We start from the raw sequence: 72089 nt of genomic DNA, 5'->3' as shown, positions 1-72089 counted from the left end.
GCTTGTTTATAACCTTCCTCCTAGATTCCTCACGCATAATGGTAGAACAGACATTTGACAATGAAGACAATTCTTTTGCCAAAAGAATTTGACTGCGTAACTGTTCATATTCTTCTCCTAGGCCAGCCAATAATTTAAACACTTTTTCGTGTTCAAGAAGTTTTTTTAGAGCGATCACATCATTATAGGGACTTGTGAGACCGTCAAGCTCATCCCACATGCTCCTAAATTTTTTGAGATAAACTCCGAAAGGTAAATTATTCTTTCGGTGTTCATGTATGCTATGAGTGAGTTGATACATGCGAGCAACATTATTTTGCTCGCTGTATAATTCTCGAGCAGAATCCCATACTTCTTGGGCAGTCTCTAAGTACAAAAAATCTCCAGCAATGTTCGGTTCCATGGCATTCAATAACTAGCACATCACAATGTCATTAGACGAGTGTCATTCCTCATATTTGGGGTCAGTTTCATCAGGTTTTAAACATTTTCCCGTGATGAAACCCAATTTAGATTTTTCACTCAGGTACAATCTCACGGATTTGGCCCATGAAATGTAGTTACTTCCATTCAATAATATAAAAGTAATTTTGAGATAGGGAGTTACCTGTTCCTGCACTACGACTGTCCCATGAATTAGTGCTTATACCTTTCCCTATTATTCATGCAGGATGCTATAGAACCCGCTTTGATACCATGAAGAATATTAGAGAAAAAGAAATAGGAAGCATATAATGTGGTTCAGATTTGGTGAAATCATCAATGAATACAACCCTGCTATGTGGTGTTGCTGTTTATTTCTAATAAATGTGTGTATCCTCTTTACAAGTATTTATAGGCTCTGATGGTAAAAACAAACAGAAGGGAAAAAGGAAATTTGTTATAAACAGATTTCTTTGGATTGCTCCTAATAGAGTAGAGTGGAGGCAGAGACGGTAACCCATTTCCATCAAAAATGGCTCGGTTGGTGCCATCTGGTGGGGGGTGGTACTGGTACCGCCATTTCTCTGCTGACTACTGACCAGAAATAGTCAGAATCAAAAGCTCTTTTTTTTTTACTTTTTATGGCTTTCCAGCCATTTTCTTGCCACCGACCTGCCAAAAAATTCTGTGTCATAATGTTCGACCATTTTCGGCCGATGGGTGGCTGTCCTTCTCTTTTTTTATTCTTTTTTTTTTTTTGTGATGTTCGGTCATTTTTTGGCCACCCACTGGCCTGAAAATCGCCTGGTGGGTGGCCAGAAAATGACCGCCCCATTTTTTTATTTTTCCTTTTTTTTAGGTTTTTGGTCATCCAAACAGCTTATCGAATCGGCCAAAAACTAGGTTTTGGAGCAAAATCTAGTTTCTCAAAACCAGGTTTTGTTCCTATCTCCCAAACAGTATAAACTATCTGGATCAAAGGAAGCAACTAGGGGTGTCAAAACCCAAACCGCACCAGCTAGACCCAACCCGACCTGATTTTAATAGTCCCATGGGTTGAGTCAGCCCACAACTTAGGCCATCATAAAATTGTGTCAATTCTTTGTTATGAAAGTTGAACACCCGAGTTCATTGGATAATGCATGATCTGAAATTGGAATATGGATTGTACCAATAGACCCAAATTTGAGTGTGGATCCTAATGAGATTTGATGAAGTAGGGTCGAATTCAGATCCAAAATGTATATGGTAGTAGAACCAACAAAAATAGAATGAGAACAAGTTGTTTTTATATATAAAAAGGAAAAACAAATTGGATTGACCTGAAACTGGACATAGATCTTGCACAAAATACTAACGCGAATCATATCCAAATCCGATAGTGTATTCAGATCCTATTTTAAGGATCTGCATTTGGAATTTTAAGTGTCAGACTCACATCAGAGATCCAACAAAACCTGATTTATTTGCAATATTCAATTCTACTTACCTCTAAATTTGTGAAGCCTCCTAACCAACTTAACCCTCTTAACCTGGTTTAAGATCAACTCAATTTGCAACCTACCAAGTTCATACTTGAATTATACCAAATCTGAAATGTATATAGACTTTAACCAATTTTCGTCCAAACTGATTCTAATCTGAAACATATACTCAGCCCAATTTATATATAAACCGAACCCAACCTGAGCTGTCAATGGCTTGACCTGATATTTACTTGGCCTTTTTATACCTGGCCCAATAGATACCCTAACTTTATGACCCATGTGCATCTGAAATAAGTATTCTACTCAAAATCGAATCCAAACGCAATTTACACTGGTTCAACTTTTTTTTGTTTTTTTGAAAGGCAAGCTGGGGTTAGGGCAGACCCCCACCAGCAGTTACACAACATACCATTGGGTTTTGAACTTGCAACGTCCCAACACATGGTGACGTGCACTAACAGTTCCTACCAAACATGCAGAGCCCCCATTGGTTACACTGGTTCAACTCTGCCTGATTCAAAATTGGGTCATATGAAACCAAACCGCGTTGACCCATTTACACCCATGATCTTAATTAAGGAACCTCATATCTGAATCCCACCAAGCATGCCTATTCCCAATGAAAGGTGAGACGAGAGATGGGGTTGGTGTGCTCCTCAAATCCTGCCTTTGTTGGTCATGTGAAACACCTGATGGTTGGTTCTACACCCTATTGTTACTGTACTGAAAACTCCTATTCTATCATTAAAAGATCAAACCTGGCCTACCTAATACATTCCTCAATGATGACTGGTTTGGAACTCACCATGGTACTGTAATTATTGATCACACAGATGACCCGGCACATAATTCAGAATCATATATCAGGAATTTTTTCCATGTGAATGTGTTGAAAATACTTGCCATCAGTCGTTATAAGAGCCTCTCTTTTTTTTTGACAGTCAAGCTAGAGGGTGCTTCCAGTGGGGTTCGAACTTGGGAACCCTCCATTAAGATGGTGTGATTCTTACAGGTCGAGCTGTCTTATTCAACACATTGTCACGAGGACTTGCAGATGACAAAATAATAGAAGGCCAGAAAATATGTTGGGTATTGAAACGTCTTCTTGTTGAATGTTGTCTCAGGCTGAACATATGTTTGAGAAATAATGTTGATGGTATCTTGATGGTTCATTGGAAATTATAATAAATTCACTGCTGCAATTTTTCATAATTATGAGCAGTAATGGCAACACCCTGCAAGCATCAATTCCCAACAAAGCCAACACCACCATTCCATTAGGCTCTGTTTGGGAACCCATGTTGTAGGGAGTTGCAAGGAGTCGGGAGAAGTACAAAGAAAATAGATTTGGGAGGAGTTGTGGACTCATAACCAACTCCTTCAATTGCATCATTCACATTTTTTTTGCCAAACAAGTAATATTTAAATTAAACATAAATATTAATTAGCAACCCATTACAATCTCATGACTTCTAAAATAAGTTCAGAAGTATAAAGATAAAAAATAAAAGTCCATTACAATGAAATATAATTGTTTTATTCAAAACGTCTATCATTAAAAAAAATCTAATTTAGTCTTCATTTAGTCCTCTTCAAGCATCCACTTGCACTTCATATCTGCAGGCAAAGATAAGAATACATTTGCCAAGTGCTTATTCTCAGCAAGAAACTTTATAGCATCATAAACAACGCCTTCTCAAGATTTAAGGCACATAATTCATTTATCACATTTTTTTGTAGAGTAAATTTAACATTGTTAGCCAGTCTCTGAAAAACTCGAATTGCTTCAGATAATAGAGTTAATGCATCCTTTTCCCCCTATCTTACTTTCTTTATTTCTTGTCGTTTCACTTTGAGAAATTAATTGGTTGAGAAGATCTAGCGGAACGAGAGATATTCGCAATAGGCATGGGTTGTTGTAGATGCTCTTGATAATCACGGTCTTCAAAACTTTCAAGCATTTCTGGAATGTAACAATCATTAGAATTTTTCATGGATGATTGTTTTAAATTAGTGAAACCATCACCAAAGGATACAACAGCTTGACCAGTTGCTTGGTCATTTCCTATAATGATGCAAAGTTGTGTGTAGTTTGCAATACTCTTGTCATAGAGATATTTCACTTTAGGTTTAGCCTGTGCATAAAACAAATATGAATTAAATCATACAATTAAATTGAAAAACTCAATAAAGTAATATGAATATGCCTTTATATAATCATTCCATACTTGAGATGGTGCAGTAACAGGGTTAGTTGCATGGTCAAATCCAAATTCACTAATGATCATTAGTTCCTTAATATGATTATAAGTCTTTCTCCATGTCAGCAATTGAGAATCCACATTGTCAGTTGTAACTGCAATTCCTAATTGCCTTCGAATGTAGGTGGCCATTTGATTTTTTATTGACCTTGTAAAAGCTTTATTGGGTTCTTTACCTCATTGAACAGCTTCAATACATAAATTCATCAATAGGTTATTTGCATCTTTATGGTCTTCCCAACGAATTTGAGGTTTGAGATCTTTTGCATTGTCAACAGTATTGAAACTACCTTCTACTATCATTTTCATATCTTCGGATGCATGGTTATTCATATCTCCTATACAAAATAAACATCAAATATACACAATACAATGTTTAACAATGGTACAATCATATGATAGAAAATGCATTCATCATAGAAAAATATTAAATAAATATCAGAACACATCATTATTCATGATAATTGCATCATAATATAAAAGATTATGATGAATCATATAATTTGACAACTTTAAAAATTCATCTTTCTTCAACTATTAAGATGTACATTATCCCATATCTTTTGTGCAAGTTCATCTATAAAATTATTCCAACCATCTCTTTTTTGTTGTGATCGTGATAAACTCCATATTTTTGTATTAGTATCATCTTCATGTACATCATTGTTTATGTCTTCAACACCACTAACATTTTGATCATCAAACATGTCACTTCCCATACTTTTAATGAAATTATGTAAGACATAACAAACTAACATAATTCTAGTTTGTATCTTAATAGAGTATTGAGAAACTGTTTTGAGAATACTAAAATGCCGCTTTAAGACACCAAATACATGTTCAACAATGTTACAGAGTTGAGAATGACGATGGTTGAACATTTTACCAACTTCAATTACAGGGCCACCAATTCTAAATTCTCGCAAATGATAACATGCATTTCGAAATAGGGCTAAAAATCCTAAAACATTGGCAAAACCACCATCTACCATATAGTATTTTTTTGCATTTTATATTTCATGCATTAATAAGTTTTAAATATGATGTAAATACAAATGATTATATATCTTAAAGTTATTGCAATGAATTTTATACTTACCACGATGAACTATAAGTTTATGTTCTCTACGAAGAGCATCTCCTAAAACCCTACCATCATAAGCATAGTCTTCCCAACCAGCTAACATGTATTGAAATGTTATCTCAAAAGAAATGACTCTAAGAACATTTTGTGTTATATTATGATTTCGATCACGCCATCTTGGTTAATCGCGATGTGGAATGAATGTAGAAATATGTGTTCCATCAATTGCTCCAACACAATCCTATTTGCATTATACAAATAATCAATTTAATGATTAATATATAATTTCATTTAAATTTTTTAGATAAAAACATACACAATAACAAAATTTACCCTGAAGTGAGGATAAAATTTTGGATTAGACAAAATTTCTGGTGGTATTTCTGAAGTAGATTTTCTTACAAAATCAGGATATAATTATAGTACTACATTTAAAACTCTATAAAAATGGTGACTAATTGTTTTCCCAGATCTGAAAAAAGTCTTTCTGTAACACGATTTCAAACATTATGACCGAGAGTGTATAAGAACATCACTACTTGCTCTTCCAACATTACATCCCTTGAATCATATAATAATTGCTTCTCACATAATAGATAACATAAGCGACAAGAGGCATATGTGGTCATTATGAGTTGGTTAATACAAGCCACATCACCTACACTAATTATTACATTAATGTAGTATTGTATGTATATGTATCTATTTTGTGTAGGCTCTTGGCTTATATATGTGTCAATGACCCAATCCATGATAGTATACACAACCATTTCTACGGCGATGATAATCTTAACAGCTATTTGTCATCTTTGACGAAATTTAAGATGAGACATCTATAAATTGCAAAACAAAAAAATAAAGTCAAAATATATTATTAAAAAATAAAAACCACAAGTCAAAATATAAACATTTGCATGGTTCAATACCTCCTTTTCTAACAGAGCTAACATCTCTAATATCACTATGAGTATAAACATATTTGACATCAGCAGGTTAACTATTACAAGAAAAGAGACACTCCATTGTCATCCCCATTAACCAAAGATTTTAGTAGAGTAAAAGGAGAGCGCGATGAAGCACTATGGCACCCCATGTTGACAAGGTCAAGGTGTGATAAAAACATACACTGAATCAAAGTTTCTTAGCTTTTATGTGATTCTTCATATGAGTTCAATGTATAAAACAATGAGTATATAATAGCAAATGTTTTTTGGTGGGCTTCTTTGGATCAATCATTTCACCATGTACAATTGATTCTTTTGTTATTATAGCCTTAGTTGTTGTGCATGAATGGAATCCATTCAACACAGCAATAAGAAAGCAAGAATAGACTTCTTACTGTTCTCCAAAACTAGCATGCTATTATTGAATTCATCAAGAAATTCCCTGAAGCAATGTTTCCATCCAAGTCTGGTCAATGCTCAATCTGAAAAGCTTCTGAAAGATTTTAAAAAATCACAAGAATATGACAAGTCCTAAGCAGGAAAAACACATCACACATTAATCATCACGAACATCTATGCTTCATGTATATCTATTTCAATAGCCGATCCAAGGAAACCAGCCAAGTATTAGTAATCAATATTGAATGCCAACCCTAAATCAAACCTGCAGGAAATGGGCAAAAAGCCTGTTATAGAAAATCCCTATAGCATGACTTCATGAAAAAGCACCCGTTAAAAGAGCTCTTCTAAAACTGCAGTTTGACTTGAGATTAGAGTGGAGATTGTTCTTAGCCAGCATAATAATTGGTGGAGCCAACTTGCATTCAATTATCAATTAAGGGGCTACGTCTTCCTCTTTGCTAAACTAAGATGTCAACTAAGAATGCAGGTTGGCATACATTTGAGATTTATTTGTATATATGAATAAAACACATGATTTTATATCATGGATCAACATGCCCAGGTTAAGATGTTTAACTCTTCTATACCTCCAGCACTTTCATATTTCATGTATTAACAAGCCAAACTGCATTTCACATTTCATGCATTAACAAGCCAAGATTAGTGGGGTTGTAGAGATGAAGATGATGAGGATGAGGAAAAGGGCATAGAGCTTGGGGGGAGAAGAAGAAGCCATGGCTCTTCTCACTGTTTGGAGAGGACCAAACAACAAGGGGGTGGGGGGAGGGGATCTAAGTTTGAGTGGTGGGAGAGGAATGAAGCGTGTCTTTATAGAGAGAGAATAGAGAGGGGGAACCCTAAACAGGTGCATGTGATCTCCATTCCTCCAAGGCATTGCAAGGTGTGGAGCAGCTACCGAAGCAGGTTATATGCCCCCCCCCCAGAACATGCACACCGAAGCAGGTTATATGTTCCCCTCCGGAACACGCAGGTGCGTATTCTTGGGTTTGAATGATCACCACATATGTATGCACATGTGGCTTATTTCCCCGTGTGTGTCAGCATCACTTAGCATCGGATTTTGATTTGTTTGCAAAGACTTAAGTACCATTTCCCACCATTAGCGCCATGAAACGACATTTTGAGTAAAGGATAAAAATGTCCTTCTGCCAGAAGAGAGAAAGGGTTAAAATCATCATTGTTTTTGCCCTAAGGAGTAAATGATTCTACTTTAACAGGAGCTTTTTGCAATATGTCACCCTAAACGTTCTTGCTCACCCTTTGACGATGCACCATCTGCTGTAACAGGAGCTCCCTTTGAAGACGCGGCCTTTGACATCGTCTGCTGTTGCAGGAGCACCCTTTGCTATCGTCTTCTGTCGTCGGATCACCCCTTTGTCGTTGTCTGTTGTCGTCGAAGCACCATTGCCACCATCGGCTGCATCTACCTTCTAGGTGTTTATCCTCCACTGTCGAATTAGAAAAACTTGTGTCCTTTCAGTGAGTTTTGTGTATGGTTTCGTTATGTAAACAAATCAATTTTTATTATGTAAATCTGAATGCTAAATCTTACAACTGGTTATACTATTCATGCTAAATAACACTTATTTTTATACTGAAACAAAACGATTTGTACTTATCCACCTTCTAGGCATCAAAAAACAGTTAGCATGATTTATTCTTATGAAGGCCAAACATTACAACGATATGTACTTATGATGGCTAAATTTCTACAACGATTTGTAAGTTTGAATTTAACAATGATTTATACATTTAATGCAGTAGTGATTTGTTCGATGCAGCAACGATTTATACGTTTCAAGCAGTGGCGATTCAGTTGATTTATGATTCATGATTTATACATTTAAAGCAGCCACAATTTATACATTTAATGCAGTAGCAATTTATGATTTACAACGATATGTACTTATGAAGGGTTCGATTTCTACAACGATTTGCAGTTAAATTTATATGTTGTGCAGGTTAGCAATGACTACAATTCGTAAGACAAGAAAGCCTTCGTCGTTGGAGTGGATGACTCTTGGAGAAATCATCCACCAATCCGATATATATGAGGGTTATGTAAATTACCAAAATATAATGAACATTGAGAATGAAAAAGACAGGAATGAATTGTTCGATATTTATTATGGAAAGCCTGATCCATCAGATATTGAAGATTAAAAGCAAATAAAGAGAGATGAGGAAGAATTAAAGATGATGAAGAAGAAGGATGACAAAGAGAAGGAAAAGCAAAGGAAGGAGGAGGAGAATGAAAACTACGCGCACTTATGAGGCAAAACGATTTCTTCATGCCGACCATGCAAAATTAAATCTACATGCACATCATTCTTCATGTTATCTGTCATGATCGTCAGTTGCATCGCACTATACTATGCATCGAGTTATTATTTACCATGCCAATTAAAGAAATGACTTATCGTATATGTGTGTTGATGATAGCAAGCGATTTAATGATAGCTACGATGTCGTGAAGTGATTTCAATTTTAATCACTAAATTAACAATGATTTGAATATGCAAATCACCATCACAATCGTGCAACAATGTAACTGTCACACGCACATATTTCAATATAATAATACAAATATCTTACAAATCGACACTAGCAAACACATAATATGTTACAAATCGATATACATATAGCATAATATATTGCAAATCGATACAAAAATTTAGCATAATAGCTTACAAATCAATATTAACAAACAAAACAATATCTCACAAATCGATAGTATGTTACTACAACTGCGATTTATGTTATATTATTCCAATATTTTTTATACAAAGGCAAATCATTGTGGCCGACATATACGTCATTGCGTAAATCACATAAATCGTCAACCAGAATCTAGGTCTCACAAGGCATATCGATTTTTGACAATGAGCGGGATGTGGAATGATGTTTAATGTTGAAGCCCAAATGTTACAATGATATGTACGTATGAAGGGTATGATTTTTACATCGATTTGTATGTTTGAAGCAGCGATTTGTACGTTTAAAGCAAGAACGATTTATACGTTTAATGAAATAGCGATTTATACTTGTTGACGATAGCGATTCACGTGATAGCTATTTAATTACAGGTACGAAGCTTTGAAGCAATTTCCAGAAAAATCACTAAATGAGCAACAATTTGAACACACAAATGGCCACCTCATGTGGCTACAATGTTAATTCCTCATGCACAGTTTTTAATTACATACTACAATATCTAACAAATTGATACTAGAAAGCACTTAATATTTTACAAATCGGTACATATATCCCATAATATATTATTATACCTAACCCTATACCCTAAACCCTTAATATCTTACTAAACCCTAATCCTAAACCCATAATATATTACTAAACCCTAAACCCTAAACCTAAAGCCTTTAACCCTAAACTCTAAACCCTAAACCCTAAACCCTAAACTGTAAACCCTAACCCTAAACCCTAAACCCTTAATATGTTACTAAATTGTAATGTTAAACCTTAAACCCTTAATATATTACTTAACCCTAAGCCCTAAACCCTAACCCTAAAACCTAAACCCTTGATTTATATGTTGATTTTGTATATCGATTTATAAGCTATCAACAAAAATTTTCATATTGATTTGTATGATATTTGATCGATTTGCATGATACTATGATAATATTTTTGTAACAAAGGCAAATTGACTAAACATTACAACGATTTTTAAGATATCAATAGAAATTGCCATATCAATTTAAGATATTGTTTTGATTCTTAATATCGATTTAAGATATTGTTTTGATTCTAAATATCAATTTTTAAGATATCAATATGAATTTCCAAATCGATTTAAGATATTGTTTTGAATCATAATATTGATTTCTATGTTGATTCTTAATATCGATTTAAGATATTGTTTTGATTCTTAATATCGATTTAGGATATTGTTTTGATTTTAAATATCGATTTTTAAGATATCAATATGAATTTTCAAATCGATTTAAGATTTTGTTATGAATCTTAACATCGATTTCTATGTTGATTCTTGATATCGATTTAAGATATTGTTTTGATTCTTAATATCAATTTCTATCCTGATTCTGTATATCAATTTATAAGCTATCAACAAGAATTTCCATATCGATTTGTGGCCGACAAAGATGTCATTGCGTAAACTACCTAAAATGTAAACCGCTTAAGGGTATATGTTATTTTATTATAAAATCTTTGGTGGGTCCCATAAGCATTAAACTCTTCTGCTATAAAAGAAGATCCTCATAATATTTTCCCATAAATGTTCCACAAAAAATCTAACGCTTCATCTTCTTTCGTCGGAGCACCCTTTGTCATCTCGATGAGTTTTTGTATTATGTAGGTTACCAATGGCTTACATTCGTAAGAGAAGAAACACTTCATCGTTAGAGGGAAAATCTCTTGACAAAATCATCGAACTGTATATTTTGTATGAGAAATTAGAAGCATACTACAAAATAATGATGATTGAGAATGATAAAGAAAGGGAGCAATTGCTAGTAAAGTATAGAGCGGAGCCTAATCCGTCAAATATTGAAGATGATAATCCAACGAAGAATGATAAGGAAGAAGTACAAATAAAAAAGAAGAAGAATGATGATGAAGAGAAGCAAAAGGAAAGGAAGGAGGAGGATAATGAAAAAAGGCAAAGAAAATCAAGGCAAAAAAAGGAGGAGGTGGACGATAGGGAAAAGCAAAGGAAGAATAAAGAGAATGAGAAAGAAAAGTGATGGCAAACGGAGGAGGAGGAGAGGAAAAGACAAAGGAAGAATAAGGAGAAGGAGAAAGAGAAGCGAAGGCAGAAGAAGGAGGAGGAAGAAAGAGAAAAGCAAATGAAGAATAAGGAGAATGAAGAGAAGCTAAGGCAAAAGAAGGAGGAAAAGGAGGAGAAGAAAAAGCAAAGAAAAAATAAGGAGAAAAAGGAAGAGAAGCGAAGGCAATTGAAGAAGAAGGAGGAAAAGGAAGAGAAGTAAAGACAGTTGAGAAAGGAGGAGGAGGAAGAGAAGCAAAGACAATTAAAGAAGAAGGAAGAGGAAAGGCAAAGGAAGCAGATTCAGGATAAGGAAGAGAAGAAAAGGCAAAGGAAGGAAAAAGAGGATGAGAAAGAGAAGGAAAGATAAAGGAAGGAGGATGAGGAAGAGAAGGAAATGCAAAGGAAGGAAGAAGGCCGAGGAAGAGAAGGAAAGACAAAGGAAGGAGAAGGAGGACGAGAAAGAGAAGGAAAGAGAAAGGAAAAAGAATGAGGACGAGGAAGAGAAGGAAAGACAAAGGAAGGAGAAGGAGGACAAGAAAGAGAAGGAAAGTGAAAGGAAGAAGCAGGAGGAGGAAGAGAAGAAAAGGGAAAGGAAAAAGTAAATGATGGATGCGAAAGAGCAAAGGAAGGAAGAAGTACAAAAGTAGAGGAAAGAAGGGGATAAAGAGGAGAAAAGTGTGACAAAGGTACGTTAATCGCTACTGGATATCACGATGTACTATTGTAGGTATTATTATGTATAGTGATTACTCTGTATAGCAATTACTATGAATAGTGATTACTTTGTATAGTGATTACTGTGATAGTGATTACTATGTATAGCGATTAATTGTGATTTGATATTTTATGTTATAGGTAGGTCAGAAGAGAAGTAAAACAGCAAGTGAAAAACTGAAAAGGCGGTGTCAGTGGCTTGTAGTTCTGTCATGGTACATAAAGCTGCGTGAATATTAGAAGGACCGATTATGAAAGATGCACTTCGACGACCTTCTGGACCAATATTATTTTAAAAATTGCTAAAACACCATGACCCACCTGGTCAATAAGTGGAACCATAATACAAACATGTTCCAGTTTAGGGTTTTTGAGATCACCATGACCCTAGAAGATGTGGCACGCATTACGAGTCTTAAGTGTCAGGAAAGTGTTGTCCTAACACATGATTCAAAGTATAACTCAAGGGACAATTGCACGACCCTTCTGGGAATATCGATGGAGGAATGGCATGAGTGTATTTCTGGTGGAAGCAATTCCTTATCAATGAAAGTTCATTTTTTTTATAATAAATGGGAAGGTCGGTCCGCTGCATGTGCATCTGAAGCAGCTGACCAAGAGTTGTGTGGCTTCCTTCTTTATTTTTTTGGACTTACTTTATTTTTCGATTATTCTGGTTTGAGAATAAGTTACTTGTGAATGTAGTTCCTGGAAGACTTAGATGAAGTCAACAACTGGGCATAGGGTGTTGCTATGCTCGCACACTTATACAGTCAAATTTACCGTGCGAGTAAGGGTATGAAAATTGTCGGGGAGGGCTGGCCATTTGTTTAAGTATTTATTTATTACATATTTAGTACTTGTAGACTAAGCTCGTTGAAGGTTATAGTCTTACTAATATATTATTTTTGTAGCCCTGGATGTGGGAGCATATTGTCGCCTTATGTCCTCAGTGTGGCTCTAAGGTTTGCGGTTTTCTCAAGATCGGCCAGTGGGCTTCAATAAATGTCAAGGAGGAAAATGCTCAGTTCATTTTAGATGGAGTGTAATTAAATAAGGTAAATGACTTAAAATCGTTGTAATATTTAGCATTCTTAAGTAATCATCGCTTTAGAATTTTGTCTTCCTTAGTATAAATCATTATCTCTTTAGCTTCTAACTTTTATTAGCTTAAATCATTATAATGTTTAGCATTCTTAAGTAATCATTGCTTTAGGATTTTGTCTTTCTTAGTACAAATCATTATCTTCTTAGTATCTAACTTTCATTAGCGTAAATCATTATAATGTTTAGCATTCTTAAGTAGTCATCACTTTAGGATTTTGTCTTCTTTAGTACAAATTGTTATCGCATTAGCATCTAACTTTTATTAACGCAAATCGTTATAATGTTTAGCGTTCTTAAGTAATCATCGCTTTAGGATTTTGTCTTTCTTAGTACAAATTGTTATCTCCTTAGCATATAACTTTCATTAGCGTAAATATGTATAATGTTTAGCATTCTTAAGTAATCATTGCTTTAGGATTTTTCCTTCCTTAGTACAAATCATTATCTCCTTAGCATTTAACTTTCATTAACGTAAATCGTTATAATGTTTAGCATTTTTAAGTAATCATCACTTTAGGATTTTGTCTTCCTTTGTATAAATCGTTATCACATTCATCATTTTGCATAAATAATTATGTCTATATCTAAACCATAATCTCGATTGTACAGGTTGTCTGGAGACTGTATGGAGATGAGGAGGATGAGGACAAAGAAGTTGTTGCTGTGGTTGTGAGACTGTTTGTCTACGATATTTGGCTCTTTAGCAAATGTGAAGCTGAGTTACAACATGGTAGTTGAGTACTCCTACAAGATGGCTTGGGACAGTCGGTACCAAAAGTGCCTATGTTATTGAGAAGAAAGATGAATAGTGGTGGGGGCCAGGAACGTGAATTGGCACGAACGCTTTAAGAAACAATTGGATGGCTGGAACAAAGGAGGTGTTTGTGCCATACCATATGATTATATACAACCCCAACTATTTCAAACAATATTGGCAACCCATGCGTCGAAATTGACAGATTGAGGAAAAGCAACCTGAAAGTAAGGACACTCTTGTTCCTGAGTATGTCGTCTTCCAGCATAGACGTGACGTCCATCATGTTCCTTTGGCACTTCCTGCGATTTCCCCTATTGCAGTACATAATAAGGAGTAAACACAACTCCTAAAGGAGAATGTATTGTTCAACAAAAGGTTAGCGATGCTAGAGAGGGAGAATAAGGAGTTACGAAAGGATGTACAGAATTTGGGGAGACAAATTGGGTCACTGGTTGAGATGATTACCAGTGGGTTTAATAAGATCAAGGAAATGAAGAGGTCACCGAATAAGGAGACTCCACCAAGGCAAAGAAAGAGATGATTTGTATGTCCATCTGAGTCGTCAAGTGCTAGTGAATAAACATATGTGATTTGTGTATCCCAATAATTCTATGTTGTAATTCTATCATTCTTTGTTGTAATGATATAATTCTTTCCTTAATAAGTGTAACACAGAAGTGCCACTGAAAAATCGACAACACTACATAAACTTAGGTTTGTAATAATATAATTCCTTCATGATTTGTACTTACGTTTGCTAAATCGTATATCAATCACTGGCTTAGGGTTTATTATGTATCGTGATTCTTGTGATAGTGATTACTATGTATAGCAATTATGAAGTTATCATGATTTGTACTTACGTTTGCTAAATCGTATAGCGATTACTAGTTTTGAATTTATTTTGTATAGTGATTCCTGTAATAGCGATTACTCAGTATAGTAATTATGAAGTTACCATGATTTATACTTATGTTTGTTAAATTGTATAGCGATTACTGGTTTAGGGTTTATTATTTATAGTGTTTCTTGTGATAGTAATTACTTAGTATAGCGATTACTCAGTATAGCGATTATACAGTTACCATGATTTGTACTTATGTTTGCTAAATCATATAGCGATTACTGGTTTAGGGTTTATTATTTATAGCATTTTTTGTGATAGTGATTACTTAGTATAGTGATTAATATGTATAGTGATTATGAAGTTACCACGATTTGTACTTACATTTGCTAAATCGTATAGTGATTACTAATTTTGAGTTTATTATGTATAGTGATTCTAGTAATAGCGATTACTAGGTATAGCGATTATGAAGTTACCACGATTTGTACTTAGGTTTGCTCAACCGTTAAGCGATTACTCGTTTACGGTTTATTATTTGTAGTGTTTCTTTTAAGTGCAAGGAACGTCACATAACATTAGTTTAGGGTCTAGAGTTTAGGGAAACGTCACCTGACACACTATTGATGTTATGCGACGTGCCATTCATTTACACGTACTAACGTTGTTTCGATGATACTAGCAAATGAAACAACATCTTTTAATTAATGCAAAATGTAACTTATTTATTTATTATATTTTTTAGCATGATTTTTGAAAATGGGTTGGACGTGAAACGACGTGAAATGAAACATCGCTTAACTTCAGTAGTGTGTTCTGCAAGGAACACAAGATGTTTCCTTTAAGAGCAAGGAACAAGCGACATTTCATTTTCTTGCTTCGTGAGCAACGAACAGAAAAATTGACATTTCATTTAACCACCATTGTCACAAAAACTGTATCGATGTCAAAGAAGGATGTTGCGATTCAGTTGAACATCCACAAAAAAGGGTACCTTCGACTTCTTTAACCTGCTTAATCTCTTTTATGTCGTTTATAGTTCGTTTACTGAATATAATGCTAAGTTTCTTTATTGAATATTCATCTAATTTCAGTGCAACGTCCATAAAACAAGGTGCCAGAAAACTCAGCAAAGTGCTCGAAGAGAACATCGACCAGATGCGAGATGAATTTGCAAAAGGATACACTATCACTAATTTTGTATGTATGAAACCACTATCAGTTATACATTTATGTATGTCATGGTCGCGTATACTAACAAGTGCATATTTGTTGTATAAATAGACTATACACAATTTCGTCATCTATATTCAAAGCAAGGGATTAACCGTCGGTCTATGTCGTCATCCCTTATTTTATGGTATATCGGTTATCTTATATGTTTATTTTTTTTATTTAATAATATACCTGCATATTTTAAACTTACTATTATTACTATTTTGATCAATAGAGTATCGTCTATCGAATGTCATATGTGGTTGGATTTCTAGATGGACTACAATACTACGGTGACGATGACCAAATGGCAGACTTTTCGTCAAGTAAAAAGGTTTGTGACCATATCGATTTGTAAGATGTTTAATCTATTTAAGATCTTGTTTCGATTCTTAATATCGATTTTTAAGCTATCAATAGGAATTTGCATATAGATTTAATATATTGTTTTGATTCTTAATATCGATTTATATGTTGATTCTAAATATCGATTTAAGATGTTGTTTTGATTCTTAATATTGATTTAAGATATTATTTTGATTCTAAATATCGATTTTTAAGATATCCATACGAATTTCCAAATCGATTTAAGATATTGTTCTGAATCTTAATATCGATTTATATGTTGATTCTTGATATCGATTTAAGATATTGTTTATTGATTTTTATGCTGATTCTTAATATCTATTTTAAGCTATCAATAGGAATGTCCATATCGATTTAAGATATTGTTCTGATTCTTAATATCGATTTCTATATTGATTCCTAATATCGATTTAAGATATTGTTTTGATTCTTAATATCAATTTATATGTTGATTCCAAATATCGATTTAAGATGTTGTTTTGATTCTTAATATCGATTTAAGATATTGTTTTGATTCTAAATATTGATTTTTAAGATATAAATATGAATTTATAAATCGATTTAAGATATTATTCTGAATTTTAATAATGTTTTCTATGTTGATTCTTGATATTGATTTAAGATATTATTTTGATTCTTAATATTAATTTCTATGCTGATTCTTAATATCTATTTTAATCTATCAATAGGAATTTCCATATTGATTTAAGATATTGTTTTGATTCTTAATATCAATTTCTATATTGATTCCTAATATCGATTTAAGATATTATTTTGATTCTTAATATCAATTTATATGCTGATTCTTAACATTGATTTTCATATATTGATTCCTACATTATGGCAATCAGAAAAGCATTGGATCTTATACATGTTGGATGTACAAAAATAAAAAATATGGTTATACAACTTCTTAGACTATAACATTAGTGTAGATCGTGACATTGTGCATTTGGTAATTTTCTAGTGTATTTGGTAATTTTCTATCTATAAGATTACTGTATCTTCTATCGTGGCCCGAAATTTACTTTTACATAAACCATAGGTTGGATTTTTTAGAGACATGTTGAGTGTCGACATTGGCCTGTAAAGGCTTTACGTCGTAGAGGATGCTCCTTTACAAAATAATGGAATCGATTGTGGCATCTTTGTAATGAAGTATATTGATATACTATGGACGAGCACCATAATTCACCCTTGTATGTTGTACACTTAAACATGTTTTATTATCCTATATTATTGCTGACTATACTTCTATATTGGTCTGACTTTCAAATTTTTTTTAGGATGATATACCTGGATTCCGCACAAAACTATGCAAAAAATTGATGGATTTTCTAATTGCGAAAGATACAAAACCCAAGACTACAAGATTACCTAGAAAGCAATGAAGGACGCAAGGCCCCCAGGAGTAAGAGGAAGTCGTTTTAAACGTCTACCTGTTATCAAGGATAACGTGAAGAGGGTTATGTTCTACTGCTGAGAGAGAGGTAACAATTTTTGGTTCAACATTCAATTTCCCGAATATGACAATTTTTTTGTGTACAGACATTTATAACAGATTTTGTAGACTATGTATACAAATTTTGTAAGACTATGTATAAAATTCACATTGATCCATAAACCAAAATTATGCACCTGGCACACGTGTGTTGAATACGCAAATCGCCACCTCGATCACGCAAATCGCAACAATGTCAATTCTGCATGCACATATTTCAAAATCATAATACAAATATATTGCAAATCGATATATCTTACAAATAAATATAATATTATATAATATATTATAAATTGTTTTTTAATATCAATTTATATTTTGATTCTTAATATCAATTTTTAAGCTATTAATAAAATTTTCCCTCTCAACTTTTAAGATATTTTATCATCGATTTGCAGATATTGCTTCCTAACACGATGTCTACTATAAATTTATAGGATATTATATCAATTTTTGTGAGATATTGTTTTGTTTGTTAATATTGATTTGTAATATATTATGTTGAATATGTATATCGATTTGTAAGATATTATGTGTTTTCTAGTATCGATTTTTGAGATATTGTTTTGTTTGTTAATATCGATTTATAATATATTATGCTGAATTGTCGTATATCGATTTGTAAGATGTTATGTGTTTTCTAGTATCGATTTGTGAGATATTGTTTTGGTTGTTAATATCAATTTATAATATATTATGTTGAATTGTCGTATATCGATTTGTAAGATATGTATTTTCTAGTATCGATTTGTGAGATATTGTTTTGGTTGTTAATATCAATTTATAATATATTATGTTGAATTGTCGTATATCGATTTGTAAGATATTATGTATTTTCTAGTATCGATTTGTGAGATATTGTTTTGATTGTTAATATCGATTTATAATATATTATGCTGAATTGCCGTAAATTGATTTGAAAGATAATATGTTAAATTGCCGTATATCGATTTGTAAGATATCAAGCCAAAGAGAAGTGAAAATTCTTACCAGCTTTCTTAGAAATGAAAACTTTATAGTCATTAATTGATGAAATAAGGAAAGGTTCATCAGCGAGTTCAATCTTTGGCTTCTTAATGTCAGTCTGATTACTGTTTTTGTCAACACACCATCTCTTTTCTCAAGCAAATGAATGAGGTGAAACTGCCTCTGCAACCCGCCTTTTTTAGAATGAAGCTTCCCGATATGGCAAGCACAGAAGAGATGCTGATGGCTCCTGCAATCTCATAGACCGCCTTCTTGGAGGCTCCTCCAACACGGGTCTCCTTGACAACAAGGCTTTATGGTACGACAATCTTGGAGGAGAAGACTGGAGTGGGGAAGATGGAGGCTCCTCCAATTTCAACTGCAACCGCCTTCTTGGTGGGGTTGGCTCCTCTAGCATTGGTTTCTTTGACGATGTAAGTGTGTCGCGATAAGACAACAGTGGAAAAGAGGGTGGAGAAGATGGGGGTTCCTCGATTCTTACCCGTGACCACGTCAATGGCACTCCGTATTCAAAATCACTACAAACTACAGAAACCATGCAAAAAAGGTTGACAATACACTACAAACTAAAAGCCACGCAGATGAACAAATGCATTGAGCTGACCATGTTCTAATTCACTATACCTCACATGCATTGTCATTGTCGTCCTCCTTTTCACCTCCTTCCTGATCAAAGGTTAGACACGATCAAAGCCCAAACAAAACCAAAACAATATCTTACAAATTGACACTAGAAAACACATAATATCTTATGTTGTTTTGTTTGTTAATATCGATTTATAATATATTATACTGAATTGTCATATATTGATTTGTAAGATATTATGTTGAATTGCCGTATATCGATTTGTAAGATATTATGTATTTTCTAGTATCGATTTGTGAGATATTGTAACTTCATAAATCATAAAAATATATGGTTACACGAAACTCGCCGAGATGATAAATCATATATTATGTGTTTTCTCAAAACATGCAGGTTTGTGAGATATTGTTTTGTTTGTTAATATCATTTTATAATATATTATGTTGAATTGCCATATATCGATTTGTAACATATTATGTATTTTTTAGTGACAATTTTTGAGATATTGTTTTGGTTGTTAATATCAATTTATAATATATTATATTGAATTGTCGTATATCGATTTGTAAGATGTTATGTGTTTCTGGTGTTAATTTGTTAGATATTGTTTTGTTTGTTAACATCGATTTGTAATATATTATGTTGAATTGCCGTATATCGATTTGTAAGATATTATGTTGAATTGCCGTATATCGATTTTTAAGATATTATGTGTTTTCTAATATCGATTTGTGAGATATTGTAACTTCATAAATCATAAAAGCACATGGTTACACAAAACTCATCGAGATGGCAAATCATATATTATGTGTTTTCTCCGAACAAGCAGGTTTATAAGATATTGTTTTGTTTGTTAATATCGATTTGTAATATATTATGTTGAATTACCGTATATCGATTTATAATATATTATGTGTTTTCTAGTGACTATTTATGAGATATTGTTTTGGTTGTTAATATCGATTTGTAATATATTATGTTGAATTGATGTATATTAATTTGTAAGATGTTATGCATTTTCTAGTGTCGATTTGTGAGATATTGTTTTGTTTGTTAATATCGATTTGTAATATATTATGTTGAATTATTGTATATTGATTTATAACATATTATGTGTTTTCTAGTGACAATTTATGATATATTATTTTGGTTGTTAATATTGATTTATAATATATTATGCTGAATTATCGTATATCGATTTATAAGATGTTATGTGTTTTCTAGTGTCGATTTGTGAGATATTGTATTGTTCGTTAATATCGAATTGTAATATATTATGTTGAATTGTCGTAAATCGATTTGTAAGATGTTATGTGTTTTCTAGTGTCGATTTGTGAGATATTGTTTTGTTTGTTAATATCGATTTGTAATATATTATGCTGAAATGTCGTATATCAATTTGTAAGATATTATGTGTTTTCTAATGTCGATTTGTGAGATATTGTTTTGTTTGTTAATATAGATTTATAAATTATTATGCTGAATTGCCGTATATAGATTTGTAAGATATTATGTGTTTTCTAGTGTCGAGTTTTATGATATTTGTAGTATGATTTTTATTGTAGAATTACAACAAAGAATTATAATATTACAACAAAGAATTATAGATTTATAACAAAAAATTATAGAATTACAACAAAGAATTATCAATTTATAACAAAGAATTATAGAATTACAACAAAGAATTATAGAATGCTAAACATTACAACGATTTACACTAATAAAAGTTAAATGCTATAACTATTTTGTAGCTGAAGAATCCACACGTGATTCCTGTGTTGTGTTGCTCACTTTTGAATTGAACTAAGTTTGTCATTAAACAGAACAATATCAGGCACTATATTAAGTTCAACAAAAAATGCAAACATCCTCTCAAAATTGTTATATACCGAAAGACTTGTCAAACTCATGCCATCATTTCACTCAAACAGGTCGGGAGGATTGCAGGTTCTAATGTTGTAATGCACGTCTGTAGGGTATTGTTGTATGTTGAAAATTACACAAGTTAGATATTGATAAGTTGCATGTATTATAATTTATATGGGAAGTAATATACTGTATTACATACCTGTTCATGCGAAGGGCTTGGTTGCTTAGGGGTTGGTTGTTTCTTAGACATTTTCTTACAAACCAATTCCAGTGCACCCTTTGTCCTCCGATGACTGCGATTAGAGGCAGGTTTCCTTTTGATACCCTTCACTAGATGAATATTTCTATCATAATCTACAAGGTTTACTTTTGACTTGTCAAAGATGATGTTGACGCTTCGGTGCAACTTATCATAAGGGTCAGGGGAAGCGTGATTTTCACCTACGTTGTTCGATACTGTTTTCTTAAATTGGTCTTCATGAGCTGCAACAGACTCATGGTGAATTAACTACACTTTTTCAAGTAATTCTCTTGACACTTTTCTCATACATACATATGCTTCTTCGCTTTTCGATGTCAAATCTACAACATGCATAAATGACCTACATAGTTACTAGTAACGGGAGGCTATGTGGCACTTCTCATCAACACCAGATGAACTGACATTATTTGTATCCAGCAGTTCAATCTTTGTTTATTTCATTCATCTTTTCATTATATATGACTTAGGTATTTCTTGTATCTTCTCTTGATTAAGTGTCTTTAGTGTATGACGACATAAAATACCTTTGAATTCAAACATTTTGCTCGTACATTCAACTGTTTTGTTGTCAACATTGTATGTAATATGTGCTTCTTTCTTTTTTTGTTGCTCTTCGCCCTCCCATACAATATGGTATTTGTTTATATTCTCATATTGCATATATCCTTCTATGTTGCAATTTATGACCTGTATAACCTCCTTCTTAGTTCATTCAAATACAGTTAGTGTATACAGATCTGCAGATCGCGTCAATATTTTTATGCCCAAAGTTACAAGACGGGTGTTGAAGCATTTCACATCTTGTTCAAGCTCATTCTGTCTAAGACTGTCTACAAATAATTCATATTGTTCTATGAAGTGAAATATTGTTAAACATGAATACAAGGTTTTTTCAATATGGCATGAATAGATTCAGCTCTTTGTGTGCTTATCATACCTGCACAAAAGTATTGTCTTCTATATGCCAATACCCACTTCTCTTTGTCTGTATATAAATTTTGTAACCACACACAGTCTTCAAGGTCGTACATCTAAATTATTTGCTCACAATCAGACATAAAAGTGACCTCGTCTGTGCTCTCAAGTACACACTTTCTAAACTTTTTATCAAACCATGTTTTCTGATTAAAATGTGTCTTATGTTCTTTGCTGCATTTTGAAAGATATACCACAAACATAAGCGATGATGTGCATATGGTCATACATGAGTCACTATATCCGCAATTGCATGATCACCATCTGTAAGTACAGCTCTAGGGTGCTTCTCATTCATTGCTTGTGTAAATACTCTGAACAACCACTCAAAGGTTTCCTTGGTCTGGTCATACAAAAAAGTGTCGCCTAATATGAAACTCTATGAGTGATGATTCACTCTGACAAACTGCGTAAATAGCCATTGTTCCGTATTATTCTTCACTGTCGTATAAAAAATAAGCACATCATTGAAGCATTCATAATCTATTCTTGACTTTGAATCTGCCCAAAACATATTCACAGCATACCCATCTTCATCCAGTTGCATTGCACTAAAGAAACCAGGGTCATTGCTTGAATTCTTCTATAGGTAATCAACCAAAGAACATATTTCTCCATTCTTTATGTTGTCTAACCTTTTCCTTCTCAAATGATTTCTTAGATCCATAGGTGTGAATGGTACATTCTTGCGACCACCATCTATGTGTGTGCACAAATTATGTATTCCTTGGTGCAATGTCAGCACTATCAGCTATTTCAGCAATTACAACATGCACTTTAGTTACTTTACGATGTGACCTTAACATAGGAGTCATAAATGAAAGGACTAATTCATGGTTATGATATTGATTAAAGTACGAACTACATATTTCCTATTCGAAAGTCTTCTTAACACCATTCTCGTTGGACAACCATATCTTGAATCTAACTTGCTCCTTATTGGATTTCCACTTGACTTCTTTTAATCTTGATTACAACAAACATATGCCTTTCTCACCACGACACCCCATGCATTTTTTGCCCAAGAATACCTTCTAACACTGAAGCCAAGTTTTAAGGCATAATCATTGTAAAATTTGTATGCAGCTTCATCATTATTAAACTGCATTCCCTCTACCGGAACAGAGTCAAGTGTACTATCATGTAGACTTGAGGTGCCTACACTTTTGTCAAGTGCACAATCATTATCGTCTACCTCATTATTGAATTGCATTTCGTCTGCTAGAATATTCAAGTCAAGAGTGAATCCAATGCATGCACCCTTCTTACCATGTGCATCATTAGTGCACATATTCACTTCTTCAGGTGCGCCAATAGTACTGATGTTCGTTGCTCCATGACTTTCTAGTGATTGAGATACATCATCTTCACTGGAACTAGTTGATATGCTAAACACTGTCATGAGAAAAATATCAATTTGTGTTAGCCAGTGCATACATTTACTATGATTTATTCAAGATGCATATAACAACGACTACCGATTAGTTAAGCAAGTCAAAGAAATGATTGAATGAATCACAGTATCAAAGCAACAACATAATAGCTTACAAATAGATAATAACAAACAAAATCATATCTCACAAATCGATACTAGAAAACACATAATATCTTATAAATCGATATCGATAATTCAATATAATATATTACAAATCGGTATACAACAATTCACCATAATATCCTACAAATCGATATACGACAATTCAGCATAATATATTACAAATCGATATTAACCAGTTACTATATCTCACAAATCGACACTAGAAAATACATAATATTTCACAAATCGATAAACGACAATTCAACATAATATATTACAAATCGATATTAACAAACAAAACAATATCTCACAAATCAACACTGAAAAACACATAATATCTTACAAATCGATATACAGAAATTCAACATAATATATTATAAATCGAGATTAACAACCAAAATAATATTTCATAAATCGATACTAGAAAACACATAATATTTTACAAATCGATATATGGCAATTCAACATACTATATTACAAATTGATATTAACAAACAAAACAATATCTCATAAATCGACACTAGAAAACACATAATATCTTCAAAATTGATATACGACAATTCAGCATAATATATTACAAATTGATATTAACAAACAAAACAATATCACCAAATCAACACTATAAAACACATAATATCTTATAAATCGATATACGGCAATTCAGCATAATATATTACAAATCGATATTAACAAACAAAACAATATCTCACAAATTGACACTAGAAAACACATAATATCTTACAAATTGATATACAACAATTCAATATAATATATTACAAATCGATATTAACAAACAAAACAATATCTCACAAATCGACACTACAAAATACATAATATCTTATAAATCGATATATGACAATTCAGCATAATATATTACAAATCAATATTAACAAACAAAACAATATCTCAAAAATTGATATATGTGTTACTACAACCGCGATTTGCGTTATATTGCATATACTGAGTGAATGGACGATACCGAATAGGGTAGAGTCCCTTGCTCGCATCTGTAACCAAGCATTCTTGTCAACAGGTCTCAGCGTCTTACAAATATCTTCAAGTTTTCAATCGTTGAAACGATAAAATCTACCTGCAATAACAAAACAATGCCTTAATGATACTCATGCAGCCATATGTTCTTCAACAATAGCATGATGACATGGAAAGGTACTCACCACGCTTTAATGGCACTTGTTGGAATGTTTGTGCATCATTGCTTTTTTTCATACTGCCTAACAAAAATGAGGAAGAAGAGATGACTGTAAAAAGAGATGGCTGACAAATCCCTCTATGACGCCCACCAATGATCAAACCAGTCGTTCGATTTATAGTTATCTTGATGAGGTAGGAACGAACCTAGGAATATTTTCTATCTAACACAAGGCAGGAACGGGAAGGTGACCATGTGTTGTAACACAAGCTAAAAACAAAGGCGGAATGTGCAAATTTATTTACGAGGAGTCGGAGGACATTTCCGTCCAATGCATATCTATCTTATGGGAGGACATTTTCATCAAAAGCATATCTACCTTTTTTATATGTTATTTTATTATAAAGTCATCATGAACAACATTGGCATATGAATTATCGTGGGTCCCAAGATATTCCTCTATACACACTGGAACACGTAAATTTGTGTTCTGGGGAGAACACACAACACCCAGCTACTCATGCCAGTTGGCACATGACAATGTGAAAGCAAAGTAACCATGTTCCTATTTTTCTTAGGCATACATGAATCTTAAAAATTACACTAAATTTTTCTCCCAGTGTTCGAGTTTTTACTAGTACTTTTCAACTGCTTTCTGATTCTACATGACCAAAAAGGCCCGCATCTTCCTTTATGTTTCATCCAGTAGGTCAATATTTTACACCGACTTTCAGTTCATGTATGTAATTGCAATTTGCAATCATGTTCTTAGTAAATTGTCTAAAGACCTAATTTTGTCCACTGAGGGCAATGGTTGTCTATAATCAAACTTGCCCAGCATCACAAATTGGCACATCTTGGTATGGGCTTGGTGTCCTAATGAAATTCAGCTCCTCAAGCCCATTAAACAGTAGGCTTCGTATAAAAAAATATTGTTGCAACTTGTACTTGGCTGTGTTTTTATGCATAATAGACGTTGTCAGATCAGGTGATATGTCAAAACACAAAATTGAAATCATCATCGTTCATAGTCTTGATTTTTGTGTAAGCATGACATCAGCACTCAACATGGGCCCTACCTTTTGTACAATGAATGGCAGTGACGAAGGCCATGAACAATGGTGATTTTAAAACAAAAAAAATTTATGTTTTGACATATCACCTTATCTGACCTCTAATGATAATGCATGAAATGCATATCATTTTATCACACATTCATGCATTTATATGTGGTTTTATGATATTAGTATTCATGTTTGTGATATTCTAGGTGCAAAGAGGATTCAGTTTGAATTTCACTTGAATCCGAGTTAAAATGAGAGAGATAGAGCTATTTTAAAATAATGGGTTCGGTTTTCAAGGAGATTTGAATCCAAATTTGACCCAAAGCCTTCACCATGGACCTTAGATCAGATCATACTCAAACCTATCCAAGATCCAAAAATCCAAGGTGAGAAAGTCCGATTCACCCTAAAAAATGGCGCCTAGAGGTAAATTACAAATTTTAATAATTTAAAGGTGATTCTTGAAAATAACTTGAACTAAGGACTGTTTTAAGAAATAGGATAAAAAATTTATATAAAAAGAAACCTACAACAACTCTAAACTCGTCCAACATCATTGGAAGTCTTGTCTTTCTTCTCGCATCTTTTTCTTCACGTTTTCTTCTTCTTCTTCTTCATGTGTCTCTTTTTGTTTTCTTTTACTTTTTTGTTTTTCTCCGTGATTCTCTTGTAAATCTTTGTATTATTCGTGTTCTCTCTATTCTTTTTATTATATTTTATGTCTAACCACTGCAGGTATACTCTTTTGGAGTTTCAAATCAGATTTGGCATGAAAACATCAATTACCTTCATTGATTGGCGACCAAGAATCTCATCTAGGAACTGCTGGCCATCTTTTCTTCTCCACTGATATCTTCCTTTATAGATTCGGCTTCGAGACATATGCAGCAAGAGGATATCAACGTGCAGCAAGGGAAAGAACGTAGATACGTGTTTTCAAGAAAGGTGGACCACTCTCTTCTTCCTAAAACTTGTTGGACAGTCCTTGAGGTAAGTCTTCTCACCTACTGCTTGTAGTTAAGCATAGAATAGATTTAATTCAATTAGATATATAGTTTATTGTTAATTAAATTGTTTTCTCATATTTTAAAAATGTTATTTAGATTAGAATTAGATAAATTAGATTTACTTGAATAGTATTAATCGGTATATTATGTCCTACAGTTTTAGCGTGTCCTAGTTAATTTCAGTCGTTTATTAATTTTAGTTCAATAATAGTTAGATTAAATTTATTTTCATCTTGTTGTTTGCGTCAGATTTTGTTTTCATCCACATTTTTAGGATTAAATTAGTTGATTTTAGCCAAGTGTTTGATTGAGTTAGCGGTAGATCATTTAGCGTGCGGTTTAGTTTTTTCTTATATTTTTAATTAATTTTCAGCATTATATCATCATGTTAGTGATTATTTTTTTAGTTTAGAATTGATTTTAAAATAGTTTTCATTCTAATTAGTATTTAATTAGATTTGTTTGTATTTTTTAATTGCGTTATCATTAGAATTAAAAATTAGTAAAGTGAATTTTGCATCTTAGTGTGTCATTTCATGTGAATTTTTGTAGAGTTTCATCCAAGAACAAGGTGGACACGTAACTAGAGAATATTGGCAAGGTCTATGTTGAATTTGAGGAGATTTTAATCTATTTTGATCTTTCCCATCCTCAGTCCAAAGTTGACAGGTCCTTCCAAATTCGGGCTTTTTTATTTACAAATCGAGTAGAATAGTTTAGGTTTTTCTCTTGTTTTTGGGTATTTTTTTATGTTATTCGATATATTAGTGTTAGTTAGGTCTGGTACGTGTGTGTGTTGTTTTTTGTCAAGAAAAATAGATGTTTTTATATTGACCGTTAGTATAATCTTATTGCTTTTGTATTTGTTTTTTAGTAGTGTTAAATTAGATATATTTATCGTTGAGTATTTGATTAGTTATTGATTTCCTTTCAATTGTTCTTGAATTTAGTTAGATTTAATTTATGTGAGTTTTTAATTATTAGTCCCATAGGTTTTTTGTTATTTTGATAATAGTCTTGTTAGTATAGGTATAGTTGTGTATTTTATTTTGCAAGTATTTTCTATTACAGGTTGCTTCTTTGGAGAGAAGGATATCTTTCATTACCTATTTAATTGAGCCTGAAGAGAGAAAGTCTTGAGCTTAGTTTAGGATTTACTTTTATTTTAATCATGTTTACTTTTGTTGCATTTAATTAAAGAGAGTGTAATTCTTTTATTTTCTTTTGAAATATTAATAAAGTGAGGTTTTTAACTGAAATGGTATGTTTTATTTCTCATTCTCTGAGGACACGATCCGACTTGCCACTCTACACGAGTGTAAGGACTGGTTTTGAATTTATTATTTGGTGTGTAGTTCTTGTTTTAAAATAACCGTTTGCAAAAAATTGCACCAAATTTTTGGCGTCGTTGCCAGGGAACGACGTAGATAAGGTCTAATTCATTACTTTATTGATATTTTTTTTAGTTAGTAAATATAGGCTTTAACTTAGTTAGTAAATATAGGTACATGATATTTGCATTGTCGTATTTAACATTATTTGTTTAGAATAGTTAGCGTACTCATATAACTATGATGCATGGTGAGGAAACTGCATTTAATGACATGATCCATTGAAATGTACACCATGATTACACATGTTTCAGCTCTTTATACCATTGTTTGTACTTTATACTTGTGTAATGCCATCGTATTATCCTTTAGTGGATTTACATTTGTGCTTGTATACATTGTACTTTTGCTTTTTGTTTATGTTCATTACATGGTATCAGAGACAAGAAAATTTTCTTAGTATTTTGTTGCTTTGGGTTTTTGGAACTCCTTGGTTTAGATTTGTGCCTCGTGAAGAAATAATGATCGATGTATGACTTGGATTCAATGAAGATCTTGGCTTAGTATGTATCTTAAATCTTTTAGTTATTTTTACTTGAGTTGTCTATCTCATGCACTATGTATGAGAAAAACACTCATTTTTCTCATATTTGAAAAATTATTCCTTTAAAACTTTTTTGAAATCTCCTTTGTTTTATGAGTGTTAATTAGCAAATGATTGAATTCCCTTTGGTATACGAGGTTATTTATTAAAATCTTTAAAATGTTTTTCTTTTCAAAATTATTGTTAGATTTAAATTACATTCATATTTATGCTAATTTATTAAAATGTTTTCATAAGGCTTATATTATCTTGTGAAATAATACATATGCATGTGTGTGATTTTATAAATCTATTTATTTAATATGTAAGTATGTGATTGTAGACACTGAAATTTTATGATGTTCAAACGCTAATGCTTTTTAAGATAACTGTGCAGGTATAAGAATTAGGCTCCCTCTTACTGGACGGCAAAACATGCAACATCGTCCATTACTGAACGGCAGAACCAGGAACATCGTTCATTGTTGGATGGCAGAACAAGGAGTGTCGTCCGCTAGGGGATGACATAGTCAGTCTGCCGTCCACTGTACCAAACATGTGTGGATAAGCCTGAGCTTATCTCTATCTGATTCCTACTATACAACACATCCCCCAAGGCAGAAAGACTCTTCTTTGGACAAGTTTTCATATGAGAAAGACTCTTCTGGATGAGTGTATTGAACTCTATAAACAATGGTTCACCCCTATACCTTGATCATCTAGAAATTTTATACTTTGAATATCTAGAAAATATTAAATAATCTAAAAATCACATACCTATATGCTGGTCTTGCAAGAACACACCTACTTTAATCTTGTTGGTACATTGTCTAGAAGTTATTGAAGAACATGCATACCTACTCGAATGTGCCAACAGACAGAAAAATGAGCTTGAATGATAGAACAAACCCCCTGAGTCCAAAAAAGGTATTTTTCTTAGATCCCTAATCTATTTATTTCAATCTTATTTAATCTTTGGATGAGTTACGTATACACATTTATATCTTTTAATTTTTATATTGGAATTTACAGTGGCTCAATTCGAGCTACGAAGATTGAGAAAACCTACCTCATCTTTACCTTTTCATCAAGCGAAGGATAGTCAAAGCTTGTAACGACGTCCCTACGATTTTAATGAATCCATGTAAGTCTCATCTTCACAATATTCAAAATTTATTCATCAATAATTTTTTGGCAACAATGATGTGATGTCGTACTTTTTAAAAAAATTCTAGATAAAATTGCATTACGAAAAAAATTTGAAAACTTTATTTTTCAGATTTTTTGTCTCTATCCGAAAGACAATCCTAGTTTTGTCGTCCGCTAACTGCCAATCGCCACATTTGGCCATCCACTGACTGTCGTCCACCGGCCTTTAGCACCGTCCAGTAACCTTTGGTTGTTTGCAGACCCATGTCTGCTTGTTTGGCCATCTACTGATTGACAGTGTTGTCTGCTGACATACAGGGCCATCTGCAAATCCTTGCATGTGTAGGCTCTGTCATCTGCTGACTGACAGCATCGTTCGCTGACAGATAGAGTTGTCTGCAGATCCTCGCATATACAGGCTCTGTCGTCTGCTGACAAACAGGGCCATCTGCATATCCTCATATTTGTCGGCCTTGTCATATGCTTACTAACAGGGTCATCTGCAGGTTTTGCCAGTCTACTGACAGGTAGCGCCATCCGCAGACCCTTGTGTCTATAGCCTTCTTTTGCTTCTTTTTTATCTATTTAATTTGTTTTATCCCACATATAGGTTGTTTCTGCATTAGATTCATGCATCAACATTAGGCTTAGGGTTTTTTCACAATTTTAGAGACCCTTATTGGAGACTTGCATGATCACATAGAAAATAAAAAAATATAACTTCCAACAAGTTAGGGTTATGTGTGGGACACTGTTTGATTTCATTGTGTGCTCTTCATTTTTATCTTTTTCTCTTAGGAAAAGAGCCTCTTTGTTTATTATGAATTTTGAAAATCTCTTATCTTATCATTTAGATCATCGGATCCCCTATTAATATATTTTAGTTGTTAGCTGGAATATATCGGTGGTGATACCATTGGAGCCAAATTCTCTATACTAGTACCTTTCAGTTGTTAGCTAAGGTATATCGGTGTGGACCTGGAAGGAAGCCCTAAAACCTTAGAACTCAAAGAGACCTTGCAAATCAATAGATAAAAATTTCTAGGGTACCCAATTATTTTAAAAATCTCTTGATTATTTATTTAGGTTTGTTTGAATCAATTGTTTGGGGTATAATGTATACCTGATCTAAAGCCCGTAAATAAAAAATTCAATTTATCTCAAAGGAACCACCTCTAAAGAATCCCATATACGAGATGTCACCCCATATAATGCAAAACATCATATTCGATGAGGATCTATGGGTTGATCGAAAAAAGGAAAAAGCCCTAATGCTTCCTGAGTCTAGCTCATGTCAGTACCTCATCAGTCTCGTAAAGTCCCCCACACGGGTTACAAGATGGGTAATTCTAGCACAGATGAATCTACCAAAAAATGGGTCCCCAAGACCTCACATTTCAAAACTTAATCTAAAGAACGACACCCCCATTAGTCTCATAAAGTCTCTCACCCAGGTTATGAGACATATAACTTTAGCACAAGTCAGTCCACCATAAGACAACCCCCTAGGACCTCGCATTTCAAAGCATGGTGCAAGAAAGAAGATGTTCTAGCATAGGCTTGAAGGACTATAGAAAGAACAGAAGATAAAATGAGAGAAATCCAAGAATAGTTGGGACGGGAATAGGCAAGAGCGGAAATAAGAGCCCACAAGGTGGAATGTTAGATGGCACGGTCTGACAGAGAGAGAAGAACCAAACAAACTCTAGAGCCACGAGAATAATACAGTCAGTGGGGAGAGTCCCAAGTGTTTGATTTGAAGAGGAGAGTCCATAGATCTTGGCTGACCCGACCAGTCCAGACCATGTCATCAGAAGCAGATATAAAGATAACATCGAGAATGAGATACATGGACATGGACTGGAGAGAATACTTCATGAATGACTTCTTGCTTGAGGGATGTGACGACGATGATAATACACCCTCAAGTTCTTAAAATTTAGTGGGAAAGGGGACCCAAGGACTCACTTATCCTTGTTCATGGGAAGTATGGTCAAATATTGAAACAATGATAGGAGTCCAATTCATTGGTTTTCCATAAGCCTGAAGGGAGAGACATTGGAATGGTTTGTCACTTTAAACCTCCAAAATATCAGAGAATTCAAGTAGAACATAAATTTGTTCATGGAGAGGTTTAGATTCAATCTAGAGGCTCTTCCCACCATCAGCCAGTTATACAACCTGAAGTAGAAGAAAAAGAAAGGTACCTATAAATTCATCAACTGGTGGTGGTCTATGGCCAGTAGGATGAATAAGCCGATCTCAGACTCTCATGCATTGATCATCCTGATGGACAACTTCTCTTAACCTTTACGGAGCCTCGTCAGCATGACTCAGGTTGAAACGTATGTCGAACTCATTAAGAAGGTTATAACCTTTGAAGTAGGCATCAAAAGAGAAGTATATGATGGGTTCCTAAAGAACAACAAAGAATATAACATCTATAAAAATTTAGACTCGTTTAAGGGTCAGTTCAACGTTGTAAGAACCTCATGACAAAACTCTAGAAAAAACAACAATAAGGGGCAGAAGACAATCAAAATAGCTCCCAAAAAGAAAAATGAGAACGGACATGGGGGCAATCCTAAGTGGACCAAATATCGAACATTCACCAAGTTTGAGCAACCTCTGTCACAGGTCATGGATTTATTTTTACAGGACGATCTACGCAAGCTACCTGAAGTGTCTAACCCACCACAAATAAAGGAAAATGATTCGACTAAGTACTGCCGATATCACAGAGTTGTAAGACACAACACTGATGAATATTTTATCTTGAAACATATTATCCAAGACCACATAGACAGTGAGGAACTGTTTCTTAATGAAGAACAACCAAAGCCAAACAACAACGATCACAAGACAAAAAAGAAGGTTCGAGCTTGTGAAAACTGGTTCCCGAGAAAAGCTATGGAGCAAGGACCATCCGTTAACACAATGGTCTACATTCCATAATCCCTCAGCTCTAGTAATTGTTCATGTTTGATGCTTCTATTACCCTAAATTTGTTACCAAGGAGGGCAAGGGTACAAAGAAAATGAATTCCATGAGAGAATCTGGATGCTAGTCGGATAAACATGATGTGTGTGGACCCAGCTGGCAACAATCACACCAGGGCTCTTTTCCTAACATCTATCAAGGAAAAGGACGACCACTCTATACAGTCTTCATTGTCCAAACCCGAGGAGCAAACTGATATGGCAACTGTTTAGTCAAAAAAAGAAATGACCCTATCAACCAGCTTAATTGTAAGTAGGGCATCATCCAATTCGGGCCAAGTGTCAGCGAAAAAACTCAAGGTCATAAGAAAATCTCTTCCAACCGCATATAAAATGAGAACCAAGGGTCTCAGTCACAAAGGGATCAAACAAAAAAGCGAGCAAAAGAGAAAAGCTCATGTGGGTTCTGCAAAAGCAGTCTAGAAATGGGTCAACTAGCATTGACTCGGTAGGAAGGTTTGTCACAAGAGATAACACATGACTAACATTTTCATTCCCTCAACTCAGCCTAGGTTCACAAAGGACAAGCAACAATTCAAGCTCCTCTTTCTCTCTGTCTGAAAAGGGCCACCATGCTTAGAAAAGGGCAATCATAGGTCAACACCGAACTACCATGATTTGGAGAAGAAAAGATGTTTGACATGAGTTATCATCTCATGGCCCTAGGTAAGCCTCCAAAACTTGGATCTTGTAAAATAGTCTTTTAAAAAAAAAATCAATTTTTTTTTAAAATCCAAAAAAATTAAAATATTTCAAAAAAATATAAAAAAATCAAAAAAAAATTATGGTCTAAGTTATCCCATTTGTTATAGGAGCATGTTATTCATGTTGATGAAACCAAAAAAGCTTTTGTCAGGTTTTCAGACCATTCTCAATTATGCTTTTTTGTTCAGAATCATGTGGGGACATGTCAAAGAAGTATGAACCTATCTAAAACCTATGGATAGGGCATCCATTCAAAGTTTAAATCTCTCAAACAAGAAGAAACCTTTAGCAGTCAAGCATACATCTCAAACTAATTCAACCTCGTTCGACGAAACCCAAATGGTCTTGGAATCTCGGTTTACCTCTAGACACTGGCCTGACCTCATTCGGTGAGACTACACAGTGGTATCCATATCCCAATTGTCCCAAATGTTGATCTAACCTTGTTCGGCAAGACCACAAATGGTTTTGATGCCTTAGTTGTCTATGAACTGATCTGACCTCATTGGGCAAGACCCACAACAGTCTTGGCAATCCAGTTCACCTTGACTCCCGTAAGTCATAGGAAGATGATTGAACTTTATCATGATTCAAAGCATAACATTGACAAAATATTAAAGGTCAGGGATTTCTCCCAAAAATAAATTCAGCTATCTTCATAATGGTTATTCCTGCAAGTGTATCCCTACACACGAGAGTCTATCATAAAGGACATTCAATTCTTAGAAAAAAATAAGGTAGTGATACGGTGAACCCAAGAAACATTAATCCAATAATTCTAGCACATGAGTCTATAAGGATGAATTATAGGGGCACAAGATTATTATCAATGTATGAATATAGATCCAGTAGAAACTTACCTATGCAACTAACTCTCCAGGAAAAGGGTTGAGTGTTGAATACTTTCAATGATAATATTCTTCATAGGTTGGCCTTCTGAGGAGTCTTTTTCTATTATCTCAATAGAGAAAATATTGAAAAAGCATGAAAAAAGAAAAAAAGAAAAAAACATAAAAAAATGTCAACCAAAAGAAAAGGCAAAAAAAAGTCAATTTTGCATTTAGGCTAACACCTACCCTAAGTCTATGGTGAGGTAGCAGGCTCTAGTTATGAGACTGCCTTAGGGGTAGAAGTTGGAATAGAAAAATATATGCTAGGAGAAAGTCAATACTTACCTCCAGACCTATGGCAAGGTGACAGGCTCTAGTCATATGATTTTTGGAGGTAGAGGTTGGATAGCTAGAGGCATCCTCCCTGGACGGGAAAGCCATGAGACCCATGGTTGTCAGACCTCAGGTTAAAGGATGAAAAAAGTGAGGAATAAAGCTCCTTCCGAAATAAAAATAAAGACTTCAAGAAACTTACTTATGGGCAAAAGGTACACTTGAATGCATTTTTACCAAACCCTAGTTCTTTAAAGTTCAAGTCTCAATGGGGACCATCAGACCTAACATAAATGTCTTGAGACATAATCTCATATCCTTATAACTAGTCTCTTGAAATCAAGGCAAAATTAAAGGAAAAAATACCAGTGAAGTCGAGTGTCACTATCTTAGACCAATATGAGAAGAAAAAAGTCTAAAGTGTAGGAATCTCAAGTGCAGAGATCAACTTATTAGGAATATTCTAATTTTTTAAGAAAAAGCAAAAATCTATGACCTTATGGGATCAATCATTTATAGTTGTCGTAGGCATACTATAAATGCATAAGTCTCAATGCATATCATAAAAGATCATTACATGCATCAAAGAATTTATCCATAGGAATCCTAGGGATCCTGAGTCTGAAGAATACCTAGAAAGCTATATTCGGTGTTACCTAACTAGAGTATGCCCGATTCCCTCATTGTGGCAAGAAGTCTTACATCTAAATCGATCATCTTAGGAAAGGGATCTCCACCCTAAAACCTTATTGAGGAAACTCTACCATATCCATGAAACCACAAAAGGTGTAGGGTTCCTGATATTTGCCCTCACAAATTCTCAAAAAAAAAATCAATCAAAAGACATTTATAATAAAAATGGGCCTAAAAGGCATGAAAGAGAGCAACATTTCTTTTATACTATCCTTGCCTGACACCCAACTTCTTTTTCTCTCTAAACAAAGTGTTTCTTAAACCAATCTGGCCTCGCTTGGTGAGACCACAGACAACCTCAAAAATCTTGTTCACTTCTTGACACTGGCACCGACCTCGCTCTGCAAGACCACCAAATAGTCTTAGCAATCCAGTTGTTCTTGGATTGATCTGACCTAATTCGATGAGACTCACAACGGTCTTGATAGTCCAACTCTTTCTTTTGGATGCTGGCACCAACCTCGTTTGGTAAAACCAATCATGGTCTCGACAATTCAGTTCTCCTTCAGACACTAGCCTGATCTCGTTTAATATGACTGAATTCACTCCTGATGACCTAGTGTTTTAAGCCTTGAGTGTCTCCTTTATCGTAAACCAAATCACATCGATTAATGACAAAGAGAGGCATATGTAAACGTCAAAATTTTACGATATCTAAGAGCTAATTTTTTTCAAGACAAGTATGCAGGTACAAGAATCGAGCCCATTTTCAATGAATGGCAGAACAAGCACCATTGTCCATTACTTAATGACCTTGAGCATCTAAAAATTATCGAAAAATTTGGAAATCTCATACCTACGTACGTGTTGGCCTTACAAGAACAAACCTACTTCAATCATGTTGTTATGCTGCCCAAAAGTTATTGAAGAACACACATAACTACTTGAAGGTAACGAACAGAAGAATGAGCTTGGACGATAAAACAAACCTTTCAAGTTTGAAAAAGGTATTTTTTTAGATCTCTAATCTATTTATTTCAATCTTATTTAATCTTTGTATTAGGTACTTATAAACATTTATATCTTTTGATTTGTATGTTGGAATCCGCAGTAGCGCGATTCGAGCTATAAAGATTGAGAAAACATGCCCCATTTTTACCTTCCTGACAGGCAAAGGACAGTCAGAGCTTGTAAGAGCATCCCTAGGATTTTAAAACACGATTTCAACGAATCCAAGTAAGTCTCATCTTCTTAACATTCAAAATTTATTCATCAATCGTGATCTAGTATTTTTTTTAGTTTATTTGTTTTTGACACTTAGATACTTTATTCAAACATTTCATGGTTATAAATATCTTTATGTATGACTTTAAATTTGTGTCCTTTAGTTTTGAGGGTTGCATACTTTTAAATTATTTTTTGTATAAAGTTTTTTTTAGTCTCATTTGACAATATATATTATTATAAGAATTTTTTCATGGGCAGGGACAGACCCACAAGCTTTGGGTCAGAAGATATTTCTTGGGAGGGGCAGAATATATTTCATTTTTCTTGGGGGGGCAGAAATTTTTTTTTACCTATGTTGGAGCAGCCAGGCAAGGGGAATCACGTGTAATACATAATCTCAGTCTTCTAATTATTTACCCATGGATTACTGTCACTGACCTATTTCCTTCAATGGGCCAGCGCGGCGCGACGGTCCTTCCTCACCGCCGCAAGCCTACTCGTCAGCTCGCTTGTCGATCGCGGAAGCTTGGAATCAGAGTGCAAGAGAGCAAGAGATAAAGGGAGAGAAATTGCAATCACAAGAAGCAATCACAACGAGGGTGAACAAAAGAAAGATCAACGCATTTACTTCATTCACAATTTTGCCTGCAGGCTATTACAGTTCAAGTATACGGGTTGCCCCTTCGGGGTATTGATTCACCTGAACCGGGCATCTTACATCAGACTCAACAAAAGCAAAACAGACTCTAAGCGCAACTGTACACTGTAAGTCGCAAGAGAACATGCTCCCCCCTTCAAATCATGTGCCATCCTCGGCGTCATCTGTTTCGTGGTAAGCCCTGACTTCAGCCGGGTAGCGGCTGTTCATTCGAAATGCAGGCCCCCACGTTGGTTCCGTTGTTTCCTCCCACTGCACCAAGTATTTCTTCGCTTGTCCCAAGTAGTTGACCTTGTGGCAAAGGATCTGACTGAGGTGCTTCTCGGCCCGTTGTGTTGTCGGGGCCCTCTGCATGATGGGAGCGTGTTGTGGCACACTGCGTTCTGGGTCTCCATCATCTGGATGGAACTGCTTGAGGTTGCACACGTGGAACACCGGGTGCACCTTGAAGTCTGGGGGCAACTCCAGCTTGTATGCCAGCTTGCCCACCTTCTTTGTGATGGTGAAGGGCCCCTCATACTTTCTGAGTAGTCCGCGGTGCCGCCCGTGGAAGATGCCTGTGCGACCAGGATATAACTTCACCAACACTTGGTCCCCAACTTGGAACCCTGCGGGACGACGGTGTTTGTCCGCCCACTTCTTCATTCTCTTTGCCACTTTGTGTAAGAATGTCTTCGTCAACTCATTTTGCTCATGCCAGTTGCGAACAAACTGATAGGCGAATGATGACCTTCCCTTTTCTTGTGTGGCAAGAGTGTGCGGGGTCAGTGGTTGCTGCCCCGTGGCTATCTCAAACGGACTGTGGCCTGAAGACTCGCTCTTCTGCAGATTATAACAAAACTGTGCCACATCAAGGAGCTTCACCTAATTTTTCTAATTGGCACTAACAAAGTGCCTAAGGTACTGCTCCAGTATCCCGTTGATACGCTATGTCTGCCCATCTATTTGTAGATGGAAGCTTGTTGAAAACAGCAACTCAGAGCCAAGTAGCCGAAATACTTCACGCCAGAACTTGCCCGTGAAGCGAGCATCGCGATCACTCACAATGCTCTTTGGTATGCCCCAGTATTTCACCACATGCTTTACGAACAACTCTGCAGGGCACTCCTTGGAAGCTGAGATGAAGGTGGCATACTTTGAGAAACGATCCACCATAACCAAAATAGAACTCAGGCCCTCTACCTTCGGCAGACTAACAATAAAGTCCATGGAGATGCTATCCCAAGGACGTTCTGGAATTGGTAGAGGCTCAAGGAGACCAGCAGCCTTCTGGTTTGTCCTCTTATCTTGTTGGCAGATGAGGCATGTCTGCACATACCCCTCAACGTCGTCTCTCATCTGCGGCCAATAGTACCTGTGCTCAAAGAGTGCTAAGGTCTGCTCCTGACTAGGATGATCGGTCCATAGTGTATCATGGCACTCTTTGAGTAGCTCTCGGTGAAGGCTTCCCCACCGTGGTACAAAGATGTGTCCCCCTTTTGTTACGAGGAGGCCATTCTGTAGCCAAAATCGTCGAGTCTTCCCTGCCTACGCCAGAGAAACAAGGTGTTGTGCGGTCGGATCCTGTTGCGTACCCTCGCGGATGCGGCTGAGCAATGCACCCTCCAAATGCACTTCAGAAGACTCCGCACGCGCAGCTGCCAGTTCAGCCCTACGGCTCAGGGCATCCGCCACAACATTGGTCTTTCCAACCTTGTACTCCAAGGCAAAGTCGAACTCAGCCAAAAACATCTGCTATTGAGCTTGTTTAGGCGTTAACTTCTTCTGCGTCTGAAAATAGCTCGTGGCCACATTGTCCGTCTTGACGACGAACTCAGCACCCAAAAGGTAGTGCCGGCAGGTCCTGAGGCAATACACAATGGCGGTCATCTCAAGTTCATGCACTGTGTAACGCCTCTCTGCATCTTTCAGTTTGAGACTCTTATATGTGATCAAATGATCATCTTGCATAATAACTCCGCCAATGGCAAAGTCTGAGGCATCCGTGTGGACTTCAAAGGGTCTCAAATGATCAGGCAGTCGCAACACTGGCTCTCTCACTAAGGCTTTCTTCAAGCCATCGAAGGCATCTTGGCACGCTCCTGTCTAGAGCCATACCCGATTCTTCTTTAACAAATCTGTGAGGGGCACAACAATGAGGGAATAACCTTCGATGAAACGCCGATAATAGTTTGCCAAACCGAGGAATGACCGCAATTCTAGCACTTTGCTTGGCGGAACCCATTCCTGGATGGCCCTTATCTTCTGTCCATCCATACGCAGCACACCACGCCACACAACGTGGCCAAGGAAGCTGATCTCCTCCTGCCCGAAGAGACACTTCTCTCGTTCGACACAGAGGTCATTCTCCTTCAGCACCTAAAACACTGTTCGCAAGTGCCCGACATGTTCCTCCATGTTACTGTTGTAGATCACGATATCATCCAAGTAGACTACCACAAACTTGTCTAAGTAAGGGTAGAAGATCTGGTTCATTAAAGTCGTGTACGTGGCTGGAGCATTTGTCAACCCGAATGACATTACTAGAAATTCGTAAGCACCATAGCGGGTGACGCAAGTTGTTTTCGGCTCATCACCTTCGACAATCCTCACCTGCCAGTAACCTGATCGCAGATCTAGCTTGGAAAAGATACGGGCATTGCCTAGCTGATCGAACAAGTCCGCTATCAATGGCAATGAGTACTTGTTCTTCACCGTGACCTTGTTCAAAGCACGGTAATCCACACATAACCGTTTAGAGCCATCATGTTTCATCTGGAAAAGGACCGGGGCACCAAATGGGACTTTTGATGGACGAACAATGCCTGCGTCCAACATCTCGTCTAGCTGCATGTGCAGCTCCTTCAGCTCAGCTGGCCCCATACGATATGGAACCATTGCAGGAGGCTTCGCTCCTGGGGTCAACTCAATCCTGTGGTCGACCTCAAGTCTTGGCGAAAGACGCTTTGGCAATTCCGAGGGCATCACCTCCCGAAACTCCTCCAATAGTGGGGCTAGGGTCGGCGGCACTGCTGCTTCTACCTTTCCTTCATCTGCACGCACTGCAACTAAGAATGTCTGCTCCTCATGCTTGACACCCTTCTTCAGTTGCATTGCCGATAACACGGAAGACTTGCCTTTCTGCGTAAGGCACTGTGTGTGACAGGTCTGACCCCATGATCATCAACGTGTTAAACTTTGGCCGCATCATAACATTCTGGCTTCGCAGAAACTCCATACCGAGAATCACCTTGAAATCGTCCAGGGGCACCACAGAGAAGTTGGCTTTGCCGACCCAACTCCCCACTTGAGTAGCCACATCTCTTGCTTCACCAAGGATGGACTTGGCCTCATAGTTTATTGTTTTGATAGTCCTCTGCTTTAGCCCAGTTTTCAAGCACAATCGCTCTACCTCTTTCCGCGAGACAAAGTTGTGTGTGGCCCTCCGAGTCTACCATTGCTGAAGTAGACTTTTCATTCATAATGACTTCTACGTACATAAATTCCTTACTGACCTGCATGTTCTTAGCTGCGCAACTTCTAGCTGCGTTAATCGATCGCATGACCCCCATCCTTGGTTGCATGGTCTCAATGTCATTGCATTCAATATCGCTGCATTCTTCTCGTACAGCACTGGCTTGCCCGTCGTCCTTTACAAGGCGCTTTGGGCACTGCCTGGCGATATGTCTATCGCCGCAGAACCAATATGTCACAATTGCACCCTTGTTGCTGTTGTTATGCCTCGTGAAGTTCTGTTTCTTTTCGGATTGATGGTGTGTCAACGCCTCACCTTTATCATTGCGCTGCTCATCCTTCTTGCCTCCGTGGTCAGGCTTCTTCCCAACTTTGGTTGATGGGGTGAAAGGCTTGCGCTGAGTGTCAACTAAGCGCTCAGCCGCCACATATACATCTTCCAAAATACGGGGGTTGCTCCTTTCCACTTCAGACTGTGCCCATGGCTGAAGCCCCACAATGAACCAGTTGAGCATGTCGTCTTCTGGCATGTTAGGTATCTCCAGCATAAGCTTCTGGAATGTTCTGACATAGTCTTGCAACAAACCAGTGTGTTTGAGCTCACGAACCATCCGATAAGCATGCCTCTGCGCATTTCTTGGCATGAAGTAATTATGCAACTTCATTTTGAAGTCATCAAAAGTGTCTATCACACATTGACCTCTCTCCATGTCATTGCGCTTCCGCCTCCACCAAGCGATAGCATCCCCATCAATTAAGGCCGTTGCAGCCTTAATCCTCAGATCTTCGAGGGTCACATTTTGGATATCCAAGTAGTCTTCTACTTTGAACAAGAAGTTCTCAATGGCCTTGCTGTTGCGAGAACCATTGAATTTTGCGGGTCTTGGCACATCAATCCTTGATGGTCTCTCACCATTTTCGCCATTTAGGGTCACTGTCCTATACAACGTGCGGTTCTTCAGCTGAAGCTCCCCTACTTCAGACTGCAAGTCGACCACTGTAGTCGTCAACGAAGTGACCTGCCCCATTAATAAGGTTACCTGCTCTTTCAGGCTCGCCACCACATCATTCAGTCTATTGAATGATTCACATGCGCGTGAAATCGCTTCATCATGCGAAGTCACCTTTTCCACCAGCTTATTAACAGTTTCAGCCAACTCTTCTTGGCCCCGAGGTGAACCCATCTCCTCAGCTTCAGCAACTGTCTTGCCTTTGGTGTTGCACAAGTTTTGATAAAGCGCCACGATGTCTTGCTCACAAATCGCAGCCTGTGGGCGTGTCAGTCGACACCGACTCCGGAGTCCCTTCCCCAGCACGAGAACGAGCTCTGGTACCACTTGAACGAGCGCGGCGCGACGGTCCTTCCTCACCGCCACAAGCCTACTTGTCAGCTCGCTTGCCGATCGCGGAAGCTTGGAATCAGAGTGCAAGAGAGCAAGAGAGAATAGAGGGAGAGAAATTGCAATCACAACGAGGGTGAACAAAAGAAAGCTCAACGCATTTACTTCATTCACAATTTTGCCCGCAAGCTATTACAGTTCAAGTATACGGGTTGCCCCTTCGGGGTATTAATTCACCTGAACCGGGCAGCTTACATCAGACTCAACAAAAGCAAAACAGACTCTAAGCGCAACTGTACACTGTAAGTCGCAAGGGAACAATTACAGTCCCTTGTTGAAGTGCTGCGAATTGTCCACAAATATGAAGGACAGAGCTTGATGTATATTCATCTAGCTTAATCTCCTCAGAGTGCATGTAACGGAAAAGCCTAAGAGCTTGATCAAAATCCTGATTTTCTACATTGCTTGATACTATCGTGTTCCATGAAACATCTTTCTCAGGCATCTTAGCAAAAACTCTCTTTGACATCTCAAAGTCTCCTCTTTTAGAGTATGTGGCTATAATAGCATTGTCAACTGAAACATCCAACTCTAGTCCGTTCCTGTATGCATAGACATGTATTTCGCATCCTGCTTTAAGACTGCACTCAGGAAGAATCAAAGTTAGAGAAATCTTGTTCGCTCTTTCTCCTTCCTGGAGCATCTATCTGAAGATACTAAAAGAATCAAGGACTTTGCCAGTACCAACGAACCAGCAATCATCTTATTCCATAATTCAAGCCCATCAACATGGCCTCTTTCGAAAACACTTAACGCATATTCCATATGCTTGTCCGCTACATACATACCAACAAGCATAGAGCAAACTGTACCGTCCGAATCTATTCCCATTCTGATTACAAAACCATGGATCTCCTTCCCATGAATCAGCGTTGAAGACATCATAACCGGACCAAGACTAATGATCGTGGCCAAACTGGGCCTCATAGATGCACGCTGCATCAACCTGAGAAATTCGAATGCCATCTCTCCATTGCCAGAGATCAGGGAATTCCATGTAGTAACGGACGGAACTTCACCATCATCCTCCGTCCGCTATATCAGGTCCAATGCTTCATCCCAATCACCGTTCTGAGCATAACCAACAACCATCGAATTCCAGGTGACTGCGTTTCTGTCAGGCATTCCATCAAACACTTTCTCTGCAACACTGACCCACCCGCATTTCGCACACATATCCACCAAAGAACTCGAGACGAACACATCCGACCCAAACGCAGTTTTCAGGATCAAACCGTGAATCCCTCTACCAAAGTCAAGGCACCCCAGAGAAGCACAATCCTTCAGAAGAAACGGATAGGTGAAATTATTGGGCACTTGACCATCCTCGAGCATTTCTTCACAGAGCTGCACTACATCTGAATGGTGGCCACCGTTACAGTACCCACGGACCATCACGTTCCAAAAGAAGAGATTGGGCTGTTGGGTGCTGCAAAAGATGAACTCTGCATCACCCATATCCCCGCAAGACATGTACATGTAGAGGAGCTGGCTGGAGAGGAAGAAGTAATTAGAGAGGCCGAGTTTGAAGACTCTCCCATGAATCTATCTCCCATAATTAACAGAGAGTAAACAAGCAGACTTCTGCAACTCACGAGCGATGGATTCTACCTCGCCTCTGAAACCTTTCTTTTTTCCTACCCATTGATTGCTAACATTCTTGGTGTCTCTTGGACTGCATTTTGTTAGAGAGAGAGTGGGGAGTCTGAAGAATTTTTCTGCTTTTCTTGGTTGTGTCTGTGTGTTAGGAGGTAGTAAGTTTAGGTTTTGGCCGAGAGGGACGGTGGAGGGGTTTTGGTATCCAACCGTTAGTAACATCCTCAGTTCAGCTAAGGTGGTGGGAAGTATTTATTTATACCACATTTATTATAGCGGTAATGTATGATTTTCAAGGAAAAATAACGGGGTAAGAATGAAATTAAAGGTTTTTAACCACCACGGGGTCGCCAGCATGGCCAGTGGGGTGGTTGTGAGGGTGCTGAGATGAAGGCACCGGATCAAACCCCGCTAACGCACAGGCGTTTCTGTAGTTTTTGGTGCCACATAAGGCAGGGTGGTCGTGGTGCCTCACCTGGGGTTTTCCTCGCTTCAGCGAGGGTTTGTTTTTTTAGCCTAGTTGAAACTCACCAGGTATGGATGCAAACGGGGTGGGTATGGGTATGGGTTGGGTTACGCAAAGCTTGGCCTGACATTGAATCCAGTTTTGGATCTAGACTTAGCTCTGATCTCATACTGATGTCGTCGATCCAGTTATGAGTTCTTGAGGGCCTTTTTTTGTGAAACTCCAAACAAGATGTAGAATGAAAATTTTGGCAACTATGAAGCACAAGTGGGCATGTGCGTGAATGCCCTTGTTTGGGAAATTCCCCGGCTGTAAGCATGGAATCAGGAGAGTTAAGTCATGCAGATCCAGTGATCGGGCCTAGTACTTTACAAGATCAGAAAAGACCCATTACCTGCGATCATGTGAACACTGCATGTGTACGTGTAACACATACCAGAATGACTAAAACCAAGCAAAAAATCCAGGAAATTTGAAACGTTCCCAAACGATGTAAGGTTAAGAAGGGAAAAAATAAATCAATTAATCTTGAAGTCTATCAGTCTACAAAATCAAATAAGAATGAGAAGACAAGAAAACTAACAAAAGAATATGATGAATGAGCTATACACTAACTAAACAAAATTACATTGAATGCATTTCTTATCCACACGATACAGTTCTATATTTTCCTTCAACTTTGGCATGAAACCTGTCGATGATGAACCGATCATAGGCCTAACCTTCATAGACAATATAATGCTCAGCTTTCCAAAACTAGAACCTGTTAAAGGCCACGCAGCGATTGTTGCCGATGCTTTACACTGTACAGATGTCTTGGTCATGCTGCCAAACAGCTTCAGGTAGCCAATCTTTTGAAATGGCCACAACTTTGCAGCTCACAAAAATTAAAAAGGAATGGCTGCTTTGGAACATATGAAAAACAGTTGGATACCATTGATCAATTTGATGATGGTTGTTCAGAGATTGTAGAACCTGTTGCTGTTCGACTAATAGTTAATCCTAGGTCATTTTCGGTAGGTGGCACAGTTCCCCATTTGCCTTCGGACTCTAATGGCTCCAAAACATGAACACCACCGTCTGTTAGTCCTAATGCAAATTGATTTGCTTGGGATGGATGTGCTGCAATAACTGACGGATATACAGTTGAGCTGCACGATAAGGAAAAAGAAATTGTTAACCAAACACCAGAGTATTGCCAGTATGAATAAATTCATAAATAGGTACAGTGGTCAGAGGAGGCATAGAAGCTAAACAGATGGGCTAAAATGGTTACTGTTCCTTCTTACATAAGCAAACATAGCTGTGTGCAAGTTACACGGGGATAAGTCTCTGGTGTGGATGTGCATACTGTATCAATGAGTTGAAAGGAGCAATATGTTATTGCTTGTGTTCTTTTTCAAGTGACTATAGACTTACAGTTATGATCTACATGGTTTGTTTGGTGGGGATCAACTTTTGAATCACCGGAATCTGGTGTTGCAGTTCTTTCTGGTGATTCAAAAACCAATGACCATAAATGCACCGATTTTGCACGACTTAAGAAAAAGCTTGTTTTTTCTTTTAATCGGTAAAAACACAAGGGTTGATCTCTAACAAATTGACTATGCAGAACACATCTACAGGATCAGATTGAGCCAAAACAACTTGCACCTGTGAGTTTCAACTCATTGATACCGTATGCACATCCACACCAAAGACTTATCCTGTGTGTGTGTACACCTATGAGTTTCAACTCATTGATACTATATGCACATCGGCACCAAAAACTTATCCTATACATGTATACTTATATGTATATGTGGATCATGGAGACATAAAGTAGATCAAGGGAAAAAGTCTAGGGAAATGAACAGATGCGTATGATTGTACAATTTCATGAACTTTCAGTTTTCACTTGTTCAGGCAAAAACATAACTCCTCCCAAAACATCTGCCATGTCTCAACTTATACCTGATGTTTGAAGGCAAATATGTGGTTGGGCTTATTCGGCATCTTAGTCTCAGCATGGGTGCGCTAAACACACCCACACTTCCATCCATGAAGGCAGTATATATTAATTTGCTATCACATGAATATGTTGCATGAGTAATAGGGGCTTCTGATTCTTGTGGTACCCACTGGTAGAAAACAATAAAAGTCTCAGTTAGCATCTCATATACAAAAAACATTCATAAAAAACAGAAAATATAATATTTGAGATGCATGCATAAGCAAGGAGTTCCATCTGCAGCATAAGCAAATTCATGTTTGATTACCAGCCATGATACCAACATTACAAGGGTAGAAACATGTCTGGACAAATGCAACCAATGATAAATGTATATGCTAGTCATACAGAAAAGGTCCTTAATCACCATTGCCATGAGAATTTATCCTATCTGCAGAATCAACTTCATGAGTCCCATCCACTCGTTCCTATTTATCATGTAACCGTAGCTAATAGGATTTCTTTCACATTCATATGAACTGTTTCATTTAAAGCCTTAATTTATCTGTATTCTTCTATTTTTTCTTGACTTTCATCTGTGAAGTAAATCTTTTAAAATGAACAAAGTTTTCATTTCCCATATTTTGGAATCTAGGACACCTTGTTGTCAAAATGATTTGTGCTTGTTAAAAAGTGGCAGAGTGTCTTTGCAAGTGTCAATTACTCAAGCACCATGCTTGGATTTTCCTGATAGGGTCAAAGCACTTTGTGAAGTAGTTAGCCACAGACAAATGACTTCACATGCATGCATGCAGGCGGACACACACACCACACCCCCACAAAATGAGCAGAACATACAAGCCAAATATTTATAATGCACCTGTTTGAGACACCCCAGTTTGGAGGCTTCATATATTGCTATCTGTGTCTCATGTACAGCAAGGAAGTGTTTCTGATCTTGATGGAACTGTACACGTGTCTCAGCAAGAGGTGAAGGGACACGGCCAGTCGGAATCTGCAAGAACTCACTGGCAAGTTTATCCCATCTTTTAGTGCGCCATACGCATAACTGAAACATATTGCAATGTCATCACCAACTAGGACAGTAAACAAAATTTGATGTATTGACAAAGTGAGTTTTACAGAAAGAAATATATGCAATCATAGAAGGATACTAAGAAAAACTACCATGACCTGCAGGAGGAAATAAATAATAAGCTCCAAATAGACCTGATCTCTTAGACTACTTGACATACCTGAGCATCAGCACCAGATGATACAAGCACATTTAAAGGCTTTGAGAAAGCAAGACCTGTGACTCTTTTCATATGACCTCTAATCCTTCTTCTCACCTGAAAAAGATATGTAACCAGGATCCTCAGATTCTTGAGCACAGACAGTTAAATGTAAGATCTTCATTGGTATGGCAAGTTCACATAAAATCACACAAGGAGATGACCTGATCAATGCGGACATTGTAGATTTGGATTGTTGAGTCATCCATGCCTATTGCAATTACGTTGTTATCTTGTGGATGGAAAGCAAGAAAGGTAGCTGCTGGTGGTGGAGGCTTAAAAGTTTCCATTGTCTGCAATGCTCAATATGTGATTCAGTAAGCATCAATAGCTTAAATTCCTAGCAGCAATATCATGGTGTCCATAGCTTACCTTAAATGTCACCATATTAAAGAGGGATATTTTTGCTCCCGATGATGAAATGACATAAGAATCATTCTTTGATAGAGCAAAGCAGGAAACAGCTTCTTCGGGGTCTCTGCCACTTATTTCATTAGTCATTAATATCCCACTTGATGGTTGCCACAACTGAGGTGGTATGCTAGCAGTTGCCTATATCAAAAAGATCAGTTGAGTGAACTATATAGAGAAGGGGAACATGAATCATTGTCAACCTTTACCTTTCCAGATGGATTTCGTTCACTTCGCTGCCATTTCCAGAGCTTGTGAATGGCATTGGATGCAAGTGCCAATATTTCAACCCCAGAACTAGTATAGGTCAAACTAGAAATCTAAAAGAAAATGAGTATAAGCTTCTACCTTCATGATGGTTATAAAATTAAAATCTGCACATCTACAATAACAAAAAGAAGGATAGCAAAATTCTTGCAAAACGATTAATGTGAAATCCCACAATGGGAACAGCAATACCATGCGATCAATTAGTGCGACTTATGAGGAGCGACTTATGAGGAGTGGATCATCCTAAATTTGAAAGATTGTATGCAATAGATTTCTAAAAGATAACCAAACTAGACAATTGAGGAGGTTCTACTTCTGAGTAACTAAGAAAATTCAAATAACCATGGTGCAACATTCTAACAGAAACATTCATGCATGGTAGATAATCATAGATCACATTAATCATGAAACTTGTGTCAATCTTATGGGCACAACCTGGATGTTTCAGAACTTAAAGCAAAACAGGCATAGGTTAGACAAGTCAATGTAACAAAATGAGACTGATGACCATGTAGCAGTATTAAGAGGAAACGTGCAGTAAATATGAAAAAGTTTAAGGTGATAGGTTTTGTACAAGAAAGATAACATATAAAATGAGAAAATGCTTACCACATTTAGTTGGGAAGAGCATGATAATGGAGAGAAAATATGCAGTACATGTTCAGGAGACATCAAAAATATTTCGAATTAGTTTAAGCATATGACTTTGAGAGAAAACATGCCATGACCTTACAGTTTTATTTAAACCAGTAGGGATAAGATTTAAGTTTTCAAATATCTCATACTTCAAGCTAGACATTTGGTCTGCAATTAATCTGGGAAAACAAGTGGAAGGATCAAAACCTTTAAGACACCCTATTCTATGTATATTTTCATCATTGATTACAACTAGGTCAACTTTTTATCTATTTTTCTAAAAGAGTTTGGACAGTTTTGATTAATGAATGATGTAAAGAACCAATGTTGGAGTCCAATTTTGTATGTTGGAATCCAATTTTGTAATTCAACCTACCATCAATAGTTTGTGATACGCTTAATCAGCAAGTGAAATTCTATGTCATGATCTCCAAGGATTCTATTCTTACAATCCTTAGTTCAAGCCATGGTTATAATGTGTCCATTGAAAAAACAGCAAGAAGTTTACCTACCATGTCTAAGTTACATCCTCACATGAACCTTTCTCATGATTCATTTTTAGATTGAAATAATGAATCATTATCACTTTCAGCCTCTTGAAACTAGGTATGACATTTAGGGCATGTTTGTGTGCCACAATGTACGTGTTAGGAAAACGGCAAGCAAGAAACAACCGAAGGAAACAATCAAACTAAACACAACAAAGACACAGAGATTTACTTGAAAAAACCTCTCCTCAAATCAGAGAGAGAGTAAAAAACCATGGTCACCCAGAGGAAAACTTTATTGCTCTTCTTCGACTGTTACAAGGGAGAAAGAAAAGAAAGAATTTATAAGGCAAAGGCGACAACCCTAAACCTAAACAAGTCAGGTCTGATCCATAAGAAACCGGGTCTCAAACATAAGCCCCAAAAAAAAAATCTTCCGGGGGGCGCTGCCCCCCACGACCCCCCACCAGGGGGGAGCCTCCGGACCCCCTTCCTGCAAGGGCAAAAACACTGAATCAGGCTCCACAACTCATCAGTACGGGCCCCATGTGTTTCTGTAGGACCACAGTCTCCAGTTGAAACACGAGTCTCTTCCCGCGAGGAGAGAGCCCTGTTTTCCAATAGGAGCTACCTATTTTCAGTGGAAACAAAGTCCTATAGGCAGTGGTTGGACTTTGTTCCCACAGAGAGCAGCTCCGTGCAGGACAATACATAGAGCCCCTCACTGCAGCACACAAGCTTGCCCTTAAGTTATGCATTTTTATGCAATTTTTTGCAGAATATTGTACAGAATGGAACCCAAGTACCCAACGTATCTCCTTGGTGCACTGTTGACATTCGCTATGATAGACCATTTTTACAAGAACAAAATTCAAATAAAAGTAATTTATTTCTTTTCCTATGTAACATGAAATTCTTTTGAAGCCCCAGTGTACCCATGTCGACATGGTGCAGGTGTGGGTGCAATCTAATGAGGTTCAATTATGGTTAATGCATATCAAACCATTTTTCATCATGCTTTGGACTCAATCAACTAAGACCAAGTTTAAAATGGAGTCAAGGGTCAACCCTCTACCCCCTTTTCCTCCTCGAATACCTGCTACCAGTGTTGTGAAAAGCGTTGAGGCGTAGCGAGGCGCTCAACCAAAAACCGAGGCGAGGCGTAAGCCTTGAGGCGTAAAGCGTAAGCCTCAAAAAAAAATTTTGAAAACTTTTAAAAAATTATAAAAAAATATCTAAAAATACAAATAAATAAAGAAATGCGTTATTGATGAAATTGACAACCAATAAGAAATAGAAAATGTCAAATAAGTACTAAAAAATATAAGATTAACATATAAAAGTAACTAAAACCTGATTACATAACTAAAAAATATATGAGATTAGCCTACAAAAGTTAAAATATATGGGATTAACCTATAAAAGTTAAAATATATGAGATTATTCTAAAAAATATGAGATTAACATATAAAAGTAACTAAAAAATTGATTACATAACTGGAAAATATATGAGATTAACTAAAAGAAATTAAAATATATGAGATTATTCTAAAAATATGAGATTAACGTATAAAACCTAACATCAAACCATGACAGTATATCATACACCTAACATCAAACCATGGCAGTAGAAGTAAATTTAGCCACAAACAACTTAGTTATTGTATTGTGGAATAATTAAAGATTGATAAAATTGATTAAATACTTAGTATCAAGAGCATTTACATTATTATACCATAAAATAAGTTTGTTTGCATGTGCACACAGTGTTCTGGCCAATGAATGGAAACTCTAAATAAAGTAAAGTAAAAGGGTAAAGAAGACATGAGAGGGATCCCCAACATGAAAAGAGATCTGATATTTTTTTATGACATAAGAAGTGAACCAATACAATTAGCCAGAATCCTATATATTCCCAAACCTATACCATGTGCTTGAAGTTAGACTATTGGATTTGATTCCTGAATTAGTTATACTTGTCAAATTATGTGTTGAAAACTACGTTTCTATAAGCTAAGTAACCAGTGAAACTATGGTTCTCTTTACTGATCCAACTGTGATTTGCATCTTTTTATGAGACAGCGTGCAAAATACAACACTCCCAGTGTGGATGCTATTGAGAAAGCAAGAACAGTTCAACTGTTACAGTTGTATAAACTGCAGTGAAACAACCGTGACACTTTCATTAACGTGACACCCTTTTCTAAGATCTAGTTATTTAACTAATCCTAGGGATGATGTTTCTATATATATACCTATATATCCATTATTTTTGTAGAATAAGATTTAAGTCTGAGCAGAAAATTGGCCTATTGTTGGCCCATCTTTAAATTCTTGTATAATAGTCTACTACACTTCTAATCTTACTAAAAGTGAATCTAACTTATTGCTTATGACTTGAATAGTAAATTCCAGGACAAACTAATTAAAGTTGAACGATTAAACCTATACAAAGATTCTCACAAAGCACATATGAACAGACACACCACAGGGAGCCCTTTGGAGTGGAGATAATAATAGATCGATAAGAGAATCCTGGTATTAATTCTGTGTAAAAAGGTGAATGTGGATATGATGAACATATAAGTGATCACTTTATTGAAGGGGAAAAGTGGGCATGAAAATCAATTATATAATTTCCTTCTTCGATAGGCATGTATCTATGGATTATATATAGAGAGATTCAGATGGCATATGCTAGCTGTTGGAGAGTATAATTTGCTAATGACATAGGATAAAGTTAATTAACACTTAGTTCTTAATTTCATAAGGGGGTTTACTGTTTTCATACAACTTGCAAAAGATTGGTGTTTGAGTTAGACTCCCACTGCATAAAAGTTAGAAAAAGTTGGAGAGAAAATTCAATAGGACAAAACCAGTGTTATTAAAAGCCTCACCTTGAGGCGCGTACGCCTCACCTTGAGGCGCACCTCGCTCTGAGGCGTACGCCTCAAGGCGTATGAGGCGTGCGCCTCAAGGCGTATGAGGCGTGCGCCTCAGGGCTTTTGCGCCTTATGCCTGCGCCTCAAGGCACAAAGCCCCTCGCCTTGAGGCGAGGCGCGCTTTTTGCGCCTTGAGGCACGTTTTTAATAACACTGCCTGCTACCTTTGACACTCCAGTAACCCTCCTTCTCGACTGTCGACTTTCAGCAACCTCCCTCTTGATGAAAATCTTCGGCGAGCTCCCTTCATGTCTATGATGACACTTTCAGTGGTAAAACTTGGTGAGTCAACTCATAACTTGGCCAAGTTGACTCGTATCGGCTACCAACCAATCCAAAATTTCAGTATAACTCAGTTTAAACCAAATTCATATGAGTTTTAGTATTAACTCAGTCAAATCAACCAAAATTGAGTCAACCGAGTCTCACACTGACTCGGCTGAGTGAGACATGCCTTCATTCTCAAATTTTAAATTTTTATTATGGCATAATGGGGCAAATCATATTTTATACCTCATTATATCCTTCCTGGTCGGATAGGTGAGACACCCTTTAACCTTATATAGAAGCAAGTGGGAGTAGCCTTCATGGTCAAATAGGCAAGACACACGCTAACTTTATACAAAAGCAAGGAGTAGTTTTGGTCGATATGGGACTAAAATATGTATCTTTTCTTTTTGTGTCTCCCATTAAATGAAAGAAAAGTGCATTCCTAAACAGCTGTCAAGCGTGAATGGAAGTGAGCCGTTACTTTGCTTATTAGTGAATGGCAAAAATGCCACTCATAAAACAAGAGATGACTTATCATTTAAACTCTCGAATAAAGTCTATTTCCTTGAATTCCAACGACCCATTGGAATTCTTCAAAAAAACAGAATTTTATAGATAAAAATCCGTAAAAATTGGTGAAAATGCTCACAAAAAATATTTTTTATTGTAAAAATATAAATGAACAATATAACCTTGAGAAAATTGGGTAATTCTTGGGCATTAAATTTAGAAAATTGTACTTTAAAATATACACTCTTTGAAAAATATTTTTATATTTATAATATATGGTTTATAGGACTCTTTATTTTATTTGAATATGTTGAATTTTGTTGGTAATGAAATTATAAATAATATATTTATTAATTATTTTAATGAATTACAAAAAAAAACCATGACTCACACGAGTAGATGAGTTGATAGAAGCACCCATATTATATATATATATATATATATATATATATATATATATATATATATGTATATATCATAGTCACTTGTATCGTTAAAGGAAATTTCTCGGTGAGGGTATTTCTCAGAGAGATTTTCAAAAGTTGATAAATCTCGAGAGTTTAAAAAATTGAAAAAATATAAATAACAACAAAGCAGCTAAGAAAATAATAGTTTTGCATTATTTTTTTTTCAAAAATATAAAGAAACTTATTATTTTCTTAACTTTTTTATGACAAAGGCAGGATGTCAACATAGGACACATAATTTATTGAACCAGTGTCATCCCCATTGTACTCATTTATTTAATTGATCCATGTCATTTTCCTCCTAATCTTTGACCTAACCTTTTATAATCCAACTATACTTCCCACAGTAGGCATATTTTAAACTGAGTTTTACTGACATCGTCTGAAATGCCCTGTCATGTCATAAGAACAATTTATACTGCAGTAAAATAAATCTTGTAGTTGCAATAAATAGAATAGTTATTATTATTTGATTCAATTTCCATAACAACCAGAATGAATAGATTGCAATTATTCAGGGATCAGCTTACCAATCACTTTGTTATACTCAAAGAACAATTCATTTCATAATATTTCTGCTTTAGTTAAAGGAAATAATCAAGAGATTCATACCTTGGCAGCTGATAGCTTATCAGGTAACCGCAAAGAGCAACACTGTAATGGTTCAGTGATTTCAGTAAGCTTCCAAACTTTCGATTGGTCCATTGACTCATCAGTTTCTCTTGGTTTAACATCCACTTCTGTTTGGTTTTCTCTATTCTAGAGAGAGAGAAAAAGATAAGCTAACCAAATTTTTCAAAATGAAAAATAAATTCAGATTTCAACAAAATTCATTTTTAAAAATGGACACTCAAGTGAATTCTAAATTCTAAACAGCAAGTTGAGATGAAACAGTCAGACAATCCAATCCTAACTGGAAGAATTTTTGGTCTGCAACGTAGCAGTCTTGCATGATACCACTGACATGGTGCTAATGATATATTGATGTTTCTGATACAATCCAGACAATTAGCAGAAATAAGCATAAAGTACTGGTTTATATATATGCCTAAGCCACCTTCGTATTAAGGTCACCAAGAACCCGCTTTTAAAGAACAAGAAGCATAGGGTAATGCATAGAAAGATAAAAGTTAATGAACCTTTACACATAGCTCAATCTGCATCCAAGTAAGACTAAGATGCAGCCAAGAAACCAAAACTGAAACCATGTTCATAATTGAATTTGCAGACAGAGATGGCAGTGGTAGATTTACCAATGGAACAGAAGCTGCCACTGGCATGGAATGCTGTCCAATTCCAATACTTGTTCCACCAGCATCACTAACAGCTCCCAGTGAACTAATCACAGATGGCTGCAAAATAAATCACGAATTGATGAAACAGATCCAAAAAAAAGCCAAAAGAAAAGGAAAAAAAAGACCTCAAACCTTTGCAGCCTCAGAAGCAACTCTAGAAGCATCAAAGGAACGACTCTCAAGGGTATGTAGCAGCTGAAGCCCATCAGCATTTGCTAATATCTTGAAACCATTATCAGCTGTAGACACTGCTAAAAGTGTCCCTCCTTTGTTAAAACGAATACGAGGACAAGACTGCACATGCCAACAGATGTTAGTTTGCATTTAATAAGAAGCCAACTTTGAAGTCAAAGAAAAAAAAACACCCAAATGGTTTACACATGAACGGCCTATTCCTATACATACAGGCAATCCTCCATCTGCATCAGTGGTTGTTAGAAGGTTGACATTGTCCATATCCCAAAATTTAATCTGGAACTCATCACCAGCAGCCAAAAATCGATTTTTAGTAGTATCAAATTGAATAACTCCTGTAGATCGCTTCCAGAACCCTAGATATGTTCCTTTTACTGCTGCTCCAGCTGCATTCCATTCAACAATGTAGGAATCTCCATCTTTACTTGTTCCACATAAAAACAATCTGCAAACTTTTACTAATAAAGTGAGATGCATCACCCACACATTTTCTATGAAAGGTAACTTATCATTCATAGAAATGGACAAAATGAATTAAGATTAACCATGGTGAAATAAAAACTCCAACCTTGTCCCATCAGCACTGTAGGCTATTGTGGTATACCAGCGACCAGGTGCATCATAATCAATTCTAGAACCCATGTTGTCATACAACCATGCCTTGATCTTCCCATCAAGAGCAGTGGAGAAGATAAACTATGAAAGGGAAGTAGGCATGAGATCAAAGTGAGCCCATCCGACTGAGCTAGAATAAATGAAGAATACAGTTTCGAACTGGAAAGAAAATATAACGCTGTATATTCCAAAAACTTTCAGGATCTGAAGTGACAAACCTGAACACTGTCCTTATCATGAGGACATACTGAATAAACAGGAGCTTCATGACCCTCAAATGTAAACTGTTTAGCACCAGTAGCTGCATCCCATACCTACTCGAAGAAGACCTTAGCAAATAAGGCTTCTGAATATCAAATATTTAATTTATATATCCAACCAACCAACCTTGATAGTCTTGTCATCCCCACAGGTAATTATACTGAGTTGTTTGTTAGGGTGAGCAAAAGCAATGTCATTAACACCTCCAACATGAGCGTCAATCTGAAAAGGATGAGAACAAACAGTTTCAGCATGCATAAGAGCTCCATCGTGCATGGTGTGGGCCTGCTGTGATGGAAGAGAAACAAAGAAGCAGCCAAATCTAGCAGCAGTTTATTAGGTTATTCCATTTCTAGAATTCAGAATTCATCCATGCAACTTAGTTGTAAGCACAATGTTCATTATATAGTTCCCATCATCTTCATACACAAAAGACATTTTCAAGGACCATTTGGTGTTTAGACCAGAGTTACCAGTCGAGGAAGCGGAAGCGGGAGCGGGAAGCGAGGCACTTTCAAAATTTTAGGAAGCGGGAAGCGTGGGATGACTTAGAAGAAAATTACGAACCGTCTCGGAAGCGACCTAGGAAGCGAACCGAAAGCGAGGGGGAAGTGAAAAAATAAAATTACAAAAAAAAAATGAAAAAATGGGAAAGCGAGGGGGGAAGCGCGCTTCCCTGCACGTTTTGGAAGCGCGACGTTTCGCGCTTCCGAAACGCGCTTCGGGGAAGCGTGCTTTCCCATGTGCCTAGGCGCTTCCGGTAACTCTGGTTTAGAAAAATATAGAGCTATTTTCATCTGTTAGCGTAAACAATAGGAGAAACTTGATATATCATCATAGAAGAGCAGGAAATAATTCTTATGGTACAAAGTACAAACCTCCAAGTGATTCCCCAGAATGTCATCTCCACCATGGAACGAGTATATGTGCACGATATACTTGGAATATGCAACACCTAGAACAATAAAAGGCCAGGCATGGAAGCAGACAGAATTACCAGTTAGTACCATAAAGTTTGCTGATCTAGATACCACCATAGTTCTCATGAACTTCAAGTAAGTCACAAATTGAAAGTTTAAATCCTTAGTAGAAAAAAGAAGGATCACCACGTACCAAATAGAGAGCCATCGGGACTCCACACTACACGGTTAACAGCTATAGCAGGATCCTTGACAAGTGCTGCCTGCACATGGTAATTAAGTGAAATTTGACCTTTTTCTTTCTTTTTCTTCCTATGACTAGGAAAATCAAATTCTCTTGCAAAGGAGACATGCACGTACTATCCAGTTGAATGTAAATACATTATGAATGTATCATATAAGGATTGGATTGTTCCCTGACTGAATGAGGCACGTACTAATCCAGTTGAGATCCTAGGACAAGATTATGATGGTACATGCGTATGTTCTCTTGACTGTAAATGTGGTTTTATATCAATGGAAAATGTTTTCAAAGGAACAGCAATTTTTTCAAGCCAAATGTGGTTGCCAAGTATCTTCAATACAATATCTCTAAACAAACTGTTTTTTCATTTTATTCTAATTCAATTGCCCAACAGAAGTCTTTTGAAAACCAATGTACTCATTGTCTCTAGCCAGCCCATTGAGAAAGTTACTTTGCAACTCTTCAATCACTTACAAGACTCAATGCCCTGTTTCCAAGTCTTTACAGCATGATAGAAAATAGGAGAGCCACAGCCTCTTCTTTGTATGCTATCCAAAGTGAGAACCTTATCATTAATGACTTAAACAAACAAAAGGTCGTGCTTCATTTCCCCACACAGATGGCTTTTATGAGGGCCACATCCCCAGGTTCATGGATGAAAAAAGGTGCAAAATGATGATAATAAGTCTTCATTGTCAAAATGGAACACAAAAATTGACAAATAAAAAGGCAAGAAAAGAAAGAATAATGAGAAAAAGACGACTGCAAAATACATGAAAAGGAGAAAGTTCCTTGGCATTTGCAGTCACAAAACATTGTCTGAGGAAACAAACGTACCTGCAGAGGCATTGAGCATGCTCCAACCCCCCAAAGCTTGAAATTCCTACATGCCAATCTTTCCTTTGATCCTACCTCCCATACTGCCACGTCACCGGCATTTGTGCCAACTACAGGATCATAAAATATAGACACAACAAGAGTGAGATCGTTAAGAAATAGAGGTGTGTGTTTTTGGCCTGCAAGAGTCTTTGAGCAAATTTTGTGCTGCCATATTTTCACATGATTGAATGCAATGTATGGGGATTCCTGAGGTCCTGAATTCCTGAAAATGGGACCAAAATGGCACAGTTGACAGGAAATTGAGTTATCATCTGTATATATGATAATTCAATTGTTCAGATTTTTCTCTACCATTATCTATGTGCTTCTAGTGGCACCAAGAGGATTTCTCAGGCTAGTTCATATCACCCCCAATTCAGAAAAAACAGATGATTCAAATCTCAAACGTCATGAAAGCTAACCAAGAAGCACAGTCCGCTGAACCGGGTGGAAATCCATGCTCATGACACATGAACCCTGACTGAGATTGCGAGCAACAGTCTTGGGCAAGTCGTTAAAGGAGTATAAGCTTTGAGCATGTAGCTGAGCAGGATACACCACAGGCAAAATATTCACTGGATGATTGACCTATAAGACATTTAAAAGCATACATCTCACAATCAAATCCACTGCTGCTTTATAATACATAAAGAGAAGATTCCAACAAAAGTTTTAGTAAAAGATTGGACCTTGCAACAAGCAAGTTACACACCTCATCAGATATTCGCATTGTTCTTGCTCTTTTCAACACATGCTCAAAATCAGGCGATGGATAATCTACTGAAGGGTTATCTGTAGGTGGCGTCCTTGGATTCTCCACTGAAGCTACAGCAGGAAAATGCCAGTCACCAAATTCACACACAAATTACTCAACATGTCAAGACAATAAAAGACTAAAAATGTTCTCAACAAAGAAGTCTTAGCCCAGAGATGAGTAGATGCCTGTTTTGTAAACAAACTCAACTAGTCAAATACCTGCATTTGCAGGACTGCCTAGGCCCATTGGCCGGTTAGAAGCTGCAGCATGATTGACAAGGGGATTGATCATCCAACCTACGACCGTAGGCGGAAGATGTCCTGGAGTCGGTTGGAAAGGCTGCACCAGTACATAAATACGTCCATACATCCCAATGTTAATCTAAGAAGCAATTTAATTCCTGACCAACTAGCACCTCGGTAAAAAGAGATATCAAGTGCGAGTTATCTTACAGCATGAGCACTCAATGCTGGGAATGCACCCGCTTTAGGAATAGCACCAATCCGTGAATTAGTTGCGGGTGACGGTGCACGCGCACCATTCGGTTGCCCACAACTGTGATCCACAAAAAGCGTCTTTACCTCTGGATCTGGCAGTGGATTCTTGCAGAGCTGATGTTGCCAGTTAAGACTACAAGAACACACACAAGGTCTCGATCTTTAATACAGAAACCATAGGCTCGATTCACCATCCAACGATCAAGCACGCCGGACCGAATTCACACAAATTTCAAGCGCAACCACAAGCAAAAGATTTGTGAAATTCACCTCTGATTGATGAGCGTCCGCAACCGCGCGGTCTTAACTGTGGGGAACTGCAGTTTGTCGCGGAACAGAGGGTTTGCTTCGATCAACCTCTTGATCTCGGACAGCACCATGCTCCGAGCCCATTTGGTGCCCCCACACTTGGAAAGCTCCTCGTGTTCTCTGAACCCAGTAACAGCGAAAAATCACCTCACAACCGATAGAATAAACAAAACCGTAGAACCAAAGAGCTTTACCATCAAAAGAAAGATCAAATAAAAAAACACGCCTAACCTGAAATTTTCAAGAGTCAAGAGCAGGGCTAACTGATTGAACAATTCCACATAGAACGACGAGAAAACCTTCAAATCTTTCATGAGGATTTCGAGGGCTTTCGCTCGATCTTGCCTGAACCAGAACAAGATTAAATCAACAGAGCCCATAGAAAAAGAAAGAAAAACCAAGAAGAAGAAAAGAAATTTCGGGCAAGAAATAAAAAAAAAAATCGAAGCGAATTTCTTCTGATCAGGGTTTTACTTATCCAACGCCTCTAGATACTTCTGCTTCCTTATCTCGAAGAAGATCTTCATCGAGTACCGATTATCGTCAATCTTAGTGAATCCCGAGAGGTACTTCTCCGCTTCCTCCCACTTTCCGTTACGAACTACATCCTCGAAATACTTCATATTGAAGTAAAACCCTGATTCCTCCTCCAACCTGAACACAAAACCACCGCAATCCCGCCGTAAAAAAAAACCCGCAAAAATCGCCGGAAAAAAAACACGAAAAACTACCGGAAAAACTCACTTGTGAACGCTCTCCTTGAACTTCTCTTCACCGAGGAACTGCAGTATCAAGAAAACGAGCTCTTTTCTGAGAGGAGACATCTCCGGGGACCCGGAAAGGGCCATCTAGCTCGTTCCCCCCGCCGGAAACCCCTCAAAGATCGGACAGATTAGCCTGAAAACCGATCGGAGAACGAAATCTTCCCTAGCAAGCTTCTTCAATTACGCAAAAGAAGACTAGGAACACAAACTTTGGCAAGAGAAAACAAGAAGAGTAGGACTGCCTGGCTTGCCAGACTCCTTTTTTATAAGACGATAAGCAAATCGACACTCTCAGAGAGAGAGGGAGAGTCCTACACGACGTCAGAATCACAGAGAAGATGAGACCGAGAAGGAAAGGAGAGAGATGATAAGCTATCAAACAATGAAAATCAGTCCATTATTATCGAATAAGCCACCGTACTTATCAACGATAGATTAATAAGTGCTAGGCTGATAAAGCTTCGATCGATGAGTCTGGTAGTTCTTGGACTGAACGGTGGGGGCCACACACTGCCTCGGGAAGTGCAAATGCGAAATGACGTAATTGCTCTTGCCTTGTTTTCCTTGTCCGCGTTGTTGTTGCGATTTGAGACGATAGTTTTCGGTTAGGGCGCGACGGTAATTTATGGAGAAGTCGGGGTTGGAATTCGGGGATTCTTGCCGTTCTTCGGTGTTTTTCTTTTTAATATAGAATAATTAATAACGGAGACGGAAAAGGAAAGAACACGATGGGGCTGACCGAGACTCTATTATTCCGTACGGATGACATCATCCTGTTACAACGTTGCCTCCCGGGGTTGGTGTGGGTACTTTGGTCCTTTAATGCTTCCAGCCATTTTCGTCCGAGACTGTTGATTCGGGTTGACTTTCTAAAAAGAGAGTCCATGCCAAAAAGAGTGAGTTGGGTTCAGGTCGGAGTGTGCTACGATGAAGTTGATCTCAATATGAACGGCATATAAAACCTGTAGGAACGGGATGCCCATCACTTGGATGGGCCCCACTCTCTCTTTAGATATTGTTTGTATTTCCGATGGACAGCATCGGAATGGTTTAAAATGAACGGCCCACAATGAGTTTGTTCATTGTTTTGATGGGTATCAATCATTTTTTAGATGAACAACATCTAAGGCTTCCATGACGTGATCCTCTTTTAAAAAGAATGTTCTTGCTTAGGGCTGTACATGAGCAGAGCTAAACAAATACATCGTTAATTTGAGAGTACTGGGGGCAGTAATGTCACCTTATATACTGCATTGTCAATAGTCTCCAAGATCTCAAAAGAGCTTACATATTTTGGAGTGAGGTTATCTTTTTTGTCAAAATGAAACACGCTCTTGGTAGAAGAAATCTTGATAAACACAAAGTCGTTTACCTAAGCTCTATACGATAACGATCTTCATAGCGCTTCTAACGATTCGGTGTCGTGTGCAAACAATCACAAATAACCTGAACCCGATCCGTGTAATACAAATTGTAAAAGAAGAATCTATACTGCAATGGTCAACATCATCCTAATAGATAAGTGATCTACATGACCTCCCATAAAGTACTTCATATGAAACCATACCAATACTCACATGATACCTATTGTTATATGTAAATTTCGTAAGAATCACGTGACTATGATCTCAATTATCTTTTCAATCCAAGGTGCAAGCTCAAAACATATCCTCGAGGGTTTGAATAGTCTTCTCAGATTGAACTTTAACTTCGTACCCAAAGATTACTGAAATTGGCTTCAAAACCATGAAGTAAAGCGAGTGTTATGATCAGATATGATCGAGACAAGTACACCATGCAAATAAATAACTTTCTTTATATAAAGATTTGTATCTCTCAAGAGTTTGCATAACCCGAATAGGTAAGAAATGCACTAATTTGATCAATTTATTCACTATTACCCAGATGGCATCGTGCTGACGACGAGTCTTAAGTACTCTTACAATAAAATCCATAGTGATCTCCTCCCATTTTCATTAAGAAATCTCGATACACTATAATAGACTATCAGGTCTTTCATACTCGATCTTGACTTAATGGCAAGTCAAACACTTAGAAACATAAATCGCTACATCTTTTTTCATGTCATTCTACCAATACCTCTATTGCAAGTCTTTGAACATCTTGGTACTGCTATGGCGAATGGTATATCGAGATTTATGAGCCTCATCTAGACACTCTCACCTCAACTCGAGATCATTAGGTACTCAAATACGGTCTTTAATATAAATACCTTTGTCCTCTCTAAGGTGAAAAGAGGTGTCACTCACCTCATTAAGGGCAGCTTCTCAAACAGAAGGTCCTTTTGTTGTGCTATGATAATTCAATCAAAGATATCAGGTTGCACGACTAGACTAGTTAACTTGATCATGCCCTGACCCACAATAAAGAGCCTCTAAGTGATGAAACCATCTAGCAATTTTCATCATTCACTAAGGCAACTGGATAGAATACCACTAGACTTCTTGCTAAGCGCATCAGTCACAACATTAGGTTTACTCAAATGGTGGGATAAAGAAAAGCCATAATCTTTAATGAATTCTAACCATCGACGTTGTCACATATTCAACACTTTTTGATACAATAAGTACTTCAAACTCTTGTTATTCATAAATACTTTGAACTGCTCTTCATACAAATAATGTTGTCATATCTTAAATATGAAGACTACAACTGCAAACTCAAGAGCGTGGGTCAGATAATTGAACTCATGAATTTTCAATTGACACGATATGTAAGTCATAACCTTGTCATGTTACATCAAAACACACCCCAAACCCATGCCTGAAGCGTTTGAATTGACCACAAAACCATCACTACCGGAGGGCAAAGACAAAACTAGAACTGATGTGAGCTTCTACTTAAGCATTTGGAAGCTCTCCTTGCACCTACCTGACCACTCAAACTTAACACATTTTGCCAAAAGCTTTGTTATAGACAATGCGATACGAGAGAAGTCATGTATAAATCATCGATAATATATGGCCAAACTGAGAAAAATCCTAATATCATGAATATTTTGTAGTTTCTTTCAGTTCAAAACTGCTTCAACTTTGGCGAAGTCTAAAGTCACACTAATTGTCGATATAACATTGTCAAAGAAAGAGACCTCTTTGAGACAAAACTCGCACTTGAAAAACTTAGCATAGAGTTGATGCTCTCTAAGAGTTTTCAAAATAATGCGCAAATGCTCTTGATGCTGACTCTTATCTTTGAAATAAATTAAGATATCATCAATGAAGATGATCATGAATGAGTTCAAGAACGGCTAAAAATACGATTTATCATATTCATCAAATGACATCACCCCTTGTGTTATAGCTCAGTTACACATAGGGGTGGCAATCGGATCGGGTTGGCAGGTCGGGTCGGTGGGTTGGTGGGTCAGCATACCTCAACATGAACTCGACCCGTTTATTAAACGGGTCGGTTGTGGCAAACACGAACCTGACCCGTTTATTAAATGGGTAACCCGACACGACACGATTAACCCGTTTAATAAACGGGTCGGGTCAGGTAGCGGGCAGGTTCGAGTAAACGGGTTGGCGGGTCTGGTTCGAGTAAACGGGTAAACTGGTTGGCAGGTCGGGTTCGGGTAAACAGGTTGACCCGCCTGCCTAACCCATTTATTAAACATGTTAGCCGGGTTGGCGGGTTGGCATACCCCTAACACAAACCCGACCCGTTTATGACACAAACCCGTTTAAGCCAAACCCGAACCCAAACTCGGCTAAGAAGCGGGTTGGCGGGTCATGTCAGATTTTGCCACCCCTAGTTACACATGGCTCAATGAGACAGATCGTTATCATGTTGGGGGTGGGGCCAAATTGAGTCATCTAGACCCGATGTGTATTGAACCCTCTAGGGTCGAACCCTTGACTCTAAAGAAGGTCCAATTAGAATTTGGGCTGAATACAAAAGATTCAATTAGTGTATGGAGTCTAATATGGTTTGTGAAAGTTTATACTAGACCCAGGTCCAATAGTAACTCCGATTAAGATTAGCAATTTTTCAATTATAAAAAATACAAAATATTATTTTACCAGGTATGAAACGGGTCTAGTTCATGTAATCTTTATCAGACTAGGGTATGGATTTCTTTCCACATGGTTGGTAGGAGCTGTGAGTGCTTGTCTTCTTATGGTGGGATGTTGCAGGTTGAAAACCCAATGGTACCTTGAATAATAACTAGTGGGGGTCTGCCTAACCCCAACTGGATTTCAAAATGAAAAAAACTTTATAAGACTAGGGTATGGTTTCGTTTATAGTGGGTCTAATCAGACCTCAGTCCAAACACGTACCAGCAACTGGAAATCGGTTATGAGAGTAGGATCACCCAAATCCAAACCAAGTCCTACCCGGTGACACTCACATAAATGAAATCTCATTTATTACCACTGCGAGGTCGCCCATGTGGCTAGCAGGGTTGTTGAGAGGGTGAAGGTACCGGATCAAACTCAGTTGGCTCACGGGTGTATCTGTAGCTTTCAGAGGTGGGCCACGTAAGGCAGGATGGTGGTGGGGCCTCACCCAAATTCAGGGCTCCTTGTAGTAAAAAAATGAAAAGAAATTTCTCATTTATTTATATGTTTATATCCATGCGTCATAGTATATCATCTACTCATGTCACATAGAGCACGAATGGCTTTAAAAGGAGTTGTGAGTAGGGGTGCAAACCGATCAGGTTCATGTCACATCTTGTCAAGTCCGAATCAAAATCCGAAATATACATAGTATATCCATGAGGTAAAGTTGAACTTGAATCTGAAACTAAATCTGGAAAAAAACCCAAGATGTTTACATGTAAAAAATACAAGTTCAAGTTCGGACTTTACCTCATGGATATACTATGCGCTAATATGAAAACATCACGAAGTTTGTGCGATATATCATTCCACCCATCGGCTAAGGCAAAACCTCACTTAAATTTCATATTAGCGCATATTTTTCTGTCGTCCTTAAGAAGCACGCAAAAAAATATGTTATTTATGTGGTCTTCTCTTTTAATCATAAAATCGTAAATATTTTAACAAAATCACATATTTTATATAAAAGTCATGGGAAACCCTGTGAATCTTACTTCTTCTTTCTTTAACTATCATTTAAATGTACGTTCACACTTATTTTTTTACGGTCTTTATGAAGTACACAAAATCAAGTTTTGTGAACCTCCTTATGATCGTAACTTTGCAAATACCTTAGTAAAATCGTATATTTTATATCAAAGTCACTGAATATTATGTGAACCTCCTTTCTGTAACCCTCACTTAAATATATATCTACATATTATTTTTTGTGGTCTTTATGAAGAGCACAAATATAACTTATTTGAATCTTTTTTAATCGTAATTTCGCAAATAACAGAATAAAATCACATATATTATAAGAAAAGTGTATATCTAAATGTGCAGAGACACAAATATGTTACTAACTACAAAAATATCAAAGTAAGATCACATATCTAAATGTGTGATGTTCATTCATGTTTGTGGTTTTTCTACTAAAATAAATGTGACTCTTCGGGGGTATAAAAAGTGATTATCCAACCACAGGGATATTTTCGCATATTCTAGGATTTTTTGTGGTCCCCAACGTTCTTGATCTTTCGCAAAAAACAAAAAAATTTGATGACCTTTTAGGCAACTATTTTCAACCACTTTTTTTTCAGCGATTCATTGGCAACACTTCATCATTGAGTTTTTCATATTCATCGATAGTTGGTTTTTCAATAAGCACATTCTCAACAATGAGTTTTTACGGCAAGCACAATATTTTTGATAAGTTTTCCAGTAACCCTTTTTCTGAATGTCTATAAAATAATGAAAACACTAAGCTTACATATTTCAATATTTTCTTATATTGTTGCATCTTCTCCTCTTTATCCTTCATATAGAAAATATGCCTATAATCAATACATTGAAAAATGTAAGAAACTATATTTGATGTTTTGGTGATGGTTATGAGCACTTTCATATTCTAATGCCTAGGGGCATTGTAAATTTTCTTTTTTTTTATTTGATATAATTAGACATTGTTTGATGTTTTTTAAGCACGTTTTATAGTTAGTTTTTTCAAATTCTTAATTTTCTTTAAATTGTTAATAAATTATGTGCTTCTTAATGTTGTGTATACTTTAATGTCAAATATAGTAATTTTATATATGTTGTAATATAATCTTTTTGTAGAGTTTGATTCAAAAAAATCTATGTGATGTATGATCGACGTATGAGTCGATTCACGATCCAAGATCCAAATGGATCTCCACACGCGGAAGATAAGTTAAGAGGTGAGTCCGAACAGGATTCAACCAATAAGTGATTCAAAGCCTAAGCACTCTATTTTGATAGAAGTGGCAAACATGAGAAAGTTTTGCGACATGCACACCTTTTCAATGAATCCAACAACACCAGATTCATATATGTGTAGTCAGAGTTATGACAGATTATATGGGGTGGCTGGTTAGGACACCCAGAACAGGCAGGTGACCAGTCCGACTAATTGGAGAGAGATTTTGATCTCTCTGCCAAAAGAGTCTGAGAAAACTCTAAACTAGTAAGTTATGCCAAATCTTATCATCTTTCCACCGAATCTAATTTTGTAATCTTTAGAATAAGATGTTGAAACTTATGATAAAATTACGATATGGTATTTTCTTTTCTATGCTAAACGAGAAGATGAGTAGGGTCTCAAGCATGCAGAAAAGTAATCAACTTTTTGATACAGCAGACAATGGAATCAACAAAAACTCAAAACACGAGGATTCTCAATCAAAACATTATATTTTTAGATCATGCTTCAATTCAATAAACAAAGCAGGGATGACAAAGATACACTGAAAATATGAGATGTTATCATGAATTTAACAGACAATCCAGATCAAAAATATTTTTCGATTAATAGAGATTAACGACTATTTGAGAATAACATTGAAATCAATTCAGGAAAAATCATAAACATGAAAGTTGAAGCTCTATGCGTTATCTTTCCAACAAGTCTATGTTTGCAAATTTCTATTTAGTAAACAAAAAGATATGATGAAAACACAGAACAATAGCAGTGATGCAAGGCACAGGATAGAACGCTGGTCTCGTCTAGATGTCTGAAACTTGCCAAGAATTTTCATGGCCTAATGTGGATGATTCAAGAAAAATAATAAACAACAGACTTTAAGGAGAGGATCTCATCTTTCTAACAAGCTGAAGATCACTCAATTTGAACTAATATCTAGGGAGATACAGTCAAAACACTAGGACTATGTTAAACAAACCTGAATAAAGAAACAATTTCCTTAGCAGAAAAATAAGTTTCAGCCAAACCCAAACATACATCAATAAAATGAGTTTCTGAACAACCAGAATCACATGAATAATTTCATTAATACTTTAGAAGTAGACTCACAATCTTGAGCAAAAAATCTAACAGTCGATGATAACAAATACACAAAGAACACAAGATAGAGGCAACAAGCATGCAAATAGGAAATGAATAAGTTGTAGAAAATAGTATCTATTTTATAGCTAGTGAAAAACATGGTTTCCAGCCTCCACACGGATGGTTCACAAACAACTTGAACAGTAGTACACAATGTTACAACATTCAGGACAAGCCCACCATAAGAGCTATGGCTTCATACTCTTTGTTTACACACATCCACACTCCAAATCGACACCAGAACTTCCCTTGTTGAACCAGCAACCTCCACCATGCCTAGCACCTTCACCTCCTTCTCTTTTACAGCGTTTTCTTTTTCTCAAAACAATTTCCAGATTTTTTTTCTCAAAGAGGCAAAAGACCTCTCACCAATTTTTCTGTTGATATTTAAGAGACTCAAAAAGAGCAAGGCTCCTCATTAGCCACGTGAGAAGTAGCCTCCCTTCAGGCTAACGAGGGAGTTCTTTTCAAACAAGTCTCACCTCTCATTGCACCTCAAGTTGGCCCAATAGCACATCCTTTTGAATTAATTAGACCACTTGAGTGGCACCTCAATCATGCTCAATGAGGATGGGCTGATGTGGCTGGTCAAGGGAAGCTTGAATATCATTAACCCAAGTCCATATTGGTCCAGCTCTAGGGCACCAATATGGATTCAAGTGGTGTTATTGGATCTTGTTATAAGATTCAATACTTAAATTGGATCTTTACACCCATATTACTTTGAATCCAACATAAAAATTATAAAAAATAAAAATAAAACTACCAAATTACCTCGTACACCCTCTAGTGCCACAAAAAGATCCTACAGAGTACTAGAACTATCCAGATCTATAGAATATGACACCTGAAAATAAAAATAAAAATAAAAATAATAAAGTAAGTAACATTTCTAATGTGATTCCACACTTATCAAAATAGAATCGAAATAGCAAAATGCAAATATTAATGGACACGAGTTATTCTGAGGATCCAATTGGACCAGCGATGTCCTGAATGTGTTTGGATCGTCTCGGGTAACGATGCCCTGATCTGGACTGGAGAGTTGGATTATGATCCAACTCATCTTCAAAGCTCTGATCCGTTGGATCTATTGGATGCTCTGTATCTCTATGTCTGAGGGGCCCACACCTACATTGTCTACAAGTGTTGGGAGTACAACAGGAACTATCAAAGAAGAAAAACTATGTACTATGATATATGTATATCACCACAAGAATTCTGTGGATTATTGATGGACTCTATCTGACGCTAATCCATCACAAATTTGTCGTTGAACTATTTAGCGATGGCTTAGCAATGGATAGCATCTGTCGCAATTTTCTGGTTGCTAATTAGCGATAAAACTGATCTGTCGCTACTTCCATCGTTAATCCGTCACTAAATAAGCACTGATTTGGTTTTGCGACAGATACATATTTGTCGATAATCCGTCGCTAAAATTTAACGATGAATATGTATCGGTTTCTAATATTCGTCGCCAATTTAGTGACGGATTAGCGATGTAATACATTCCATCGCAAAACATCGACTGATTCAGTTTTTGAGACAAATAAATATTTGTTCCTAATTTGTCGCTATATTCATGACGGATAATATTCATTGCTAATTCGTCGTAAAATTTAAAAAAAAAAATAAAAAAAAAATTTATTGGAAATATAAATATCAAGAAAAAATTTCTCGTTATACAATTTATATAACCTGTATATAAAAAACAAGGTACGTATGAAAAATACATATACAAAGCAGGTGAAACAAATTTAACACAAGTTATAAGTGAAACAAATTTAACAACCCAGTATAATCCTCGCCAAGTTCTAATTAGTTACAAGTGAACATATACAAAGAGTTTCGTTTGAAACAACAAGTACGTGAAACAAATTCAACACATGAAGCTAATCCTTGCCAAGATTCAAAGCATCATCCTCTTCATTGTCTCGATCTGCCCCTCCATCCATGCCTCCATCAGCTTCTCTACGTTGATCATCTCCAGCATCCTACAAGAGAACCGAAATATTAGTATTGATAAACAAAATATAATGAAATAAATTATATGCAATGTGCCTAATCTAAGGAAATCAAAGTAACATGGCTAAATGACACATAGACTAGCAATAAAGTGAAGGACATTAACAAAATTTAGAGGTTGTCAAAAAAAAATCATAGTGATGAAATCATGCTTATATGTGTTCTAAGGTTGTCAAAAAAAATCATAGTGATTCAACCATGCATATATGTGTTCTAAGGCTATCAAAAAAATTTCATACTGATTCAATCATTTATATATTTGTTCTAAGGCTGACAAAAAAATTCATAGTGATTCAATCATGCAAATATGTGTTCTAAAGTTGTCAAAAAAATGTCATAGTGATTCAAGCATGCATATATGTTTTTTAAGGTTGTCAAATAAATTTTATAGTGATTTAATCATGCATATATGTGTTCTAAGGCTATCAATAAAAGTTCATAGTGATTAGATCATGCATATATATGTTATAAGGTTGTCAAAAAAATTACATAGTGATTCAATCATGCATATATATGTTTTAAGGTTGTCAAAAAAAACAATAGTGATTCAATCATGCATATATGTGTTCTAAGGGTGTCATAAAAATTTTATAGTGATTCAATCATGCATATATGTGTTTAAAAGGTGTCAAAAAAATTTGTAGTGATTCAATCATGCATATATGTGTTCTAAGGTTGTAAAAAAAAATTCATAGTGATTCAATCATGCGTATATGTGTTCTAAGGCTGTCAATAAAAGTTCATAGTGATTCAATCATGCATATATGTGTTGTAAGGTTGTAAAAAAAAAATCATAGTGATTCAATCATGCATATGTATGTTCTAATTTTGTCAAAAAGAAAATTGTAGTGATTCAATCATATATATATATATATGTGTGTGTGTGTGTGTGTGTGTTCTAAAGTTGTCAAAAAAAATTATAGTGTTGAAATCATGCTTATATGTGTTCTAAAGTTGTCAAAAAACTTTCATAGTGATTCAATCATGCATATATGTGTTATAAGGCAATCAAAAAATTTAATAGTGATTCAATCATGCATATATGTGTTCTAAGGTTGTAAAAAAAAATCATACTAATTCAATCATTTATATATGTGTTCTAAGGTTGTCAAAAAAAATCATAGTGATTCAATTGTGCATATATGTGTTCTAAGGCTGTTAAAATTTTTTTATAGTGATTCAATCATGCATACATGTGTTCTAATGCTGTCAATAAAATTTTATAGTGATTTAATCATGCATATATATATTCAATCATGCATATATGTATTCAATCATGCATATACTAGATTGAAATCTAACGACATAAAACTAATGACATGAAACTTTATATCTGATGGGCACCAGAGCTCATGTTGAATGCAGACGAAGTTCCCCTGTCCCAAAAAAGTTGCACAACTCAGTATGGATAATGTTAGAAATGACTTCATATAAAAAGTCACGCATTGTGTCCTAAAAAAGCTAGTGGACAACATCCCAAGAAATAGCAAGGTCAATCAGACGCTGGGAGTTGATGCTGGCGGGAGAACTTTGAGAGCCCTAACTGCATGAGGCAACGACTAGTTTGGTGTTCATATAAATCTCAAACTCAAACACACGACCTCTTTTGGGTTCACTGGTTGCAGTCACCCATGCTGCAGGATCAAAAGTCGGATGCTGAGTGGAGTCATCGCTATATCGCTCTACCATCTGTTGCTTGTGTGACTCTTACAAAGTAATGATTATAGTATAAATTAATAATTAAGAATTCTAATATTTATGATAATGTAATTCACAGTAACTTGTATATTCCAATGTTTATTAATACAAAAAATACATATCGTTGTCGCTCTCACCTTTTCTGATATAAACTTTTCCGTGCTCTTATGTTTATGTGTTTCAACAAACACATCCTCGTAAGGCACAATGCCTCCTTTTTCAGCTTTCTGCAAGATTAAATGATAAAAAAATTTAATTAGAAAGTATATATAAATACTTATAAATTTGATAATATATATAT

The 72089-nt window shown here is 36.4% G+C and overlaps 2 protein-coding genes across 2 annotated transcripts; both read right to left on the bottom strand.

The window, feature by feature from the left end:
- Positions 1 to 14114: 14114 nt before the first annotated feature.
- On the bottom strand, positions 14115 to 43580 carry LOC149835279 (putative pentatricopeptide repeat-containing protein At3g23330). Its single transcript, XM_090009552.1, has 3 exons — positions 43288 to 43580; positions 42880 to 43195; positions 14115 to 14261 (listed from the first exon to the last, which is right to left on the bottom strand). The coding sequence occupies exons 1-3, from the start codon at positions 43578 to 43580 to the stop codon at positions 14115 to 14117; spliced, it is 756 nt and encodes a 251-aa protein (XP_089865678.1).
- A 2036-nt stretch (positions 43581 to 45616) lies between these two features.
- On the bottom strand, positions 45617 to 60691 carry LOC149835278 (protein TPR3-like). The gene is made up of 24 exons (XM_090010483.1): positions 60612 to 60691; positions 60342 to 60521; positions 60099 to 60212; positions 59829 to 59987; positions 59514 to 59691; positions 59280 to 59400; positions 59017 to 59129; positions 58727 to 58892; positions 58263 to 58372; positions 57375 to 57444; positions 57140 to 57216; positions 56388 to 56483; positions 56219 to 56314; positions 55954 to 56081; positions 55596 to 55830; positions 55323 to 55484; positions 54508 to 54654; positions 48522 to 48632; positions 48274 to 48453; positions 48066 to 48194; positions 47863 to 47958; positions 47487 to 47675; positions 46630 to 46796; positions 45617 to 45827 (listed from the first exon to the last, which is right to left on the bottom strand). Exons 1-24 carry the CDS (start codon positions 60689 to 60691, stop codon positions 45617 to 45619), a joined length of 3315 nt encoding a protein of 1104 aa, XP_089866609.1.
- Positions 60692 to 72089: the final 11398 nt, after the last annotated feature.

The sequence above is a fragment of the Nuphar pumila genome, chromosome 6 (genome assembly GCF_984573655.1).
Source record: "Nuphar pumila chromosome 6, dmNupPumi1.hap1.1, whole genome shotgun sequence".
In the NCBI taxonomy this organism is placed as follows: Eukaryota; Viridiplantae; Streptophyta; class Magnoliopsida; order Nymphaeales; family Nymphaeaceae; genus Nuphar; species Nuphar pumila.
This window is presented reverse-complemented; position numbering and strand designations above follow the sequence as displayed.

Coding starts and splice junctions, on each gene's coding strand:
- LOC149835279 (XM_090009552.1), bottom strand. CDS start 43,580: ATGGCATTCGAATTTCTCAGGTTGATGCAGCGTGCATCTATGAGGCCC. Junction 43,196..43,287: donor GGTTCGTTGGTACTGGCAAA/GTCCTTGATTCT, acceptor TCCTGAGTGCAG/TCTTAAAGCAGGATGCGAAA. Junction 14,262..42,879: donor CAGCACTTCAACAAGGGACT/GTAATTGTTCCC, acceptor GTACTGCAATAG/GGGAAATCGCAGGAAGTGCC.
- LOC149835278 (XM_090010483.1), bottom strand. CDS start 60,691: ATGTCTCCTCTCAGAAAAGAGCTCGTTTTCTTGATACTGCAGTTCCTC. Junction 59,692..59,828: donor CGGACGCTCATCAATCAGAG/GTGAATTTCACA, acceptor GTGTTCTTGTAG/TCTTAACTGGCAACATCAGC. Junction 56,484..57,139: donor TTCTGGGGAATCACTTGGAG/GTTTGTACTTTG, acceptor CATCCTTTTCAG/ATTGACGCTCATGTTGGAGG.